The sequence below is a fragment of the Bidens hawaiensis genome, unplaced genomic scaffold, assembly GCF_021521415.1.
Source record: "Bidens hawaiensis isolate Kalapana, Puna unplaced genomic scaffold, B.hawaiensis_p1.1 tig00009662_1, whole genome shotgun sequence".
NCBI lineage: Eukaryota > Viridiplantae > Streptophyta > Magnoliopsida > Asterales > Asteraceae > Bidens > Bidens hawaiensis.
The window spans coordinates 595070-667158 of NW_027491725.1; the positions used below are offsets into that span (position 1 = coordinate 595070).

Genomic DNA, 72089 nt, shown 5'->3' on the forward strand with positions numbered 1-72089 from the left:
CTTATTGGACAAGTGTTAGCCAATAAGTAATATGACCACAATCATAGATACGGTCGAGTGACAAGTACCTTTCGGTAATTTGTAAGCAGGAAGATGTAAAAACATCTTAATGTTGTAATTGTATACGTGTCATTATAAATGAATGTACTCACCAGTATTTTTCGCTGATCAAATATTTTAAAACATGTTTCAGGTGAGATGATAAAAGATAAAGATAAAGGGATGGTGCCTGCGGGTTTTCCAGCTTAAATAAGTGGCTTATCACCAGAATAAAGAAACATGTTATTTTTTTGTAAACTAGGGTTATTCCCTATAAAACATTTGTAAGGATATAAATGGGTTTTATCCAACCAGATGAAATGAAAATCATGGTGTTTTACACTTAGATAATTTTTCCTAACTACGACCCTGATGAATTTTTCCGCTGCTAAATAATAAACATCGATACCACCACTCGCGTTCACGACTCCCCTCCCGGGGTATGGGTTTGAGGACCGTGACAACGGATGTCCAATGAGACAAAATGTAAAAAAAGATGAGACTTAAGGTATAAGTATTCTTAGATGGGTATAATGAAATTATTAATATTCAACCACGCAAATGTTAGATTATTAAAATTCAGTTTGCTAATTGTGGGATCATATTTTAAATAAGCAATTTAACAATATCCTTTTTTTTAAACTACCACAACAAAATTACTTTTTATTATTGAAATCTTAATACCATGTAAACCAGCAAAGACCTAACTACATGGAAACCTCCTATAGATACAAACTTTGATCGCCAACTAAAACACTAAAATAAATACATAGGACACCAACATAATACACCTAATTAGGTCAACAAATACTAGTGACTTCCACTAGATTAACAAAAGCAATAATAAATCTGAAGCTGAAACTACTTATCACCTTTAAAAAACCACAAAAATCATAAAATGTATTATTTTCATCAAGTCTTTTTCATTCAACAACTAAGACAATTTTATCACATATACATCGTTTTTATATTAACATAAAAGAAAATAACAACTAATAATATGTAAGTGACATGAATTAAACACACATAAGCAGATTATTTAATTTTATTCTCAACATTAATTAGAAAAAATAGCCCTAAATATGAGTAAAGTTACGTTACACAAATTGAAAAAGAGAGAATAGTCATTTTGGCTCATGTGGTTTGTTTATTTTACCTAATTTGGTACAATATTCAAAATCTTAAGAACTCTAGCCGTTAAAGTTTTTATTTTTAATGATTTTAGTCAATTTGACAAACAATATCCAGCTTCTCCGTTTTACCCCCACCCTCACGTGAGGGGTATTTTCGTCCACCCATATTTCAAAAAAAAATCGATGAGGAAGACACTTAGACACATGGGCTACAAAAAGGGATATTTTGACTATGGTGAAAATACCTCTCACATGCTGCGTATGTAGGGATGTTTTAAACAGAGAAGTTGGATGCTTTTTGTTAGTTGGACTGAAATCATTAAAAATAAAAACTTTGATGAGTAAAAATATTAAGATTCTAAAGATTTGATCAAAATAGTTAAAATCAACAAACGAAATGACCTAAAATTTTAAGATTGTAAAATTTGAAGTTGAAAACTGTCAACATGGATTTTTATAAAACAAAATAAAATAATATTAAAAACATTATTATTATTATTATTTTTATTATTATTGTTGTTGTTATTATTATTATTATTATTATTATTATTATTATTATTATTATTATTATTATTATTCTGTAGTCTGTAGTCTGTAGAGCGTCACTTTCCCAAATTCAAATTGAAGGGAGGAGGGAAAAGAAAAAACCCCCAAATTCACTCAAATCCAAATCACTCCTATTTTCACTAATTTCTTCAAACCCTAAAGCTTCAGTTCGTTGTAAATTTTGAAGATCCACTGATTCCGTTCACAAAATGGCTGAGATTCTAAGCCCTAGCCGTACACCGGGACACAAGCAGCGAGCGCAGGTGTTGTCGCCTGACCGCCCGTTGTTTCTCGGCTCCAACGATGACCAACTCGAGCGTGCTCAGGCACGTGCCGCACGTGCTGCTGCTAACCGCCGGAAGCCTCCCGCCTTTCAGCAACCAACCGATGCTGCTCCTGCCGATCCGTGTCTAGGTCAAGACCAGATTATGGAATTGCTGCAGAATTGCCTCAAATTGGCCACTGAAAATGTGTGTATGCTTCTTACAGATTTAGTTTATTATTATTATTATTATTATTATTATTATTATTATTATTATTATTATTATTACTAATTGTTAATATTATTGTATTTTGGAGTGTAGAAAATTAATCAGAAGAATACGTGGGAGCTGAATTTGATCGATCACCTTTGCGATATTATTAAGGTGGAAGAAGAGAATGATGCCGAGACTAATTTTCAGAAGGTACTTCAAGTTAGGCTTTATTGATTTCATTTGTTATTTCTCTAGTAGTATCGTGAATTTTTGGACTTTCTTTTTATTATTATTATTATTATTGTTATTTACATCTCCTTAAATTAGAAAACTTTATTCATGAGTGAGTTTAAATGACATGAATTTTGCTTCAAATGTATCCAACATGTTTCTTCTGAAAGTGTTTACATAGTATCTTTTGAGTTTACTGGAATTTGCTGATAATCGGATATGTGATGAAGTTTTGAAAACCACTTGGATCCAAAAGGTTCATCCGATAGTTTGTCTATGACAATAATGGTTGGGTCTGGATTCTGGAACTTATACTTTGAGTTTACTGGAATTTGCTGATAATCGGATATGTGATGAAGTTTTGAAAACCACTTGGATCCAAAAGCTCGATTCACGTTTTGATCTGACTTCGCAGTTTCAGCATTTTCTAAATAGGGGTCTTGCAACACTTTCACCACAGACATGATCACATTATTCACATATTAATCAACTTTTGACTTAAACCGTTTTCTCCCATGCTAGTCAATAGATAATGAAGAGGATACCAGCCATGTATTATTCTGTATTAATTCTATACTTTTTTATGCTTAGAGTTCCAATGGTTTTTCTTCGTCAAGTGTGAACTTTATTTGCTGAATTTTATTAAAAGATGCATCTTGGTGATATCCATGTAGTGTCATCAATGATCAATGCATGCTTAATTATCATTAGTGATAATTTTCATTGGTTCTTTGAGTGTACAAGTGTAATAATCTCTTATTAACAACTCTTTACTCTTTGTTAAGTGTTTGATCATATGTATTCAGAGCTTTTGTTTCTTGACACTTGACATACCACATGCCCAATTAGACATGGCAATTTCGGCCCATTTGTTTATGAATTATGTTTAAGCGAATTTTGGTTATGTTTGATCTATAACATGTTCTATGTGTAAAATCAAAAGATTAGCTTTGTTATAGATAGGAACTAATTAGCTAATTTGAGTTTATCTAGTTTCCTTTCTTGGTTATCTTGTTACATTTTTGCTAGCATGTTTTTCTATAAAAATAGAGATCTAACCTCACAATGAACACACACAAGTGTTTAATGATTACCCATTTAAAGTGAAACGGGTTTAAAGTATCCCGAATTGTGCTTTAAATGTATAAACTATAAAACCTCTTAGCTATATTATACAGAAGTTTAGATCATTATTGAAATAACATGATTTAATCTTACTTAAAACACTAAGTATCTGCAAAATTTTTGACAAAAATGTCTTTTGGTCAACCCAAACTGACTCCACATGTACAAAACTGACCCGATTGTTAAATCTTGGGACACATCATTGATGTCATAATATTATGTTTTTGTGAATGAAGGCAAGTTGTACTCTTGAAGCTGGAGTTAGAATATACTCAATGAGGGTGGATTCAGTACATTCAGAGGCATATAAGGTTCTTGGAGCGATTAGTCGAGTTGCACAGGATGCCGAACCAGGTTAGCTTTGTTGTCTTATTCTTATTACGGGCCAATTTGGTTATTTTAATCTCAATCAGGTTGAAGGGTTCAAATGGTTTGAAAGTAGCTCAAATCGAATTTTCAAATCATGCAATCTTCTAGATCGTTTTATCAAAGATTAAGATAGTTATTGTTATATCATTGTTGTTGTATAATCATTATTATAATGAATCCATTATTTTATATTTTATAAAAATGGACAAAAAGTGTTTTTTTAATGTGATTACATATTTAAAATAATTGAGAACATGGTATATACATATAATGTAATTATGAAATGCTTTTATAATGCCAAAATTTGTAAATTTGGTCGTTTTTTTATATTTAACATATATAAATTGGATCAGTTCCATGGTTTTTATAAAATTTGATCATATTTTTTATGTTTTATAGTTAAAATTTAATCAGCTTTGTGATATTAATTTTTTAAGAATGTGGTTTTCTTTCCATGATAGTCATGTAACGATGTTTAAAATTTCTATCTTACTGCAAAATGTTTTAAGACAAGTCATGTTTTACGTAATTAATTAATGCCATGAAGACAAGCTTTTATAAGTTTCAGTAATTTCATGAAACTATATTTTATCTAAAATAATCATAATTTTATAACAACTTAATGTTTTTAATCATAAGTGGTTAATTGAATAGTGATTGTGACAACAAGCTTTTAAAGTAAGAATGATTCTTGACATCGCTTTCTTAATGTGGATAAATTGTATAATGGAACCTTATATGTTATGAATGTTAATCGTTACAAAGTGTTGTGGTGTTGTGCTGTCATAACAGATACGGTACATGATGACAATTCAAACAACATGCAAGTAGAAGGCACTACAAAGAAGGAGAAGGAACACAAGGTTTTTTTATTTTAATTCTTTTCAATTTTTATCTCATTTTAGGTGGATATAAACATTTGAACTAATTATAATTTATGATATTATTGTAGTTATCTCCTTTAACAACATTGGAATCATCCTTTGAGGCTCTTAATGTGAAGAAGTTTGATGGTAAGGGTGCCACCTATATGTTTTATTTTTACAATTTAACCATAAACTAAATTACTTTTTTATCCTTTTAGTTGCATTTGCTGTTGATCCTCTTTATCATCAAACAACTGCTCAGTTTGATGAAGGTGGATCAAAAGGTCTTTTGCTGAATAATCTTGGAGTTTATGGTGGATGCCGAATGGTTTTTGATTCACTTGAAGTACCTGGAAAATGCATGTCATGTTCAACCGACCATGATAAAGCCAATACTATTGATATTTCTCATGTCAGAGGTTTGTTTCTTTCATGTACAGGTGACAAAAATGGCTTGGGTCAAATGGTGCCTTTTGATGCGGGTTGAAACGTGTCAAAATGGTATCTTTTGGATAACAGGATTGGCATAAAACAGTTTTGTCTATTTTTTTTGTTTACATGTTTATAAAAGAAGTTTGTGTCATTTATGATTACAAAATCTATATTATTACGTCAATAATAATCTAATTTTTAAATCAACTGATGTAGCCTGTAGGTGATATTATGTTATGAGAATACTTGAGTCACATACTCATTTGACCTTTTTGATAAAAAAATTACCCAATATAACCCACTGATAACAAAATGTGATGAAATTGCCATATGTTATTTCAGTTATAATCTGATTTTTGAATGAAATGATCTATAAGGTTTCATAAATTAAATTACACCTGGGTGGCTTTTGACCCTTTGGCTTATTTACTCATCTGGTCTTCTAGATACGAAGTTTATTCAATTTGACTCATTGATAAGTAAATGGGTTGAAGTTGCTATATATTATTTCAATAGTAAAGTTATTTTTGAATAATGATTAAGGGGCTTTTATGTTTTAAAATTACACTTTGGGTGAATATTTGCTTTGTTTACTAATTTGACATGTTGGATACAAAAATATCACACCTCGACCAATTGATGAATTCTTTACTTGCTCAAAATTGACGTTTATTGTTGTTCTTCTAAACTTTTAGTTATAATCTGGTTTTTCAATTAAGAGTTACTTTTAAGGTGATTTTGACCCATTTTACCCGTTTACTCATTTTTAGGGTTCTAATCGAACCAAGAACACATGGTATATGTTTGTTTTAACTTTAAGCGAATACAAACAAACAAAATTTCTTGTTCATGCTCTTGTTCGTTAAGGAAATAAAGTTGTTCTTCTTCGCATATGTTTGTTTGTTGTACCCCAAACGAACACGTATATATAATCATATATGCAAACAAACACATACAAATGAAGGGGTTCTGTTTTTGTGTTCGTTAATTAAAAGAACAACAAAAGTCATTTATGTTCGATTGTTCGTTCGTTCGTCAAATACACGAACATCTTAATGATGTTTGGTTCGTTTAAAACCCTACTCGTTTAGCATTTTTATGAACTATAACTTTTCCTTGTTTCCGTTGCAGACTGTATTGACCAGATGACATCAAACTTCATAAAGAAACTTGAAATATCACCAAGTCTTAAGGACATAGTCAGCATGTTTGATGAAGATAATAAAAGACCAGCAGATACTTTTTCTTCTTCCCAAAATTCTGCAGAACCAGATAATGAAGCTTGGGATGACAATGAATTTAATGATGGTGGACATGAAGCCTGGGACTACATTAATGACAACCAGACAAATGTTAATGATGACGGCACATATGATGATGAGGGTGATGATTTTGTTCCAGTTCATCATGAGGTGAGTCCAGAGGTTTAATTTGAAAGGGAAAATAGCATAAACATTCAACATACTTTTTTTGTTTTACTCGTAAAAGTTCCTAAACATTTTTTGCACATAAAAAACCAACATACTTTCTGTTTTTTCTTGTAAACGTTCTTAACAATATTTTACACAAAACAGCATGCTTTCTGTTTTTCATCATAAAAGTCCCTTAACATGTTAAATTTGAAAGACATTCTCTTAATTATGACTGAATGGAATCATGTACACATTATTTGTCAAATTACATAATAATAGTGATAAAAATCATTTGCTTGAAACTTTTTATGATTTTAAATTTTCACAAACCATTTTATACGGTTTAGTTTTTTATTTTGAGTTACGTTATCGAGGCTCATGTATTTTTATTATATTGGTTATGGAAGTTTATTTTGTTATTATCAACTTGTTGAGTTAAAAAATGGAAAAGAAAAGACGAATGTCGAGTGGACTTTTCCTTGCCACGTGTCCAATTTAAACATTAATTCATCTCAATTCTTTCCTCATGTAGTATTAATAAGTAAAAATTCACAATATTGGGTAACTTTAACATGTGAAGAGGCTTTAATGCGTAAACAGCTTTTAAGGGACTTTTATGTGAGGAAAACAGAAATTAAGTTGGGTTTTTATATGCAAAAAAATGTTTACTTTTTATGAGAAAATACATAATGCATGTTGGTATTTATGATATTTGCGCTATTAAAAATATTTTTTTGGGTTACTTTTGGCTTTCTTGACACATTAGAGTCATAGAGATGTAACATAACCCAAGTCAACCCGTTGTTATTTCTATAGTAGTTTTATGAAAAACAAAGGAACCAACTGGTTAAGGTTTGCTTGCAGGAAAACGGGCCGTATGTTTCTCATGATGGTGATGTGGATGACAGATCCGCAACAGTTGACAGCTACCTGTTTCTAAGCCTTGGCTTAACTGGAAAACAAAATGCTTGGGCGGGCCCTGATCACTGGAAGTATCGAAAGACTAAAGGTAGGATGCAGGGCACCTAACGGGTCAAACCAGGTTTGGGTCAAATTAGGTCACTTTTAGTACAGGCTTAAATGGGCTTGGCTGGGCTGGGCTGGCCTGACCGGCCTGTAAATGCTTCTCTTTTAAGTTAATTATGATTTTCAAAAGAGTTAATGGCCATTTTCGTCCCTGTGGTTTGCTACTTTCGCCACTTCAGTCCACAATTTTTAATTTTGTCAGTTTAGTCCTCATAGTTTTAAATATTAGCCAATTACGTCCCATCCGTCTAACGGCATCCAGCTATGCCGTTAGTTTAAGGGTATTTTTGTCTTTCTCCTTTTAATTTTGATTTAATGATCATTTTAGTCCCTGTGGTTTTATATTTTTGCCAATTCAGTCCAAAGTTTGAAAATTTGTCAATTTAATGTTCAGTTTAATTCAGTTTTTTTATTTTTTATAACCCTGAAGAGTATAATTCAAGCCCAATACCATCGAGCAACCTCAAATACTGGTATGCATTTACTCTGTTGACAACAGTAATCACCCCCCCCCCCCTATATTTAGTTTCTAGACATTTCCTAAAATCTTCTCCATGATGGAATTCAATGGTAAAGTGGTCAAGGTAATTCCCTGAAATCGAATTATACAGAAAAAACTAAAAATTGTTTTGTTGATTAATGTATAATAGTTGATTACGACCCAGATTTTCGTTATGATATTTTAATCTCTAAACCCTAAATATTATGCATTCATCAAAGAAACGATTTTTAGTTTTTTCCGTACAATTCGGTTTCACGGAATTGCTTTGACCACTTTACCATTGAATTCCACCATGGGGGAGATTTTAGGAACCGTCTAGAAACTAAATACGAGAGGAGGGGGTATGATTACTATTGTCGACAGAGTAAATGCAGACTTGTTTGGGCTTGGATAATGCTCTCTAGGGTTATAGAAAAAAAACTGACTTAAATTGACAAAATTTCAAACTTTGGACTTAATTGGCAAATACAGGGACGAAAATGACCAATAACTCAAAATAAAAAGGAGAAAGACAAAAATACCCTTAAACTAACGGCATAGCTGGATGCCGTTAGACGGATAGGACGTAATTGGCTAATATTTAAAACTATGAGGACCAAATTGACAAAAATACAAATTTTGGATTGAAGTGGCGAAAGTAGCAAACCACAGGGAAGAAAATGGCCATTAACTCTTTTCAAAAACATATGTAAGCCATTCATTTATACCAATTATTGAACGAACATAAACGAACACACATATGTTTTTAACGAACAAACACGAACTATAAGACCTCATTCGTTTAATTGTTCATGTTTTTTCGGTTGGTTTACAAGTCTGTAACTCTGTAAGTAAACGGGTGGCGATTGTCACCTCTATATTGCTTTCATTTTCAGTATTTAATTATGTTTTTATGTATTTATTACTTAATCTTTTGCAGGTTTAGAAGATCCTGCTAAGGAAACCGGATCACCAAAAATGCCTAAAAAAAGCAAAAAACAAGCTGAACCTGATATAGAATTTATTAAATCAGACTTAAATAATGAAATTTGTAGCATCCTAGCTCCACCTAAAAACCCTAAAACTTTATTATTACCTGCAAGTAGGGAGCCATGCAACACAACACTTCCAGAAGATTGCCATTATCAACCTGAAGATCTTGTCAATATATTTCTTCTTCCAAATGTTATGGTAAAGTTAGAATATTTAAATTGTTATTCAATGTTCTTGATCATAATTCTTTAATCATGTACTTATGGTATGGCAGTGCCTTGGGAAGAAAGGAAGGAGATATTCTGGTACGTTTATTTCATTAAAGTCATTTTTTTTAGATTGAAAGTTGTTTTCCATAAGTGCTTTGAGATTGATCATCTTTGGTGGATTTGAAATTACAAATATATCCTTTATAGTGAAAGCCCTATTGAAACTTCTTATATTACTTGGTACTTGCATAGTTGCATGCCAATATTTAGAGTAAATTGCACAAATGGTCTTTGAGGATTGAGTGATTGACCATATTACAAATTTGATCCACAGATTTTAAGAACTGAAAACTTAGTCTAAACATGTATGAGAGGGTTGCACGTTTAGTCTTCACTGTTAATCCTAGTTAGTTTTTAATGGAAAACTAATTGTGATTAACGATGGGGGCTAAACGTGCAACCCTCGCACAAATGTTTGAACAAAGTTTGCAATTTGGTTAAACCAAATGGACCATTTGTTAAATTTTCTCTTCTTGAAATCTTGAATCTAGCTATTTTATTAGATTGAATCTTGTTTTCAATTAGTTTGATATTGATTATCTTTGTTAGATTTTTAAATTACAAGTTTACCTTTAGAGTGAAAGCCATTTTGAAACTTCGTGGATTACTTGCATAGTTGCATGCTAATTATATATATATGATTAATCAATCAATCAATCATGCCCAGTAAAATCCCACCGACAGCAAAGCTATAAGTAGGGTCTGGGGAGGGTGGGATGTAGGCACACCGTACCTCTATCCAAAGGAATAAAGAGGTGGCTTCCAGAGAGACCCTCGGCTCTAAGTACATGTGTATGAAGCAAAATAAAGGAAATCAAAGTTTAACAGTTATATAAAAACTACTACTAATTATAATAATATTAATAATAAGATCACAGTTTAACAGTTATTCGATTGTTGTCGTTGAAAGTTTGTGTTGTCATGTTCTTCTTGGTAAGCTCTCCCATTGTTAAAAAGATTGTGGAAGTAGGTTTGCCATCTTAGCTTGATGTCCTGCTCCTTGATCTTGCCTTCTACGCTCCCTGGCTTTGGCAATCTTAAACATAGCATGTTCCCCCTCTTTTGTTTCTAGACTTTCATACATCCGTTTAAAGGCCGCCTTCTTTGCTTCCGCCACTGCCTTCTTCGCCTCTATCTTGGCCGTTTTGTAGTTGTCCCTCAATTCCACTAGCTCCTCCTCATTCGTGCACCTCATTAGCTCCCTAAAACATCCTTGTTTGTCCTTTATCTTGTCTTGCACTGCGTCATTCCACCACCAAGACTCCTTATGCCCACTTGTCTTTCCTGTTGTGACCCCGAGAGTCTCCTTTGCTACTTGGATGATCTTTGTCTCCATAGCTTCCCATATATGAGTTGAGTCCCCATTTAGTCGAGCCCGCGTATGCAGTATGAGTTTATCCTTAAACAGTAGGAGATTTTCGTCCTTCAAATTTCCCCATCGAATTCTCGGTGTACCTTTCTTCTCTCGAACAGTCAGCTTATTTCTGAAGGCTATATCTGTCACTAGTAGTCGATGTTGAGTCACAACTGCCTCCCCAGGTATGACTTTGCAGTCCTTCCACCAACGTCGGTCTCCTTGCCTCATCAAAAGGTAGTCAATTTGCGTGTCGCGTCCGCCACTGCTAAAAGTGATTAAATGAGAATCTTGTTTCCTAAAATAAGAATTTATAATACCTAGGTCATGTGCCACCGCAAACTCTAGAAGATCTGTTCCGGTCTCATTCCTATCACCAAAACCGAAACCCCCATGTACGGCTTGAAAACCATCGTTAGCCTTACCAATGTGTCCATTAAAATCACCTCCTATGCAAATCCTCTCCCCCCTAGGTATGCCCCCTACCACTGCGTCTAGGCAATCCCAAAATTCTCTCTTTTCCTGATCCCCTAGGCCTACATGATTCGCGTAGGCGGAGACTACTGCCACTACTTCCTCTCCTAGTACTAATTTCAACACCATAATCCTGTCATTATGTCTTATCACCTCCACCACACTAGTGTGTATTTCCTTAGCCACTAGAAACCCCACTCCATTCCTAGCTCCATCAGACCTCGAGTACCACAACTTATACCCCGAGTACCACAACTTATACCCATTACACTCAGCCCCTCTATGTCCTTTCCACTTAGTCTCCTGGAGGCATGCTATCTTGACTGGTAAATAAGATATATATATAAAAAAGTAAAAAACAGTTGTATGTAACTTGCATAGCTTGACTGGTAAATAAGATGGTCAATGCGTTTGACTTTTCAGATGAAAATGGTCAACAAGGCCAATTTGATGGAAATAACGAACCGTTAACATCTTGGGATGATGATGATTGTGGCCAATTTGATGATGGAAATACTTATAACAGTGATGCTGATGATTCTACCACACTTGTCTCTCAGCCCCGTCAGGTTTGTTTTTTAATTTTAGTAGAAAATAAATTAATGTGATTCATATAATAAATTAATCATAATTGCTTAGGGCTGTGCATAAGTCACCAAATTAAAAAACTTTAGTCCACAAAAGTTTTGATCTAGTTTCCTTTGGCAAAAAAACTTATTAAGAGATTTGTAAAATGACAACTAACTTGTATGTTTTTGAAAATATGCAACATATAAACACGTTACACGGTAGTCGGTAATCACAGTCTTTGTTTATATGGAATTAATAACAGTCTTAATTTGTTTGAAGGGTATGTATTTGAGTTTCCTTATCAAGGGTATTTGTCTGATCATCCTTATTCAAAATTTAAGGGTTTTTCCGTCTTGTCACAAGTTTTTGGCCGACTTTAACATAAACGAAACAAAATTTATACTCAGAGTGAAGTATAACGTAGTTTGAATGCTTGTGACCTGTTATACATTATTCTAATAAGTACAATGTTTTTTTAACATTTAATATGTAAAACAGGTAAATAAGATTGAAGTTGAGTATGACAAAACATCAAAACAAGTTGATGTTCAAGCACTCAAAGAGACACTTTGGTCATCTATGCAAGAAACACAAGTGAGCTTTTTGTTCTATCCATGCACATTATATATGCTATAATTTACTTGGGTACAACTAATGTATGCGCATTATGCAGGAAACGAAGACATTGTCTTTTAAGCACTTGCTAACATCTTTCCCGGTTGATAAAAAGAAACCAGCGGCTGCATCTATTGATATAATCTCCCCGCATTTGTGTTTCATATGCGTGTTGCATTTGGCTAACGAACATGGTTTGAGCATTATCGGATGTAGTGACTTGGGTGATCTTACAATAAACTTACCAGCTTAATCGTCAGTCTGAAAGAAAGTGTGAAGACATGAAAAAAATTACACTTTTGGTGTTGTTTTGAATTACCTAGAATTTAAGATTGGATTGTGACTGTCATGCTATATTTATCTTATTATAGCGTTTTAACGTGGTTGTAACTTGTAACACTATGATTCTTTTATGGACATTTTATTCCTTTTATTTGGTAATCATGGAACCTTTTACTAGAAAACTCTGCTAATCAGTGAGATCAAATAAATTACGGCATATGCTGGGTAGGCAGCCTTTAAGAGGTTCTAGTAGAATACCAGTTAAAACAAAATTCTATTCTATGTTTACCTTGAATTCATGGTTTTGTAACTTTTATCGTTTTTTGTCAAACAATTATTAATATTATTACAACTTCAAAACAGCATAAATGTGTAAACAATTTTTTTTTTCTGATTGCGTGCTAGTAGAGGTGAACAAATTGAGTATTTTTAGGATGGTAAACAAAAGTCAAAACTGGGTCGGGAAGGAACGGGTTCTGGGTTTAGTTGTGTATTTGACCAGGTATTTCCGGTTCTGTTTCTCACGTGTCCGGGTCAGGGGAGAAATCCTATACCTGGTCGTACCCTCGGGTCGGGTACGGATAGGAACCGATTCCGAAGTAGGTCCGGAAACAGATATTTTGTACACCTCTACGTGCTTGCATGTTGCACTTACATTTGTTGGTATACTATCCTCTTTAAGAGATCCACCAATCTTCTGAGCCTCTCTATTGATGTTTTAGCTAAACATATCTAGCGGAAACATTTCGTGTTTAAGCTTGTGGCTACTTAAATTCCTGTCATGAAAAATCTTCTTCAATGAAGTTTCCAACATTTCTGCCAACGATTTTATTCCCTCTACGTGTAGTGAAACTCGTATTCTCATGTCTTTGACCCTCCGAAATGAATATCTATACCTAATAAACAACTTACCACTCGCGTCATGTGTCATGATTCCTATGAGTTCAAAATTCTTTTTCGCATTTCTTTTATTCTACTTATTTCGTATTCTATATTTAGTATTGAAAAAGTAATTAAAGACACAATTACACAAATGGTTCTGGGGTTTGAGTAACGTAACACTTTTGAGTACTAAGGTTTTAAACCAAAATTTTTACTTTAAACACAAACTTGTTACCGAATTTGTATCGACTCGACGCGACTCTAGCATGTAAAATGGAGTGTTACGACGGCGAGTCGTATCGACTACGTTCGTCACAGTCAAACAACATTGGTAGAACCCAAGAGTTGAGAACCCCAATATAATTCCGTCAAATTAACTTGTAAAAAAATAATATATTTAAAACGACGTTTATCCGGTCATTAAAATCTGGGTGTTGGTAAACCTGAGTGTTGTGACGGTGAGTCGACGCGAATTTGATCGGTTTCGGTTATGTTCATTACAGTATCGGAACTAAAATATAAAACTCGGGCGTTAGTAAAACCTGAGCATTGCCGGTTCAGGGCATTGCAGTGGTGAGTCGACACGAATCTGGTCGGTTTAGGTTACGTTCGTTATGGTATCGAAAAAAAATAAGGTGACGTGGCCCACTATTTGTCCTCCACTTGGATCGATGGTAGTCTTGTATAATCAAAGACTCAAGTTTTCATTTATCAACCAATACTGGTAGTAATTGGTTTTTAAATATCATTGAGTATTTTAGTCATTCTGTTAGAATTTAACAAAAAAAGTTAACAGAAGATAATCTTAATACCCGAACTCATTACAAAATTGAAAATTTAAAACCCTAACGTATTACTTTTGACCTTTAATATCTAAAGATATTACTTTACTCAGACATGCACCATTTGTATAATTGTGTCTTAATTAAATAAAACAATGACTATCTCAAAACATAGTTTTATAACGCCTAAACTCACTAACTATTTAATATTTTATTTATAGAAACATCCAAACGATTTACAATGAAGTGGCAGGTAAGCGGGCAACAAACTGCGCCGCAACCCCCTTTTGGATAGCAAACCCAATCCGACTAAAAACAAAGTTTTGATTCTTATGGACTAAACCCAATCCGACTATTTAATATTTCCTTTATTCAACTAATACGTTTAATACAAATAGTAAGCTAGCTCCCAGCCCCCACCATAAAATCAATTTAAACTCTCGTACACACAACTTAATTGCTAGCTTCTTTTTCAACTCTATAACCCAAAACTAATCTCCAAAACTTCAACCAAAATGGCTGCCAACAACAAACTAACTTCAACTTCCTCCTCCTCTCCACCGCCGGTCCGTGAGATCCCAGGCAGCTACGGGCTACCGTTGTTGGGACCATTAACGGACCGGCTATATTACTCTTGGTTCCAAGGACCCGACACGTTTTTTAGAAAGAAAATGGAGAAGAACAAGAGCACGGTGCTCCGTACAAACGTGCCTCCATGTTTCCCATTTTTCGTTGCGAACCCGAACGTGATTGCGGTTCTGGATTGCAAGTCGTTTGCGCATATGTTTGATATGGAGTTAGTGGAGAAGAAGAATATTCTTGTAGGTGACTGGATGCCGAGTACGAAGTTTACCGGTGATCGGCGAGTTTGTGCTTACCTTGATGCGTTTGAACCTCGACATGAAATGGTACGTTACTGATTTTACTTCAGTTTTGGATTTGATTTATTATGTTAAGTTTCATGTTTGTCCAAACAACGAATATTTGTTTTTGACTTATGATAAAAGGACATATTAATATTAATATTTAGTGTTGATCTAGAAATAAAAAAAAAATATTGTTTTTGACTTATTGTACTGTTCTCAAAACATAATATACGATTGGTTCTTAAACCACTACTAAAATTTATATGGATGACAATCACCCAAAGTATAATATTCTTTTAATCATTAAAAAAAACTATGTTTTATATAATTTAATTACATAAATTATATTTTAGTAAATTTTTTTTATAAAAACTATGAATTTTAGTTTTTTAAACATTATTTTTACTATTATAAAAAGTAAAAACTTCATTATACGTTTTTATTTCTATTAATTTTCTCATGTATTTTAGTATTTAGAAAAAGTTGGGTGAAGACAGTATGCAATTATGGTGGCAGACGCAAAAACCATTTTCTTATTTTTCAAACTAAGTCGGCGTAAGAGTGTAATAATTTGAAGCTGACATGATGTGACAAATTAAGAGTATGCCTCAATGTGTTAAATAGTTAATAGCTAAGTTTTTTTTTTTTGGTAAATTTAAATTTCAATGGCCTGTATTATTAACTTGTTTAGTCGAAATAACTTTCTAGTGATTTTCCAATCACTTATAGCTTTCATGCAATGTTTGAGATGCTTTAATTAGTAACGAATACATAAATGTGAAGTTTATAATTATATTCCTTTTCAAATTCATTAAATCTAGTTAAGTGCAAAGTTTTTCATAAAATGTAAATTTCTGATTCATAAATGAATAATAATTTTCTTTACTCATGATTGGTTTATTGCATGATATTGCATCTATATGATCTATAACCGTCTAATATATTATTTTATTAGGTTATAACCCGTGTGAAAAATAACTTCATAGATTTTAGGTTTAAACATGTTGTAACCTTGCCTGTGTTGTTTAATGTTTAAGATAATTGTCTGGGCCCTACTCATTTTTATCCACGTGAATAGCATGGTGGTGTCAACGAACGTGTAATTGAATTTAAGATTGTCCTTTTACAAGTTTACAGCTACTTGTTTGAATATTAAAACTGGTCCCAATTCTTGATTGTAACCTATCTTATTGCCATCTTATCGTATATTAGGTACTCAGATCACTTTTACCCGTGTAGGGTTTTTCACAATTATTAATAATTAGTGATGAAGCTTGGGAAACAGGGGGCGGGGACCCCTGACATACACTAAGCTTCGTCCCTACTAACGATCCTCATCTACAGAATTTTGATTCTAGATGGTCAAATAGTGTTTGTTGAATACTACGACAATAATAAGGTGAAAAAAATAGTATAAAAGGTGAGGTCGATGACAAACATTTCTGTGGTGAAATTATTATAAGCGAACTCAAAAATATGGGATTAATAAAATCCAATTTTCCTGTGTTTTCTGCTATTGCACTCTCTTCAATTAGTTTATACTTTATTTATGTATTTGAATTTATAATTATGGTTTAACTCGCAATTAAAAAATGGCAGATCAAGAACTTCGCAATGGACACACTCAAACGAAGCTCAACCACATGGGTCCCAATCATAACCACCCTACTAGACACAATGTGGGACCACATCGAGTCCCAACTCACCTCCGGTCCAGTCAGCTACCTCTTACCCATTCAAAAATTCATCTTCGCCTCCGCAACCTTATGCATAGCGAGTGCGGACCCGGCTAACTCACCCGATATAGCCGAAAAGGGCCACATCCGTATGGACCGATGGCTTGGGGTCCAACTCCTACCTATCGTCCCCGATCACCACCTTCCAACCCTTGGTGGAAATATTCCTTCATTCATTCCCTTACCCTTACTTTTTAGTGAGCCGTGACTACAACAAACTATACTAGTTTATAGAAACCGAAGGCAAAGAAGTAATTTCACGAGGCCTACCGTGTTCAAACTCAGTAAAGAAGAGACAATCCATAATCTAATTTTCATTGTCGGGTTCAACACATTTGGCGGGTTTTCAATCCTTTTCCCAAGTTTATTATCCGCATTAGCGTCAGACACAACCGGGATACAAGAAAAGTTACGCAAAGAAGTTAGAGAGAAAGTCGGGCCAGGATCGGGATTGAGCTTGAAGTCCGTTCAAGAAATGGACCTGGTTCAGTCCTTTGTTTATGAGACACTTAGACTGAACCCACCTGTGCAATTACAATATGCTCGGGCTCGTAAGGACTTTGAGCTGAGTTCTCATGACTCGATTTTCGAAATAAAAAAAGGCGAGTTGCTTTGTGGATACCAGCCTTTGGCGATGAGAGATCCGAAGGTGTTCGATGACCCAGAAACATTTGTTCCGGATCGGTTTACCGGGGAGAAAGGTAAAGAGTTGTTGACTTATTTGTACTGGTCAAACGGGTCACAATCTGGGATGCCAAGTGGGTTAAACAAACAGTGTGTTGCAAAGACTATGTTACCCTTACTACTACGTTGTTTCTAGCACATTTGTTTTTGAGGTATGATTCGGTTACAATAACAGGTGCAAAGAAGTTAGAGAGAAAGTCGGGCCAGGATCGGGATTGAGCTTGAAGTCCGTTCAAGAAATGGACCTGGTTCAGTCCTTTGTTTATGAGACACTTAGACTGAACCCACCTGTGCAATTACAATATGCTCGGGCTCGTAAGGACTTTGAGCTGAGTTCTCATGACTCGATTTTCGAAATAAAAAAAGGCGAGTTGCTTTGTGGATACCAGCCTTTGGCGATGAGAGATCCGAAGGTGTTCGATGACCCAGAAACATTTGTTCCGGATCGGTTTACCGGGGAGAAAGGTAAAGAGTTGTTGACTTATTTGTACTGGTCAAACGGGTCACAATCTGGGATGCCAAGTGGGTTAAACAAACAGTGTGTTGCAAAGACTATGTTACCCTTACTACTACGTTGTTTCTAGCACATTTGTTTTTGAGGTATGATTCGGTTACAATAACAGGTGCTTCCTTTTCCGCTGTTGAGAAACCGAAATCGCAACAGAAGCCATGAGTTTCCTTAGCAGTTTTATGTTTATAAAGTATTTTTAACTATTGTTAAATACAGAACATCATGTAAGGCATCTTTTTACTGTTTTATTTTATTTTATTAATAAAATGACATGTCTTGAATTTGATCAAAAGAAATCAATTATTCAGGTAACCCATTTATCTAAACGAGTCAAGCGAGTTGTAAAAAGACTGACCTTATATAAGATACTATTTATTCTAAACTTTAACGTGTTATTAAACAAGTTAAACTGTCGACCCGACCACAACCTATTAATTAAACGGATTAACATATAACCTGACTATTTTCGTGTCAAGAATCGTCACCACTACATTAAAAACAGTTAAAAGTGTACACTTTTATAATCATATTTTAAAACAGTATCTCATACTTGGGGAATTAGAACAAAGCAAACAAATAATATTTCTCATAATCTTTCACATAAATCAATAAACCATTCTAACATTTCAGTTTTATCATTATAACAACAATCAATTTCAAGTTATAATCTAACAAAACACTTATATAATAAGACAATTTGATCTTGCAAACATCAAAACTGAAAACTCACTACACATATGTGATGTTCACATACCTAATTTCACGCGGTGTTCACCGCCTTACTGCCACCATCTTTCCACCCTTGTTGTCGGGCCCTTGATTCCCACTTTTCACTTTCGCGTTTTTGCGCAATTAAAGCCGCTTCGGCCTTTTCACGCGCTTCTTCACAAGTTTCCATCCCCGAGTTACACTTGTCAGCTTCTTTCTGGTACTGTGATGTCAGCTTCTTGGCCTCCAAAAGTGCCATGTCAGCACGTTGTTGGCTTTCTAATGCTTCGGCTTCGCGTAGCTTTAGTTCTTCTGATAAAAGCTCTGCAAAGTTCTTCTCGGTTTCCCCGTTTACTTCAGGATCGTGTTTTGTGCAATCTGCTTGAGATATATTCAGCAGTTAGAAATAAACCAACCAGGTTGCGTTGGGTCGGTCCGGGTCAAAACATGTTTGGGTTGAAACAGTCAATTCGGGTCAGCTTTATTTCAAACAGGTCAAACTGGGCCAAGTTTGATCTTAACCGAGCAAACTGGGGCCAAGTTTGATTTCAAACGTGTCAGGTAGGGCCAAATCAGGCTAAGTTTTTTTTTTATCCTCAAACGGGTTTTGACCCTTTCTTTATTAGGCTCACTTGAGATAAAAACTTGGTCTGAATGGACTCGTTCATGAGTACATGGGTCAAACTTACCACTTCTACTGGTTCATATCGTACTAATGCATTGTGTCTGATTTAGAGGTGGCAAATTCAACTCATTTACCGTCCAAGTGGGCCAAACAAATTAAAAGTCACCCAAAGTGTTGTTCAGATGTTTTCAACCTCCCTCTTAAATCATTTTATTCAAAGAAAGTAGACGTTTTATGGTTATTATCACATTACCATGTTATTTATTCAAATTCCATAAAAATCGATACAAAATGTTGTCCGTTTTGATCAGAGACCCATCTAGTCAAAATATACATAATTAAAACAAAACAACTATTTCATGTCAGGGATACTAACCTGTTAGCGAACCGTTGCTTAACGCTGCAAGAAACATAAAACAAATTATCAGCATTGCACGTCTAACTAACAAAACTAAATTGAAAAAAAAAAATAAACAAATTTGGGGGTGTTTGGGAATGCCTATTAAAACCGTTTATTTCACTCAATAGTTAATAAGAGTCAGACACACATATCAGAAAGCAATCCCAGTTCCCAAACACCCTATTATGTTCATAACAGCATACATACATACATACATTGTCAGTCAGTGATATAATAAATTAATAATTATCTTTAAAGGTAAGGTAACATAACTTTATGTGTCAATCATCAAAATATTGCTATTTAGATGCATGCAAAACCTTGTAAAAAAGTAAAATTTCAAATCACAATTAACCATTTCAGGTTAAAAAGTAAGTAACCTACTATTTGATCTAGAAAATCATTGAATAGGCAAGATATACTGGTAAAAGGGTATTGAGATCCAATATTAATAGTAATATTCTAAATTTAATAGATCAAATAAATAATTAATAAAATTAAATTGAGGTGGGTATCGTATGTATGTATGTACCTTGAGGAATAGAGAGAAGTGGTTGAGAATCGCAGTCGCAGTTGCAGGCGGGGCAGGAGACGGCGGAGGAGGAGGCGGCCAATCCTTCAAGGACGTGCCAGTAGAGAGGTGGGCCCACAAGATAACCCACCAGACAGACTCCCAGAAATATAATTCCGATTTTGACGATGGCCGGATTACACGATCCACCCCTATTATTATTCAATGCCATCTGTCTCTTTATGTATGTTTCAGATACACTCACACACACACTCAATTGCAATTGAAGTGTATGCATATGATATGAATACTGGGTGTGTGATGTTTGTTTGGTAAAGATGCAGTGGGAAAAGAGAAGGAGAAAATGGGTGTGTGTGTGTGTGTGTGTGTGTGTTCTCTCTCCAATCGATCACCGACACAAGGATTGGATGTATATACACTTTTTTTATTATGATGAATAAATGAGGGATTGTAACATTTTCACTGCATATTTTGGATCTCAATTCACTCTGTTTTTGTTGTAAATTCATTAAATAAAGGTTTCTTAAATTTAAATAGTTAACAAAATGTTTACTTGTAACCGAATTCTAATGTCGGTAGTCTTTTGATAAGATGACATGCTTATGTGTCATAAATGTGTTTATGTGACAAATTACGCTTATGTGAAAAATTACAACACAACCACCACCATCTCTAGCTACCAGCCAACCACCTTGTAACCAATCAACCCTCAAACTTAATGCTTCAAACCGTCTAACCTACAACTTAAAGCCTTATAATCCAACCCCAGTGTCGAACACCCCTAAACTCCGTCTCCATCGTTGCAGATGCTCACTGACATGTAAAAGTATTTGCAAGTGCTCACATAAAATGCTATAAGTTGTGCGTTGATTCTAACAAGATGGAATCGATTCTAAAAAATGTTTATGGATTGTGAAAACCTGACCTAAGACTAAAGTTTAGTTTACTCTATAATAACTTATCAACCGTCTTGCTATTTAAAAACTACGTGATCGGTATACAATCAACCCGTTCATTCATCGTTGTCTATCAAAATCTTTACATTCTACACCTTTTTTATTTTTGTGTAATTTAGAGGTTCATATGGATTAAAAAAAAGAAAAAGAAAATACGTATCATTATACAACACTGCTGGCTATGGGCAGGTATGTGCAGGGCCGGCTCAAGCATTTTGGGGGCCCAAAACTAAGTAAAAAATCCTATAATTTTATGTTGTACTTTTATGTTTTATTTATCGTGAAAATTATTACAAAATCACTTGTAGAATGAACTTATATGGTACCTAATTTATTTATAAGTAAGTTGTTTATTTCGGGTAAGTAAAGTTTGTTATCAGACAAAAAACCATGGTTGATTAAAGGAGTTTGACCTAAAATTGGTTTGGTTCGGGTTTAAGAAAACAATAGTTTACGATAGAATATGGAACCAAATTAAAGATTTGTAAATGTATTTAACAATTTTAGAAAAACAAAATCAAATATGCACAAATAGATAAATACCGAATATGTTGGAGTTTTATATGCAATTTATATTCGTTCACTTCACACAAACCAAGTTACTTTACTAGACATTATCGTTTTAATTACATTGATATCACCGGAATAAGATTGAATTATAAATCAATGTGGTCAAAGGATCTTAAAATAACATAAATATACATATCTTTAAAATAAGCCGAGATGATACAACCCTAATGTCTTCGTTCCGATCATTGTACAAACGAAGGAAATGTGAGAGCGGATTCCGAGAAGCCGTCGGGCTATCATGGTTCAACCGGAACGACACAAACCTACCTTCTATCTGCGGTATGTTCCTCGTGGAGATGCGAATATTGTTCAGGTAAGCTCCTGAGAGGGTTAGACTGTGGGGAATACCAGACCAATGATCCTGAGCCTATCTCCTTTAATTCAACTCATGCTTATACCTGGTTACTTCTTCAAGCCTTGAACTTCAATGGATTGGTTAGCCTTTTCTCCTCTTTCACTTATTATTATACCTTCATTTTATTGCAAATGTTCACTGTTCTAAGTTCTAACACATTTCACTTGCTGTAACCTCTAATGATATCAAGTTTTCGACTCCAAAAAAGCATTTGAAATCACTTTTTTTAATAATGTGGTGATAAATAATTTGTTAATTTTCTTAAAGCTCGATATGGACCAAAGCAAAAAAAGAAATAATAATAATAAAAAAGTTACTAAAATAGCCAATGTAAAACACAAACCAAAGTTTTTTCTATTAATATAAAACACCATCAATTGAACCCATCCCCTTCACCTTTGATTCCACAGACTACCACTCTTTTCATTACACCAAGGAGTAACTTTGTAAACTTATGTTTTAAAACAATTTATATATAAATATTAAATACATATTATATTTTTTTTAATAATTATGGGCCTCTCAGGGGAACGGGCCTGGGTCCGTCCCCCCTCTTGAGTCTTGGCCTGCTCTGGCTGTTTGAGTTTGTACAGCTTAATTGTTCAAATTTAACTCAGAATTGAATTCACGTTGTCAAAATTTGCAATTTCTGCTCTCATTTGCTTCTTATTATTTGAGTTTGCACCAATTGATTGTTGAAATTGAATTGTCACATTGGGCAATTTCTGCTTTTATTTGCTTCTTACTGTTTGAGTTTGCACCACTGATCGTTAAAATCAAAGTTGAAATTGAGTTTACAATATATATATTTGCAATTTTTGTTTGTATTCTTCGTTTTGGCTTTGCTATTCAAAAGGGGGTAGCGGCGCAGCTTGTTGCCCGTTTGCCTGCCACTTTATTGTAAACGTTTTCTAGAAATGGAATTATATATAGATAAGTCAAGGTTGCAAGAAAAAAAAATTCACAATTTTTTTTAATATTTTGCAGTTTTTGCTCTTATTGTTTGAGTTTGTACCACTTGATAATTGGAATCAAAGTTAAAATTGAATTTACATTGGCATATTATGCAATTTCTGCCCTTATTTGCTTCTTATTGTGCAAGGTTGTATCACTTGATTGTTGAAAACATTGCTAAAAATGAATTAACATTTCTGCTGTCAGTTACAAGTAACGTAGATATAGTTGAATAATGAGCATGTGCCTTGTTACCATAGTTATCAAAGGCGCTAGACGCACGCAAAAGTGAGGGCTTACGAATAAATAAAAAAAAATGAATATATTATGTATTAGAAAAATATACTATTCTTCATATGAAACAAACAAAAACTATTATATAACATTTAATATCATCTAATTAATACCCAAAAAAAAGTTCTAAAAGAGTTGAGATTCAAATGATTTATTAAAACTTAAATAACAAAATGTTCAAAGTAAAGTACAAAATGTTCAAAACATGAACACCAAAAGTTCAAAAGTAATAAATAGTAAAGATTCAAATGATCATGTTATTGATTCTTCATCAATACCAATAGAGGTGTCGTCAACTTCAAGAAGCAAAGCTAGGAACTAGAAGCACATATGTTGGGCAGCGCCTAAAAATGGGCCTATGCACAAGAAGCAATGACTTTTAATAACTATGCTTGTTAGTTTACTGTCAAGCAATATTGATTGTCTTATCCTTGTGTTGATTCGATGATCATTCTTGGTTCTGTGTAATTTCCAAATTGCTAACAAACATGTTCATTTACTTATAGGAAGCAGTTGGTTCTTTGGCTGAAGGAAGTGGAATAAACGGAGGGCAAAGTCCCGGAGAAGATGAATTTACTATATCTGATCTTCTAGATTTGAAAATTTCATGGCAGGCTGCCCATAAAAACCCAAAAATAATATCAATATCAAAACCTCTGAACATAACAGCTCTCCAAATCTTGTTACACCCAATGTTGACTTCTTTATAGAGTCAAAGAGAGATGTGGTGGCTGATGTGTCCGAAGAGCAACCATATACCGATCAAAATAAAACCTTGGAAGATCAAGAAAGTTTTATATCCGATTGGAATGCAGAATTTCAGTTTGCAGATACCAAAATGGAAAATGAGAATCTTGGTGTACCCGTTTTTGACTTTTTTACAGAGTCAAACAGAGATGTAGTGTCTGATGCACACAAAGAACAACCAGTTTCCAGCAAAGCGGATCAAAATAAGACATATGAAGATCAAGAAATTTTTACATTTGATTGGAATGCTGAGTTTCAATCTGCAGATACCAAAATGGAAAAAGAGAGTCTTGAATCGGTTGGCCCATACGCAGGTGCTGATGCTGACCTGTCAGCCCACATGGATTTCGTTTTTGGACAGAAAACTGACAAAAGACCAGTTCAGTTGATGATTCAGTCCCGTTTCAAGATGAAGCACACATGGATTTTGCATTTGGACAGAAAACTGACAAAAGACCGTTTAATGACTCAGACCCATTTCAAGATGATCTTTTTGCTGACATGGATTCAGTTTTTCAAGCTAAAGACGGTTTATCTGATGATTTAAATAGCATTAATTTGAAAAATACAGATGTGGACTGGTTTAGTGATGGTAATTGGCAAGCGAGTAGTGTTAACAACATGGATACCGTTAAAGATGTTAATTTATTTCAAGATGATGACGGGTTTGATGGATGGAATGATTTCACAAGCTCAACTGGCAATCAAGATTCTTGGAAAGAAAATAGTAACGAGAAAGTTGGCGACTGTGAAAATTTTGCAGAATTAAATTTGTTTCCGTCTACTGATAATTCACAGGAAGTAGATTTTGGCAAATTGTTGATGTCAGATATATTTTCGGGTGATAATAATCCAAGTGATACGCAGCTTATGATATCTTTTCAGAAATATCTACAACAAGCAGGTAAATCATAGTTTTTTATTATCTTTTTAGAAGTATTTACAGTGTTGTTTCAAGTTTGAAAAAAAGGGAAACTTTTTGTCAGTTTATGATAGGCTTGTAAACGAACCAAGTGAGCACGAGCAGCGCATGTTTGTGTTCGTTCATTTAACTTTAACTGAACAAATGATCGAATACAAACAATTAAACAAACTGTTTTTTTTTGTTCGTGTTCGTTTGTGTTCATTCGTGAACGGTATATAAAGGAACATACTCTGTTGTAAACGAACGAACATAGCTGAACATAGATGAAAGAACTTAATTGAGCTAAAATTAGTTGCAAGTAATGTGATGAACAATGTATTCGGTCTATAAAGTTATTAAAACTATACTAAGTTGTATATAAAAAGAAATTTGTTTTTGGTTAATTGATATTTCAAATCATATTATCATAAGCTCCATCAGATATTACATTATGGAACTTTCATTTCGCTTGTTTACTTTTTTGTTGATAAACAACAGAATTATTCATTATTAACATTTTAACTTACTAAATGTCCAGGAATGCTGACGGGCCAAAGAATGATGAAATTACCCCTAATGCAACGAGACCCGAAAATGATGTACAGATATTGATGTCACAGATGCATGACCTGTCATTCATGCTTAAAAACGAGCTTTCAATTCCCTCGAAACTGGATGATCTTGATCCAATTCTCATTTAAGGATCAAAGTTAGATTCATGTGTACATTGTGTATACGTTTGAGATGGATTACAGAGATAATAGTGTGTATATAGATGGCTAAGATGATCATTGAAATCCGGTGGTTTATTTTGCTTTATTGGTGAGTTGTCATTTTTATCATGACTCTTGTTTGTTTTTTTGGTCCATTTGGGTTTAGTTTCAAGAGGTTTTGATGGTTTAATTGGGGTAATGGTTTGATTTTGTTTGTTTTTAGATTACATACAATAAAAATTGTTAATTTGAGTCTAGAAACTGTTAAAATCTGATCGTGTACACCCCTAGTTTGCGTTTATTTGAAAGTAGAAAGGATACTTACTTTGCGTTTATTTGAAAGTAGAAAGGATACTCGAAGTTACCCTTTCCGTTGTGCCTAATTGGAAATCTTAACTTTTAACTCTCAGGCTGCTTGTTTCTCGCTCACATAAGCATATGATTATAAACAAAGTTGCTAGAAAAACATATTTGATATGATATCAAAGTTCTAAGAACGAAAATGAGTACGGAACTACTCAAAACTAGAGGATTTTTGCCTATCGATATAAAAACAGTACGAAAGTTTAAAACCCAAACTTCGCTTACAAACGACAGCTCCCTCTCTCCTAATACACTATTATCATATACAGTAAAAGCAAAATCCAACACATTATGAGTAAAGATTAAAGAGCAATCCAAGATGAAAGAAGATAAAATCATCTACATATGGCAACTTTATATAACACAACAAATCTACTAAGTAACTAACACATTCCATTGTCTCATATGGGGTTCTATTCGCATTTGATGAGCATTCACAGAGCCAGACTTTCGGTGCCTTCATCCTACAAAACAAAATTGATTCTCAATCAAACACCTTATACTTAAAAATTTCCGTTTCAACCTGAGCTTTTAACCAGATCCTTTTAATGCAGACCTGACCGTTTCGCTAGACTTATATCTTGTCAAGCCTATTTAAAGGCTTATCCTTAATCATGCAAACACTTTTCTACTTTTGTTTAAAAAATGTACTAAACATAAAAGATGTTTAAAGTTTAAACAAACATCACAAATAGATCAGTATTACATCAAGTCACATTAATCAAATCTCAAAGCCGATCATATCCGAACACTAATTAAAAGATTGTGTACTTACACAAATTTCGTCGAGGTAAGCAAGATCTTTCAGTTTGGTAGGGTAGCATGCCCTTAACAACTCGCGGCAACTGTGTTATTACCACACGATTGTAAATATAAAAATAATTTAATATCAGGAATAATAAATAACGTAAGGAATCGAATTTACTTGGAGATTTCAGAGAGTTGCAAGTAGCAGATTAATATGTTCCTCACCAATGAAGTAGGAGGTTTTGCTGTGAACTCATCAACCAATTTTGACAAACTCTTCAATACAACAACAAACCTGTCTAGAAATGACCCGTTGTAAACCTTTCCTTCGTCTTGCGTCAAGATTTTACCAATCACAAAGGCTGCCACCTAAATATCATCAATATTAATTCGAAATTACTTTTCTAGGGGCGGAACCAATGGGGGTCATGGACTCATGGGGTTTGCTAACCTTGGTCACATGAATTTGTCGGATACATCATACGTTGTATTTTTAATAACATTCGAGGTGTTTAAAAAACATGAGTTTGATCCCTTAGTTGTTGTTCTGCCGCTTAAAGTATTATTGTCTTCTGTATATACAGAGTTTATTTATTTTAAACAAGACTACAGCCATAGTTAAATGATAACTTACTTTCATATTTTAGTTGTTTTACAATGAAAGCACAATTTTTTCTTTCTATATATGTAACACGCGTCGATTTTTTCTTATAAAGTAATGACGTAACATAGCATGACGTACTATTATACAACACAAGTCTATTTATGCAACGGATTACATTTATATGTAACGAACCACCCTTAAATGAACTCACGTACCGATTTTGCTGACTCGTCACCCACGTCCATGCATCGAAGACACAAAGGAACAGTTTCGATTTTCAAAAGATAGTGAACAATCTTACTAGTTGGGTCAGCGTCCTATTATATAAGATTAAGAGGAAAAAAATGGTAACTAATACGGTAAATTGAAGAAAAAGAAAACATAAATTTTTTTATCTAATTAAAAGTTAAATAATTATCAGCAATTTCAGATACCTTCAAAAGTTCCTTAATAACAATTAAGCCAGTGAGTCGCAAGTTATCAAACTGCAAGAGTGCTTTCTCGCTAGTTACCAGAAAGGGGTAGAAGTATTGAAGTATTTCGGCTGCAATATAAATACAAACGTTAACGTAGGATTTTGATAATCAGTTGTATACTTTTTGTTGTCTCAGATGTGTTGTAGAACTGTTTGGCACGCTTACAATGCAATTTATATAGAATAAATGTGAGACACAAAAAGTGTTATGGTAGATATATACGCGGTTAATTTGTTAAAGAAATATAAGAGATACCTTCAATAAGCCCCATTCTTGCTTCTGGATGAGATGCTATACACTGCAAGATCATCAAAGTACATACATAATTAATCTGAGACATATATACTAATTAGTTTAATTAGATTGGGATTTAGTAAGATGAAACCAAACAGCATGTCTAGTAATATGGATTGATCTCCACAGTCATGTACATGTAAACATGATCAAAGAAAACATTTTAGTAAGCAATCGCAGAAAACTAGACGCAGAAAATAATTCAGTTAACCGACCTGGATCAAGATAAGTGCATTGCAAACTTTAATTGATTCTAGAAAGCTAATCCGTGGAGGCGAAAGCAGCTTGTGTCCCTCAGACAATTCCTGTTAATCCAAGTTTCAAAAATCAGTTTTTATCTTTTATAAACTCTTACATAAATATTCCTAATTTTTATACATACCAGCAACAGTGAAAAAGGGTGCCTGGTGTATTCCAAAGTAGCAACCCTAGCTCAGGTCCTATTTCCTATTAATAAGAAAAAAAAATTATCAGTTCAATTTAATTATAATTTACATAATAATTAATTCATTTATTTTTACAAATGTTACACCTTTTAATTCAGTTTTAATATATTGATTTTATGAAATCAATTTCTTCTTCTTCTTCTTCTTATAATAATAATAATAATAATAAAAGATTTAAAATTCAAAGATTACACTAATCAACCGATCAAGTTCATGATTTACGTCGTGGTTAACAACAAATTCGATCTCTAAACGAAGATTTTTTTTTCTTTTTTCAAGAATTACTTTACCATTAAATTCAAAAACAATTACAATAAAGTGGCAGACAAAATGAAGATCTGATCGATCAAAATAAGCATAAGTGATCGAGTATATAATCGATTATTTATCTATATATATACCTGGTTATTGAGATACACGTTTTTGAGTTTCATAATCCCTAGAGTTCTGGTGGGAGGATTATTAATCAACATGATGAACTGTTGAATTTCCGAGAACCAGCGTGCTGCGATGGATGCGTCGATGATGTTCTGATCAGGATGATCAGTGGTGGAATTCTCGTACAAGGGTTCAAGCAAATTGATGTCCATTGTCTTATAACTTAATTAACCACGCACACAGATGATCGGTGGATATATATGAAAACCTAAATTCAACTTTCTCTCTCTCTCTCTCTCTAGAATAATCTAATCTATGTGCGAAAGGGGGATTTGAGATGAGAGTGGGAGTGTTCATGGCTGATGACAGAAGAGATGATCATAGTACTAGGTTCACGGACAAAAGTCAACCTAAGTCCATGTGTCGTTCATGCATGGTCTCTAGCTTAATTTCATCTTCTTAATTCTCAAGGTCAATATATGTTTCTATGGGATTACAAACTACCTTAACCCCTGCCTGATAATAATAATAATAATAATAATAATAATAATAATAATAATAATTATTATTATTATTATTATTAACCGTCAGGGGCTTCGTCCGTCCAGACTAGTGGCCGGCTCAGGCTACTTTTAGCCAATGAGGGCCGTTTACGGAGTACCCGGCGTTACTTAGTTGGTCGTTCAAAAAAAAATAATAATAAAAAAAAAATCTTAGGTAATAACTATTTTTTTTTGTTAGATAAATTAAGTGGAAATTTTTTTTAGTAGAGAAACTCGGTAACCAATATTTTACTCGTGATGAGGCGGAATTTATAGCCATCATTTATTGAAAGATATCAATAAACCACTTCATTGATGGTGAAAAATATTCCAAATAGACACGCGCAATTAATAATTATTTAAGTATTACAATCATTTGTTTCGATAGTAAGGTACACTTAATGTTTATAATTTTCTTAAAATGAATATGCTTGTAACGTACTATAAGACCACCCGCTATGGGGCTTGGTCAGGTGATGTGGCGGGCGCCTTTGGGCGCGGAACACCACCAAGGGGCGCCCTTGGTGGTGGGGCGTCGATGCTCCGGTGGTTGCAACGCTGGGCGCGGAAGGAGATTTGATGGTGGGGCCATCTCACTCTATCTCTCACATACACATACATACATATGTATATATGTATATAATGGGCGCCTTTACCACAGCGGGGCATTATTGGTTGGGGCTTCGAAGCCACCGGTGGTTACGTGGCGCTGACGTGGCACTGGGGAGGGGCTTCGAAGCTCCTCACCATAGAGGATGGCCTAAGTTTTGATTCAAACTCTGGCCGATTTTAAGGATGTTAGTAAAGTAACTGAATTTGCTAAAAGTTCTCCTATCTATGCCCAGTGGGGGTGTTAAAAAATTACGAATATGCATCCGAAATTCCGAATCCGAATTATCAGAAAAGTTCAGATATCCGAAATTCCGGATATCCGAATTTTCGGATTCGGATAGTGATTTTGAAAATTTTCGATTAATTCATATATCAGAACACTCTGAAATATTATTTTTAAGTTGTTAATTGTTAAATAATAAATATATTTATAAATTTCGGATATTTTTTGATATTTCGGATAATTTGGATAAATTTCGGATACTTCTTTGATATTTCGGATAATTTGGACAATTTTCGGATAATTATTTGATATTTCGGATAATTTAGATAATTTTGATAATTTTCAAATAATTTGGATAAATTACGGATATTTCAGATATCCGAAATATTTTTAAAAGTAGTTATATAGATTTTTTTATAGTATTTTTTTTCCAGATTTTTGGATATCTGATTTATTATCAGATCCAAACTTTGTATATTTGAAATTTCGGATTCAGATTTGGAGATTCAGATTTCGGATAGTGAAATTCACTATCCGAAAGGTCCAGATATTAAAATTCACTATTCGAAAGGTCCGGATATTCAAAGTTCGGATATTTAAAACTCCAGATATTCGACTTTGAACACTTTTAGTAAATTTAAACCAAAGAGCTTTCAGTATTGTTTAAGCACTTTCAAGCATGTCAACATTTTTGACCGAACATGCTCTTAAGAAAAAAAAGTCGTTGGTGATTTCAATCTATGCATCAAAAGTCAAAGTCAAACACACTCATTATCAAGTCAACATTGCTCCAAAAGTGAACACATGTGCTAACAAGCTTTGAGATTTTGTGTTTTCCCTATGGGCCAGTCTTCTTTGTTTCTCACTAAGCATTAAGCAATGCGTACTTCACATTCATGTGTTTTTGTGTTGTATGTGTGAACCGTTAGCCAGTTTCGTTCACTTCATCAACTAGTGAGGTAAAATGATTCGATATTTATCTATGGCTTGTTTATCATTTTCAAGATTATTATAAGTGGACTCCTGGTGGGCATTCTTGATGTAAATGAAGAAAGGTTCATGTCTTTTCCATTGTTAAAAATATTTTATTATGGATAGTATTAAAAGTTATCTGACCATCTGATGTGAAATTTTTATGGTGGTGGTCATATATTTGTTTACATTTACTGGAGTTAATCATTTGATGGCTTCTTTCTGAAAGATGTTATTAGTTCATCAAACTCACGTAAGTTAACATGAGGATTGCCTTACAGATTTAATTGATCTTTTTGGTGTTCCTATTGCTTTAAAAATGAAATTTTCATGAGCTGGAATTCTTGTTACAACTGCTGATTTTACATGATCATATGCTAAATCAAACGCGAAGCTTGTGATTTGCGAACAACAACAAGAACAAGAACTGATTAGACACAAAACGTAGTAAAGACTAAATATCAAAATTTTATGTTGGTATGCTAAATTCTAGATGTTATTTGCTGCAAAGATCATCTATAAATTAATTCTAGATGTTATGAGCAACTTGTTTTAACCCCGTTTCTAACCTAACATATTTTTTACCCATACTGACGAAAGACCATGGATCCACCACTGTACATTGTCTACTACGTACCGAAGCATAATACATCGCAAAAATTTTTGTGTCAAGTAGTGTGGCTAAGATAACTACTTAAAGAACCACCACAAGAATAAAGAGGCGGCACCACACTATTCTGTGACAATAAATTAGCTATCTTTTTAACTAAAGTTTCTTTATGTTCGATGTTCGTTAAATAGAAACTAGTCGAGTTAAGGTCTTGTTACATATAAGAATGATATACTTACTAAACTCCTGGGATAAGAATAGTTTTGTTATTTAAGATTAAAGAACATTAAACAAATGTAAAACTCCTGAATGATCCAAAAAAGATAATAGATTTGATACTCCAAGGATCTAGCTTTTTATTACAATACGTACATGTAACATTTCGCTCCAAGAACAACAATATTCATGTACTGAATGATCAGAAACGATTAAGAAAACTTTTTACATAAGTGCACAAAAAACAAAGCCAAAACTCCTGATTTCCAAATTGTCGAGGATGGGATCCCATATTTCCCCGTCCTAAACAAGCCTTTCAAGAACTCCGAAAAGCAAAGTAGCACCCAAACACTACAAAACATCTCTCCTAACCCTAACCTTAATACCTCCATCCAAATTTCATTGTAGTCTCTCTTTAATAATCTTAATAAACCAATGACCAACGCAATCATATTAACCAACAGAATGGCTATACCGGGCACAATCACAATGGATTTGTCATAAGTAAACCTACGAACATTCTTATCATCAGTACCACCGTCACCACCATTCGACTTGTGTTCCTTTTGTGTTATTTCAAAGATGGGTTTTGATAAACCCAAGAGCTTGAACATCACACTTAAATACCCGAATAACCATGCTGTCAAAGTAGTCACTCTCCCCATTCTTTGTAAGTTCCACCACATTTGTAGTGACAGACCTTGACGTTTACACTCCCACAAAACATAAGCATTATAAGTGATGAAAATGACCGCAGGGATAATAAAAGCCCATTCATTGATTTTGGGCAAGAAATGTGAGCTAGTGATGATACAGTACGCAGGAAGAGATGCATAACATACCTCGGGAATGGATCTGGCTCCCCATAAACATATGTATAAGTAAACAAGGGCTTGCCGGAACCAAAGGTTTCCTTTTATGTTAAGAATTAAGGGATTTTTATTTGTGAATAAGATCTCAAAAGACCCAATGGCCCATCTTTTTTGTTGGATTAGTGAACCAGGGTATGTTGATGGTGCACAACCAAGAAAAGCCGATGGGTCCGGTGAGCAATTAACAGATTTCCATCCTCTACCATGGATGTCGAGTCCCGTGAGAATATCTTCTGTTGCAGATCCATAAAGCCAACCAACCTAAAAATATATTGTGAAACTTAATAAACAACATAATAATGAGAAATTTTACTACTTTACAGCTTATTTATGGTCACTCAATCTTCTAATGCTTTGTTACCATGTCAAAGTAACTTAGGCGTTTTATTAAGATAAATATTGTAAATTTGTAATATAATGTAAACTAAACGTTTATATGAACAGGGCTTTAAGAACACTAGCAGGCTTAGCGCCTTAGCTAATGGTATTATAATGATCACCACATACACTAATACTGTTTACCTTTTTGCCCCAATGCGTATCATACTCATAGCTACAGCCTGCAACATGGATTGCTGCCTCGATTAAACTAGATGGACTCTTTCGATTTTCTACTTTTGCATTTGTTCCTGATAATATCTGAGCCGCTGATTTTCTGAATTCAAGAGATTTTCCAAAGTCCTTGCGCATATTTTCATTTATTATATATCCTATTTAACAAAAGAAAATACTTGGGAGCTAAACATGAATATGCAATCCAACAAAATAAAAGATAAACATCAAACAAGTTTTAATTAGAATACGGTTTTTATTTTATTATTTGGAGATGAACCATAGATAACTTTTCGTCGATGAAAACAATTTGATCCTGCATAAAAAGACCCTTGAAGTGCTGCTGTTCCATTCAGAAGATACTGATATAAATGTGACAAGAAGGTTAGAAATAATTTAATCGATCTTGTGATTATTTAAGAATTAAGGGGGTGTTTGGATGTACTTTTTGCATTAAAGATGTCTAGCTATTTGAATATATATAGTCAATAGCAATATATACATTACAATAATAATTAGAAGCTATGGTAATTTGATTTTTGTGTACATGAATTTGAAGAACAAAAGTTAAAGAAGTTAAATATACTCACATAAAGATTAGCAAGCTGATTCCCAAACGGGTCGTCCTTCAATCCATCATAAAAAGCTTGAGGGAATTGAACAAAGCCACAATCTTGATCATTCTTGTAATGAAATACCATACACATTGCATGAAGAAAAACTTGTGGATTGTTTACATACATATCACAATCCACATTCAGCAACAGGGGTGCATTTGTCATTACTCCCGACACTCTAGTCTGCGCACCATTTAAAAATGATAGATTGGCACATTAAGATGCATATTCATACGATCGTTTTTGCTTCTTAATAAATAATAAACTCATAAATTTTGGATCAGTTTCAAGTGAATAAAAACAAAGTGTACTAACCAAAACATTCATAGCTCCAGCTTTGTAATGATGATGATGTTTGGGGTTTTTCTCTCTTGAGATGTATATTACATGTGGTAGCTCGTCTGTGTTCTCTGATATAACCTACAACAGTTAACAACTCTAGTAAAATGAAAAAACAATTCATCTTATGATATAAATCCAGGTAAAACATTTTCAAAGCCAAAATGTCTAAGACGTACACATCGGTATATAAGGTTAGAATGTTGGACTCGCTTGGGATACATGATGAAGTTTAACCACCATCTCAAATAGCACAGGTGGATATATGGGTGGGGGTTGGGGGGGGGACGGAAGGGCGATGGCTCCCGGCCCGATCACACATGTAGGCCCGAAAATTTTTTAAAAATTATATGAAAAAAAGATATTCTCTTAATGTTTAAACTTAATTACCCAATTCATATATAAGCCCATTTTTATAAAAAGTTTTTTTGTACAACCCAAACTATAACCCAATAAGCTCATTTAAAAATTTAATTATTTAAAGTTTAAACCAAATAAAAACCATTTTACTTAAGGCCCAAAATTTTTATCACATCTAGCCCAAAATTTTTAACAATTCTCAGGGCCCTCATATGTGGTACCATTAAGGACTCATTCGTGCATTGTTTGCCCATAATCCTAAATGGTTAATTAGCCATAGCAATATTTGACTCTGACACAAAACGGTATTGAGTGTCTTTATGCAACCAAACAAACCTCCATTATCACATCAAAGCTGCCATTTTTTTAACCACCGACAAGCTAGCCAATGAGTGTACCTTGATGATGGCTGGATGGTATGAGCGGTGCACATCACAGAACTCAGCATAATCCGAATCATGATCACATGCGAACGGCCTCTGAGCGGCATCCTCCATCTTCTTGTAAAGATTGCCATATTCATTCTGTAATCATACACACAAACAAAAGAGCATGTGAATCAGTACATTTTATAGATTATGTAAGTGCAAATCAAAGAAAATTTTTGCGTACCTTCATCGTTTTCCATTCTTGTTGGAACTCCAAAGATTCATCTTCTAAAGGGGTGGTCATGTCTGGAGTGAAGTACCGAAATGGAGCTCTAACTTGGATATTATACTTTTTGCAAAAAGACACCCAAAGTTTTGCAAATTTTGTGGTCTCAACAAGCGAATAAAACGTAAGCGGTGAGCACCCGTCATCAGAAAGATAAAGAGCTAACTTGTTTGCCGGGTAATCCACGGCCAACAAGGATAATACGGTGTTCATTGTTATGATACATGGTTCCAGGATGGGATCCGCAGTGGTGACAAAGATGTCTACTGCTGGAAACTCAGATTCGTTTACCCTGAAACACGTTTAGCCTCATAAACATGAAAAATTTTATAAATTTCTATTACATTGTAAATTCATAAATACAAATGTAACTTTTGTTTTTCAAAAAACAATATATTCTAGAAAAGTTGACACATATACGCTTAAACGAACTAAACTAGAAGAACACTCAAGTTTTACCTTTTCAAGAGTCGATTGGGATACGTTTTCATGGAGCATTGATTCCATTTAATGCAAATACCAAGAATCCATATGAAAGTGAAGCACGACTCGCATAGAAAAGCGAGCAACCATGGGAGAGAGTTAATTTGGTCTTTGAAAGAAATGACCCGATAAACAAGCATGGAGATGAGAAAAGAAAGAATTACGAGCTCTATGGCCCGTGCCGTCTTATTGCTATGGACTAGTTTTTCTTGTAGAGGGAGACAGGTTGATTCTTGCGAGTTTGTAGCCATAGTACACCAAAGCTAAATGGTCTTATGTAGAGTCTATTTGTGTTGTTGGTATATGTCAAGCTGTGTTGAAATGAGAATTTATAGAGGATTCACAAAAGTCTATGGAGGTGACGAAAATGTGACGAAAATGTGAATTCATCAACATATGATATCTTCATGTGATTCTTGCAAAACCTTTTATTTAATACATATTTGTCACACACAGACACGTACCATATTACATATGCTGACAAAAAACATAAATGATTTTATCCATGGGCAAAAAAGTATGTTGTCCCCCCCCCTATTTTTGTTCAATTGTGTAAGTTTATGTGTTTGTATTCGAAATTTTTTTATGCACTGTGTAAATTTATTTGTTTTCATTCAAAAATTTGAGCCCCTTTTACTTTTGTTCAAGTTATTTCACCACTGATTTTGCCTAACGTAGTATACAATCTAGAATTATGCTAGAACTATTTTTTTATCGAAAAACTAACATATATACTCCTACATGTAAACCATCTAGCATCTTCTAGGATAGAGGGGAGACACCTTAGAGCATTCTCAGCCCGTCCATATCTATCTCTAAAACTACACAAAAAGTTACTATGTTTATCTATCTTATTTAAATAGTATTTTTTTTCTTTTTCGTTTCTCTATTCTCAATCAATTTCAACAAATATTAAAATAATAAGGCAAACAACGCATTCCTAAATTTAAAAAAAAATCATTTCTCAATTTACAACCACCTACAACCATTTCCTATTATTTGTATATCTTTCTCACAAAAATTTAAGAAATAAATTGGAAATGCTCTTACCACCACATCATGCCTCATATACCCTTTTAAAATCAACAATTTGGTAACTTAAAAAATTTATATATTTCATCATTCTTTCGAAAAGAATTATATCATCAAATCATGATTTTATTCTTTTCGTATAATAATTTGTTTTAAGCGATTAGGCTATAAATGTGTGACAAAATTTTTTTATCAGAAATATTAAACATGACTAATTTTGTAATAATTAAAAAAAAATAAAATATATTAAATTATTTATAGAAAAATAAACCACAATGTATAATATTAAACATCACACAAAAATAAAAGGCCATGTTGATTAAATTAACTCACCGTGTGTCAACAAGTTCAATCTCTATTCTCTAATATAAATGCTTTTATTTTTACTTTTAATACTACAACTTTATGCTTAAATTAAAGATAAAAATGTTGGATTTTATAAGGTACTTTTATTTTTTAAAATAAGAATTTTATTCTTTAAGTATAACATTGTTATATATATTTTATGGTTTTATATTAAGCAAATTATTTAAAATTGCCTCTTTTCAATTAAGTAATATCTTATAAAACAAGCAATATAAATAAATGTAAAGCATGTTTTTATCCTTTGGAATGACAGCCGTAACTCGTTTCTTATATTCATTATTATTATCTTTATTCTCGTGTGCATCCAGTCTTGAGAGAGAGAACTTTAACAAACATGTGGTACTATCACTTAACATTAGGGAGCGGTGGACAAAAGTATATAGAGTGGATAAGTGTTAAATTAAAATATACAATTTCATAATCTTTTTATGGGTCTAATGATTTTTCTTCTTCTTCTTTGCATATTGGGCTCCTTGAGTAATTTGGGCTTTTGGTTGGCCATGTTAGAGATGTTCAAAACGGTTTGGGACTAGGAACCGGAACCGGTTCCTATATTCAAAACCCCCTTTGAAACCGGTTCCATGCTCGAACCGGTTAGGGAACCGAACCGGTTCTCCCACCCTCGGACCCCTAACCTATGGAACCGGTTCTTACCGATTCCTAAACCGGTTCCTGTACCGTAACCGGTCAAAAAACGGCTATTTTTTACCCCAACGGTCAAAAAACGGCCAAAAAAAACGGTTAGGAACCGGTTCCGGTTCGGTTCCGGTTCCTACCCGCCCACACTCAGAAATGCAAGAACCGGTCACGGATCATCGGGTTGAATCAGATAGGGTCCGGTTCCTACAAAAAACGGGTAGGAACCGGTTCGGTTCCAGGAACCGGTTTTTTTGATCATCTCTAGGCCATGTTATTGGCTTCCTGTTGCTGATTCTTAATTTCTTCTTATAGAAAGCATGCGGCCTGGTGCCTCGTTTCATCGTTGTCTTTTCTAACGGTGCTCCAATCCACAATTTGAAAATCCAATATGCTCTAACGGCTACTTTGGTCCCACCTTGGCTATATAAGGTCACCTCGGGTATGGCTAAAGGGGATTTCCGAATAGCATTTGACTCGGTCGATTGGGTCTTTCATGACTCCATACTTAACCATATGGGTTTTCCTAGCAAGTAGTGGAAACTATTTTTAACAGTCAACGAACTTTCATATGAGCTACTGAATAAATTCACCACATCATGATACATTTGCCTTCAAACCTGGAAAAACCATTACCTAAGGCTAAATAGGTGAATACTTTCCTAGTTTCGGAAAAATGTTTTTTTCTTTTATTTGTTATAGGATATTAATAATAAAAGCAATCTATTTTTTAATATATTCTAGTTATCTAATTATATACTATTAAAACTCTACTTACTATTGTTTCGATTGGTTCAAAATACTATTTTCCAAAAATATCTTGCATTCTTATAATTTCTAGGTATTAAAATAACTCAAAAAGAATTTCAAAAATCACACACCTCTATAACACACCCGTTTATAGCCTACTAGTCTACATGCCTGTGTGATACACGGTTTTTTTTTTAAAAACAAACATAATACGCTCCCTATAAAAACAATATTTCAACTCTCTAAGTTTATATATAATACCAAATTATTAACTACAAAACAATAAAAATACAAAAGTGCCACTCGACCTACAACACCGTCCAGTTCAGCCGTTCAACTACTCAGTTCCTATATGTAACCTGCACAAAGTAAACAATTTAACGGGCTAATTTAGGGTATGTTTCATCTCAAATGGGTCAAACAAATATTAGCTAAACAACGAAGCGGGTCAGGTTGTACAACTTGAAAAATTAACTTAATAGAAATGTTCACATAAGGTTAGTCCAGTAGTGCATTCTAAAATTCTAGATTTTTCAGCATCATAATAACTTATATATTCAGGTGTAAGGCTAACTTCGGTTTTGGTTTTTCATGTAATTAAAACCGAAAAAACTGAACCAAACGAAACTTATTTATAAATATGTATATATATATATATTATTTTAAATTTTAAGTAGTTTATAATAGTTTAATTTTAATATATAGTTCAACCCATATATTTTAGCCCAAGTGTAAAATAACCAATTAATTGTTAACTAACAAAAAAATTAGGCTCGAGTTCATAACTATTAGCCAACCATTTTTTATTTCGGCCCAAAATCTTCAAGCTCAAATAACAAAATTGAAAAATCCGAACTTTTTATGGTCGAAAAAATCGTAGGAATAAGTATTGAAAGTGGTTTAGATTTTATTGTTTTTTCACTAGAGAGGCCGAGAGGCAATTTAGTGTTGTGTCATCTTTGTCTTTTGTGGGTTTGGGTAATAATTGCACGGGAGTGGGTTATCCTAGGTCCCTTAGATTATTGTGATACAAGTTTTCGACCATAAACCGCAAACAAGTTGAAAACACAAAGTAAACAACCTAATCATGTGTCTAACAATCACCAAAAAAAAAACTATTAAACACAAGTGGAATAAATATTAAAGTAAGAAACTAGATTTAATTACTCAACAATATTATGACCAAACCAATTAAAAACTTTTACCATAACATTAAATCAACCAACGTCAAATAATTATTCGTCAAACCATTAGTCTAAACTAGTACTCAACCAAAACCTAGGTAGTATAAAAGTTTAGCTACTCATAATAAAGTACGAAACAAATATAAATGGGTTCATGAAAAATAGTATATAAGAAGAAGTTCAACGAAAAATTGATCAATATTATATTCAACCTTTTCTTTGCATATGAGATTCTCCAATATGTCTTAGTCCAGTAGTGCATTCTGAAATTTTATCTTTTAATAAGCATGTGAACATGAAACTCAACAGAATATGTGGTCATTTATTCCACCAATTACTACTTTGATGCCATTGTGGTCTCAAGTTTAGCATAAATACTTTAATTTAGCTCGTTTAAAAACTTAACCTTTAAAATCCAATTATGAGCCAAATAGAAATATATTCAACAAGAAACTGGCTCAAAATACTTAAAAATGTAGGAAATATTTATATAATAACATGTATATTTTAAACCATATCACGAACCCGTACGATTTTCAAAAAATAAAAAACCGACATTTTAGTTTTGTTCGGTTTTAGCCCAAAACCAAACTGAACTTACCCATGCCTCTTCCTGGTAATGAATTAAGCGGAAGCGAGGAAGGTCCGGTTCCATAGTGATTTCGTCTGCTTTTGGAACTTAGATTCCTAGGGACAAAGAAAGTGACTTCGGACTTTTGAATTCTCAGAACCTCCTTCGAATGAAAGAACTTGAGAGGGTCTCACAGGCATCTCTCTTCGAGCGGCAGTGCAAGCTCGGATGGTGTTAGCGCTGGCAGAAAGTCCTGGATTAGTTTGTACCGGTGTAGGTCCCTGAGTGGTGACTTGTCCCCCTTGATGTTGTGGCATTGGATTAGTATAGATCCCCAGTAGCTTCAGTGACATTGGCGGCTTTAAGGTATGCCTTAACTTCGTTCCAATTGAGAAGATTTTCATCTAGATGACATCACGCAAAGTATGACACTCTTCGATGGTACGGACGCAAAGTATGACCCTTATCCACTATGTAAAAATTAATTTATACCTGTTAATAAAAATGCATATTATAGTTTTTTCATGCGCATAATTTGTTGCCTTTAAACCATGTTGACCAACTTTTCGGTTGGCGTGAGTGACCAAGGTTAATTGTACTATCCTTACATCCACCGTGAAAATCATCTGTTACTCTGTTAGCAATTTTGAATTACTATAACTTTTCTAAAAACAATAGTCATTAAAATCAATCAATAAAATATTAATAAATCATTATTTTAATAACAATATGTACCTTGTCAAATGTGAAACACCTAAAGCCATCCATGTAGTCAATATAATCTCAAGCCCTCAACTTGAAATATGATAAAAATTGCAGCCTCCAAACATTGAAATCATATTAGTTTGTTCGTTACAACAGTCAAAGCTGACTCAAAACCCTTGTACCCGGCTTTACCACCAACATGATTCAAGGCCTAATAAATACGTACATTTATAATAATATCAAGTTTATAAAGTGCACCTTCTGTGTCCAGTCACCAGCAAAAACATCCATATAAGCGCCGACTAAACTCAATTTGTAATGCCAAATTCTCCTAACCACATTCTTGGAAACTTACTAAAAAAGTACATAACAAAATCAAGTTAAAACATTGAATATGGACTTAGAAAATTCACAAATAAAAGCTCATCAAAAAGTTTAGTCAACGTTACCAGTTATGACCCGGACATAGTTGTAGGAATACCCAGTAGCAACGTCTAACTGGTCAAAACATATTCTAAAAAATGAATAGTTTTAAAACCACCATTACTCAGATTGATTACAAAAACAATATTGTATGTTCTTGAAAAAACCCCAAATCAAATAATATGAATAGTTTTAAAAACTATCATTACTTAACATGTTTCGTTTAATATCATACATTTTTTTTAACTTTTTAAGTAAATTCATGCTATCTTCAAAGAAAATGTGACATTCGTCAAATTCGGATTTCGATTATCTTTCACGCTTTATTTTAATAAGTTATACTTCGAACCCGTCATGTAGGCGTGTACTAATCGTTGTTCAATTAACATAAAATTAGTTTATAAATTGTAAAGGGTAATACTTGCCATTTTCGAATCTATATTAACATTTCTTAAGTTTAATACCCTTTTGTAAAACATTTAGAACTTGGAGGGTCATTTTTGTAAATATATAACATATATATATATATATATACTATCTTATAATAGATATAGGAAGAATAAAATGGTCATTACATATATAAATATATAACATATATATATATATATATATTCTAAATAAGTCTTGTAAATGTTTTTATATGATTCTCAGTATATTACATATATTCAATTCTTAATTTTCGATATTGTTTTTAGGGTTTCATGAATCCTTTTCCATTTCGTGTTTCCATTTCTTTAACTGGAAGATTTAGATTTTTTTTTTCAGATTCATATTCGGAATGAAGATGGAACAAAGGTTGTGTATGTAATCATTTATGGTCAAAGTTAGTTGATGCAATTCTAGGTGGTGTTGACACCATGTGGATGGTAAGTATCCATTATTAGTGATAAAAGAAAAATTGTCAACGAATTAGGGCTTGATGTTCTTCATTTTGTGTTTAGAAACCTGGATCTGGTGTCCTTTATCTCGGCGTTGCTTGCGGGACTACTTTTTCTTATGTCTCTGATCTTGTTGGACCTGTAACATATTTTACTGGTAATTTTTTTTGTTTATTTGAAACTTTATGTTACTTATGAGTATAACGTCCGTGTTGTTAGAGTTGTGTATGATTTTCTCTTTTGCTACAACACAAATCTCTTTCAAGTTTCAACAGATCCAGCAAGTGGCAATACACGGTCCAGATGTGTTCAAATTCAATCTTCCAGCCCTACTTCTAAGGTTATTATTTTTTCAATTTTTTAGTTTTATTTGAGATGATTTATGGTGCAACTTACAACAGTTTTAATTATTGGAATTATTGGTGTTATTTGTAGTTGATTCTATAGGCTACGTGCATCTGGCTGCTACTTAGTTGGGCAGTTCATGAAATTTGAAGAAGACTAGCTCGAGCCATGGGTAGCTCATGAATGGATTGTGAGTGAAGGTTTGTATATTATTCTTTCATATGCAGCGACTTATCATGGAAAGAATGACATTTGTTATTGAATGTCATAACTCGTGACATGGGTTGTCAACTTGGACCCGATTTTGAAATCTTCATCATTCCATAACAGTTAAAGATTGGTAAGGAATCTAACCCTTTCTTCTTCAAAACCAGAACCTAACTAAAACAAATCTAAAAAAGCAAAGCCGAAATGAAATAGAACCCATTTTAAAATACCGAATAAAATGAAACCGAACCAAAACGAAACTAAAATCTGAATCCAAAATCCAAAATATATGAAACTAAACTGCAACGAAACCAACATTTAAAAAAATCAAATCGAAACCAGAAACTAAAAACCAAAAAACCCAAAATAAAAAACTGGAAAAGGCAAAACATAAAAAAATTAAAATCGAACCGAAACCCGATAGTGAATAAACTGAAAGAGAACTTAAATGAATCCAAAAAGCTAAACTGAAAACCAAACTTGTAACATCCCCAAAATTTCGATCCAAATTTGAAAACTTAAGAAAGTTGAGGGATTAAAAATAATCTCAAGATAAGTAATGAGAAAATATTAAATAAGGAAATATAAGAAAAATAAGAAAAACAAAATATTTCCTAAAGCTAAGTATTCTTACATGGAGGAAATAAGTAAAAAGAAATTCCATCCCACATTGGAAGATGTAAGAAAGTGGAAGCATTCCACCAAGGTATAAATAAGGGAAATGAAATCCATCCCACATTGGAAGTGGTAAAGAAATGGAAGCTCTTTATAAGAGATATAATTTCCATAGTAATATTCTTTTATGAATATCATGCACCAAGTGGTCCTAGCGGAGGGTGCGTAGCACCCGACGCGCACGCGCACGCGCTCGGGCGAGGACGAGGACGAGGACGATGGCGACAACAACGGCGAAGGGCGTTGGGCGCAATGTGGCGCTTTGATGGCGCACTTTGCACTTCGCACGCTCGCATCGCCAAGAGCCGCCTTAGTATTTTTGGACAACGAGAATTAGCCTAGAAATGACAAGCTATCAAAGACGAAGGGCTAAAAGTGAAAAATAATATTCAGGGACCCATCGCGCTACGCGATGAGTCTAAGAAGACGGCCATCGCGTACCGCAATGGGCCGTGATGACTCACGAACACGTGTCACACTCTGGTGACACGTGGCAACACGACGGGACACATGGCAGAATGTGTCAGACCACGTGTCAGATTGGTACCCGTCGCGGTACGCGTACCGCAACGGTGTTGAAAAGGTGCCGCGATGGGACACAAAAATGGCTATAAAAGGGAAGGGATCCGGCTCATTTCACACACACCACAACCACACTCTCTCTAGAATTTACTCTCTCTCTACATCGGTTTGCGTGTCCGAACATCGTTTTGCATGCCACCGACCTGACAATCATGGCCTCGTAATTCGTGCCAAATACCCGGTGTATCCTCGAAGTGCGTGCCACTCAAGAAACCCGACATTCTGTCTTGAAGTACGTGCACGACACGGCGACCGAACATTGCCTTGATTTACGTGCCAAGAAGAGTTGATCAAGAACGTCTCGATAAACGTGCAGATAGAGTAGAAGTGCTGCCCATATAAACTTAGGAATATCTAACTCCGAATACCCGTGTGAGATAAGGGGTTCTGCCTAAGCTATTATTTTAATTATAAACGGCTTAGACCATAGTCGAAGTTATAGCTAAACCTTGATTACGAATAAGTATAATATAATCTTTCTTAAGCAAAGGTTATAGTCAAAATAGTATTTCTTTATGACTAAGAAATATAATACAAAAGATTATAATTATGAAATTAATGTTTCTTCTTGAAGAAGAAACTCAGAATAGACGTTACTTCCTGAAGAAGAAACGTAGCATATAAATGGTAAATAAAGAAAAGGACTAAAGTTCCAAATGTTTTTATCAAGGTTAAAGCTATACGAAATAGACTAAAGGTCTAAATCTAGATCGTTGATCTAGTTATTTATATAAAGGTTATTCTTGTACTATAGGTCCGAGGTAACGAAACAAGAAGAAGAAAACAGAAAACATGAATCAGTATCAGAAACTGATTATAAACGGAAAAGGTGAATACGCCCCAAACCTTTTATAATGAATCTGAATGTTTGCATAGGATTTACGAATCCTTAAAAACTTTGTGTACAATAATAAGAAACGGACACTCTGATTAAGAGTATACATGTGTCTGGATCCATTCATAAATGGTGACTCGGCATTCCCCGAGGCCATGCATATCATCAACATGCCTCTAAAGGTCTACGGGACTGTTCAGAGAAATGATATTGTGTATATAATTAATTGTACATGGTACTTAGGGTAATTTGATCCCAATTTAGTTGGGTGCCTAATGAGTAGGCACAAAGGTATTATTGTTGGTTTCACAAAGGTATTGAAAAAGAGATTTTAGAGTCAGCGTTATTCACTATCTTTGTGCTGACGTATTTTTCCCCCATGTTACAGGGAAACAAGAAAGGTTAGACTATACAAGCAAAGAGGAATAGAAGATTGGAGTTATAGTCATTAGATGTTATCTGATGGCTCAGATATTTAATTTCAAAATATTACAAAGAGTTATGTTTTCTAAAGAAATATATTGTAAACGATGAACGGATATTTAAACCCGACTTTTTAATAAGTTTTCAAAGTAATAATATTTTATTAAAGACTTCCGCTGAAATAAAACCCGCAACTCTGATGTATTTACAAAACAGGTACCAACTTGTGGTCACACGCCTAGGCCCTAAGTTGGGGTGTGACAGGTTGGTATCAGAGCCATCAATCTTAGCGAATTAGGTATTTAATTTTACCTAGACTTTGATTAAGGATAAGTTTTGAAACTTATTATATGAATATTGATTCAAGCAAACAAGATACTTAGTTGGAAAGTATCAACAAATTATCCAAAACTGATACGGATAAGAAATTAATAATAAGATAGGAGCGTCTTCCTATCCTTAAAATCTAACCTCGCGCAGATGTCCGATTATCAATCTAGCCAAGAATCATGTCAGCCTCAATTTGGCAAAGGAAAAGGATTTATGGGAACGTCTTTTCTCCCAATTCCTATATCTAGCGATGAAAGTACATGCCAAACAAAAATGGAGGAAGATTTAGATTCATTTGATTCTAACATTCCACTAGCTCGGATTATTCAAAATCAAAATACGTATGGAGACGTATCAAGTAGATCCAAGAAACCAATGATGCCAAAGGAAAAAGAAGTAATGACTTTATCCGGAAGAATATCCTCACGAACAAGAATATTTTAATTTTCCGGCAACTCAAAATCCTTACTTCGCTTGCACTCAAAATGAAGAGACAATGAAAGAGATGGAAGTAGAAGAAAAAGAAAAGGAGACTATCAAGAAAGATAGCAAAATTAGGAAATTTATCATTCGATGGAAGAAATAGAACCTTAATAAAGATTATAACTCTAACAAAAATAATATGCACTCTTGTAACTATAATAAGATGAATAAAAGATATGTTTTAAGTTCTTCGAATATTGGACTTATCTTTTAAAATTTTATTGTAGTATGTCAAAAGAAGAAAGTGCAAACTCTCACAACAGTCCTCCCAAGAAATCGGGAAACGAAGAAAACATTAATAATAAAGATAATGAAATTCTCGCCCAATATAAAGAAGGAATTTAAAAGATGATTAAGGAAGCTATGAAAGACTTTTCTACGAGTCAAAGTCGCCCAAAATCTAACAAGAGGAGTCGAAGTAAATCTGTTTCTTCAAGAAAGGAAGAAACTTGTGATAGCTCTACAGCTAATAATAACCCAAGGAACAAGAAAAGAAAGAAAACGAAAAATTCAAAAAGGATGTAACTTTAAGAACTTTAAAGTTTACAATCCTAAGGAATTTCATGGAGACTCGGATGGTATAGCCGCTATGAGATGGCTAGAAGAACAAGAATCAATCGTCACCATAAGCAAATGTACTGGCGAGGAAGCTATCCAGTATTCTTCACAAATGTTCAAGGGAGAAGCTCTTGAATGGTGGAACACCCTAATTCAAAACAAGGGAGAAACAATGTATAATTTAAGTTGGGAAATATTCAAAGGTTTCATATTAAAGAAATTTTGCCCAACTCATGAAATGGATCGAATTCAAATCGAGTTATGGAATCACAAGGTTATTGGCACAAATCTTCGGGAATATAACACTAAATTCCTAGAGTACTGCCGATTGGTTCCACATTTAGTAACTCCGGAATATAACAAAGTAACTCGTTACATATATGGGTTACCAAGAGAAATAAGAGACATGGTAAGATCCTATATGCCAGAAACAGTTGATTCGGCTATGGAAGTGGCCGGATACTTAATCAACAGCATGATAAGGAATCAAGAAGAAAAAAAGGAGAAAGAAAAAGAAACCAAGAAGGTCAAAGATTCAGAAAAGATAAGAAGAGAAGAAAGTACTCCCAAGTCAGCTTGTAAGACTTGTGGAAGAAAACATACTGGAAAATGTCGACTAGAAAATTCAAACAATTGTGCATACTGTAAGAGAGCAGGACACACAATAGAAGAATGTCGTAAGAAGCTAGGAGTATGTTTTACATGTGGAGAAACGGGTCACTTTAAAACTGAATGCCCGAAAAGAAAAGCTAATCAAGATTAATGAATGACAAGATCATATCAAAGAAATGTCAAGATAGATTAGCTAACTTTTGTATATTAATTGTAACTCGTCCTTAAACGAGAAGTTTTGTAATCAAAGAAGGGTATTTAAGTCCCTAAGTTATAAATGAAATATTAGCATATAGATCGTGTTAATACACAAGAATGCTTATATTCGTTACCTCTAAAGAACAATCAAGAGGTTCAATTATTGAAAAGTTCATACGAAACTTAGAACAAGAAAACGTTGAGAAAAGTTATCATCTATGAGGATGATATACTAAATGTTACAAGATATTTAAGCAATACAACTGATGGAATATTATTACCTACCTAGAAAGGTTGATCAAAAAGTCAAAGGGAAAGAACTTGAAGATATTCAAGAAATACAATTGCTAAGTATAGCAAATGTGATTAAGACAAAGTACAAGGGTACTGTTAGAATATAAAGAATGTCATTGATCAAGATCAAGGATAGAATAGATTCGATAGACTGAATCTAAACAAAAAACTTAGTGGAATAGTTTCGACAGACTGAATCGAAACAACAATGTGGTTAACATCAGTAAATATTTAGAATACAAACGGTAAGGTAAATAGTTAAACACAACTGATCAATGTGTTTAGCAATTTATATTTACTAATGATATTCTGAATTATTGACTGGTTACATCATTCAAGGATGTAAGTTAGCAACAAAATAAAGACCCTAGTCATTCTACATACAGATTATAACAAGGACCAGATTAGATAGAATCTAATCAACAACAGAAAAGTAAGAACCATTCACTCTTAAACCAACGAATCTCGAGGACGAGATTCATTCCAAGGTGGGGAGGATGTAACATCCCCAAAATTTCGATCCAAATTTGAAAACTTAGGAAAGTTGAGGGATTAAAAATAATCTCAAGATAAGTAATGAGAAAATATTAAATAAGGAAATATAAGAAAAATAAGGAAAACAAAAATATTTCCTAAAGCTAAGTATTCTTACATGGAGGAAATAAGTAAAAAGAAATTCCATCCCACATTGGAAGATGTAGGAAAGTGGAAGCATTCCACCAAGGTATAAATAAGGGAAATGGAATCCATCCCACATTGGAAGTGGTAAAGAAATGGAAGCTCTTTATAAGAGAGATAATTTCCATAGTAATATTCTTTTATGAATATCATGCACCAAGTGGTCCTAGCAGAGGGTGCGTAGCACCCGACGCGCACACGCACGGGCTCGGGCGAGGACGAGGACGATGGCAAAGGCGAAGCGCTTTAGTATTTTTGGACAACGAGAATTAGCCTAGAAATGACAAGCTATCAAAGACGAAGGGCTAAAAGTGAAAAATAATATTCAGGGACCCATCGCGCTACACGATGAGTCCAAGAAGACGGCCATCGCAGTGATGACTCACGAACACGTGTCACACTCTGGTGACACGTGGCAACACGACGGGACACGTGGCAGAATGTGTTAGACCACGTGTCAGACGGTGTTGAAAAGGTGCCCATCGCGGTACGAGATGGGACACAAAAATGGTTATAAAAGGGAAGGGATCCGGCTCACTTCACACACACCACAGCCACTCTCTAGAATTTACTCTCTCTACCTCGGTTTGCGTGCCGAACATCGTTTTGCGTGCCACCGACCCGACAATCATGACCTCGTAATTCGTGCAAAATACCTGGTGTTTCCTCGAAGTGCGTGCCACTCAAGAAACCCGACATTCTGTCTCGAAGTACGTGCACCAGCTTTGTTCGAAGTGCGACTGAACATTGCCTCGATTTACGTGCCAAGAAGAGTTGATCAAGAACGTCTCGATAAACGTGCAGATAGAGTAGAAGTGCTGCCCGTATAAACTTAGGAATATCTAACTCCGAATACCCGTGTGAGGTAAGGGGTTTTGCCTAAGCTATTATTTTAATTATAAACGGCTTTGACCATAGTCGAAGTTATAGCTAAACCTTGATTACGAATAAGTATAATATAATCTTTCTTAAGCAAAGGTTATAGTCAAAATAGTATTTCTTTATGACTAAGAAATATAATACAAGAGATTATAATTATGAAATTAATGTTTCTTCTTGAAGAAGAAACTCAGAATAGACGTTTCTTCCTGAAGAAGAAACGTAGCATATAAATGGTAAATAAAGTAAAAGACTAAAGGTCCAAATGTTTTCATCAAGGTTAAAGCTATACGAAATAGACTAAAGGTCGAAACGATCTAGCTATTTATATAAAGGTTATTCTCGTACTATAGGTCCGAGGTAACGAAACAAGAAGAGAACAGAAAACATGAATCAGTATCAGAAACTGATTATAAACAGAAAAGGTGAATACGCCCCAAACCTTTTATAATGAGTCTGAATGTTTGCATAGGATTTACGAATCCTTAAAAACTTTGTGTACAATAATAAGAAACGGACACTCTGATTAAGAGTATACATGTGTCTGGATCCATTCATACATGGTGACTCGGCATTTCCCCGAGGTCATGCATATCATCAACATGCCTCTGAAGGTCTACGGGACTGTTCAGAAAAATGATATTGTGTATATAATTAATTGTACATGGTACTTAGGGTAATTTGATCCCAATTTAGTTGGGTGCCTAATGAGAAGTCACAAAGGTATTATTGTTGGTTTCACAAAGGTATTGAAAAAGAGATTTTAGAGTCAGCGTTATTCACTAGCTTTGTGCTGACGTGTTTTTCCCCCATGTTACAGGGAAACAAGAAAGGTTAGACTATACAAGCAAAGAGGAATAGAAGATTGGAGTTATAGTCATTAGATGTTATCTGATGGCTCAGATATTTAATTTCAAAATAATACAAAGAGTTATGTTTTCTAAAGAAATGTATTGTAAACGATGAACGGATATTTAAACCCGACTTTTTAATAAGTTTTCAAAGTAATAATATTCTATTAAAGACTTCCGCTGAAATAAAACTCGCAACTCTGATGTATTTACAAAACAGGTACCAACTTGTGGTCACATGCCTAAGCCCTAAGTCGGGGTGTGACAAAACTACTAAACTGAAATGAAGCCAACAACCAAAAAAATCTGACCGAAACAATACCAAAATAAAACCAAAATCAAAAACTGAAAAAAAAAATAAAGCTAGACAATAAATAAAAAATAACCGAATTGTATGCAAAAAATGAATAAACTGAAACTAAACTGAAACAAAGCTAAAAAACTGAAATTGAAGCCAAAAAAACTGAATAAACTGAAACAAAATCGAAATGAAACTAAAATCCAAATGTAAAACCCAAAAAAAGTTAAACGAAATTAACAACCAAAAAAGCAAACTGAAATGAACTAATCGTGAGCCAAGCGAAGCGTGATCTCCTGTTAGTTAAATGAGTTGAATGGGTTGATTGGGGGGGGGGGGTGTTGTATTTTAGTCTAATGATCCAGGTCAAATCTTTTGGCAAAACGAGGATGGGTCAAACGGGTTAAAGTTCTTTTTTGTATATACTGTAACCAATAATCCTATGCCTATTGCAGATTCTTTAATTAGATTGTATTTTATGTTTAATTTATAAATTTTTAAAGTGTGGATACAGGTTGTGGGAGTACATGGAGTAGTTTGCAATAATGGTGGCTAGGGTAACAAAATGCTCATGCGACCTGCTATGAAACCGTAGTTAAATGGAACCAAAGGTTTGACTCGATTGAGTTTAGCTTGGTTTTGAACTAAGCCAATATGCTGTCAAGTGATGGATGCTTAATATCCTGCGGATTTATAGACTGTCAAGTGATGGATGCTTATTATGCTGCGGATTTCAGGACTTGATTTGATTGGTGACCTTTGAGGTAATTTATTCAGTGTTTGTTCTCGAATTGTTGTGGCGTTTGTGAATGTTAATTAGGTCTAAATTGTGTGATTTGAGCCTCAGTTTTTATTGCAAGATGACAGAAACCGCTCAACTGTTGTTGATCGATGGTGGTCAAGGTTTGGCGAGGATGGTTCAAGCTGCCTTCTATTATATTGGCAAAGCCATTGAGCATGAGGTTAGTTTTTTATCATATTCTATATTAATTTGATTTATATATATAGTTTTTAAATAAGCTTTGCTTATTTGTTAAATTTATAAAGATCAAGGAACTTGCTTAAAAGACCAGAGTCGAGAAGCTTTCACCAAATGATTTCCAAGGTGGCACTTTTAGTGAGTATATTTTTTTCGTTTTTATGCATCATTCAGCTTTAAGTGTAATATTGGATTGAACTCTTGCCAATTCAAACACAGAGGGAGTACTTAACTGTACTTATTGTGTTTGATGATGCATTATCATGATTTTCCATCTTGCATTTCACGTAGCAAATTTTGCTGGTTGGAACATTTGGGCTGCTATTAACAACTATTCAATGTTGTCCTTTAGGTTTGATGCTATAGAAACATGTCTTGCGCTATAAAATTACATAGAAATAATACATATTTTAAAAGAAAATGTTTACTACGTTTTTTTATCTAATCAGTTACTTTTACTGTATTAACTGATAAAAATACAAAATCGAACCATTTATTATTGTTTGGGTTAGGTAATGCCCGTTTTGGTTTGGTTTGGTTCTGTTTTTTGTTTGTGTGTGGTTTATCAATTATTTAATTAATTTGCAAACAATGAGATTCGAGCCCAAATAAATTATCTTAGGCTATTTTTTTCGGCCCAAAGCTTCTAATACCAAATGGTAAATCCGGAACCGAACCAATCACAAACTGAAAAAAAAGCGTGTCTTTTTATATAAATGTAGTTTAAAGTTGTACCCCTGCCCGTTTATTTTTAAAAGGTTCGATTTGGGTTGTGTTTTATTTCAAAAGGGTCAAATATAATAATTAGTTAAACGAGTGCGGTTCAAATAGGTTGAAGCTCGCCTGATGTCTATTTTTATTGTATAGTTGCATACAACCTAGGGATGAGCACGATACCGTACCGGTACCGAAAATACTGATCCTGAAAATCGGAAATTCTTGGTACCGGTGCCGAAGGTAAAAATTCAGGAAATACCGGTACTGTACAAATCCCGAAACTCAAAACTTTGGTACGGATTCGGTACCGACGGTACCGGTTTCGGTACGGTACCTGCACGCGATTTCTGGCTGCTGCGTTACAATTCTGCTACCGAAGATGGCAGTTTAGTGGTTAAGTCTATTTAAAGCATCTCATATTCTATTTCTTGATTATAAATTTATTTATAGCAATCAATTTTCTGTTATATGAAAATTTATAGGTTTGTGAAAGATCGCTAACCAACACTCAAAACGGTCCTAACATGCCATCCGTTCATGCCAAAATGTTGCCTAGCGGTTACCTCATTAGACCTTGTGAAGGAGGTGGTTCTATTATTCATATTGTTGATCATATGAATTTAGAGGTAAATCAATCAATCATACCCAGTAAAATCCCACCGACAGCAAAGCTATAAGTAGGGTCTGGGGAGGGTGGGATGTAGGCACACCGTACCTCTATCCAAAGGAATAAAGAGGTGGCTTCCAGAGAGACCCTCGGCTCTAAGTACATGTGTATGAAGCAAAATAAAGGAAATCAAAGTTTAACAGTTATATAAAAACTACTACTAATTATAATAATATTAATAATAAGATCACAGTTTAACAGCTATATAAAAGCTAATAATAATTATAATAATAATAATATTATATGTAAGGGAAATACCATTATGGTATGTGACCTAAATAAGTTAATTCTAAGCCCTAAGGTATTCAATTCTCTCTAAAAATCCTTAACTTTAATTCTACTTCTCCACGAATTCCTATCCTCAACCATGTCCTCGGAGAGGTTTAGGTCTAGGCTCGAGCTAGGCTCGTTTGTATTTATTTATATTTATATTTATACTTGGTTTGAATTTATAAGGGGTGCAAACGAGATGAGCCGAGCACTAGGCTCGAGCTAGGCTCGTTTGTTATTTGTTGAATAATTTATATACATTTATAAATATTTTAAATATGCATTTTAATTATAATTTTTATATATAACATAACGGATGGGTTTGGTTTTTGGAATTTTTAAATCTGTTTGGGTTAGTTTTTTAGTTTTTATGTTATCATCACAATGGGTTCGGTTCGTTTTTTTTTTCAGGTCACTTTGGGTTTTTTTTTAAAAAAAATGGTGATTTGAACTCTCGACAAAGCATGTCTTTTTATATATCTTTTAAAAAAATTGGTGATTTGATCCAGGTTCTTTGTCTTGTTTTACAAGGATATATAAATTTTAACTTGTTAATTATTTCAAATCTCAGTTTCTTCTTAAACATAGATGAATTGTTTGTATCTACATAGTTATCTTCACATGGGTAATGTAACACTTTCATGATAGAGGATATGTTTGAACCCCATGTAATATAAAGATCTTATGTTTTTTGAACAAGTTTTTAGGCTACAAAAGTGTGATAATGACAAGACTTGAATAAGTTTTGAAATAATACACTCAACATAGTTTTTTTGTAAAGTTATTTTTCATTTTGGTTCGGGTTCAAAAGGGTAGTTTTTTGAAATTAGTGTTGCTAAATGTGATCATGGTTAAAAGTAGGAAATTAACACATATATATTAACTTGTATATATTAACTTGGTCAATTTTTTTTTAATTCTCTCTTTTGATTTAAAAATAGGGTGGGTGTATGGCATGGCTTGAGTGTAATTGCAGCATATCTTTAGTCAAAAGGTGAGGTACCTGTGAATTTTTCTATATTTGTTACTTGCTTTTTCTGATTTTTCTTGTCATAGGGTATAAAGTGGACAGCTGCGGGTTATTTTGACTTCTTCTGAGCATGGACCAACAATTTGCTGAGCATGGACAGCTGCTGGTGAAGATTCTCTTACTTTTTCTGAGCATGGACAGCTGCTGGTTATTTGACCCTTTTAACCAGTTCATATAACCACACGCTGTACACTCTCCTATTCTTTAAGAGCCATCTTTTAACCAGTTCATACAACCTCACATTATATACTCTTCTATTCTTCAAGATACATCAAAACACAAACACAGATCAGTTGTAGTTGTACAGGTAAGGCACCATATTTCTCATGTTCATCATTTATCATTGATTATTTGTTATATTTATATAATTGTTTCAACACACTTCATCTATGTTTTTCAGCTTTATAAAACTCATAGAAGGTTTTAATTGTCTTTAAAGAGTGGCTCTACAATAATCAGTTTCTGGTATTCTTCTTCCTTGTAACCTTAATTGTTCATGTTTTATGCTTTTTGTGTGATAGCAAAGAAACTAAGTTATTCAGTTAGTTGTTAATGTCATGCTTTTTATGTGGTTGCAAATTTTCACGTATACCAACTTGTTATTCAGTTAATTGTGTTAGTGTGTTTTAAAGTTTTGTAAGTGATTGTGTGTCGTGAGTTTTCTTTGATGACATTTCTTATTAACATTCATTATGGAATTCGTTTATATGGTACTTTTAGAACTTTGAAAGTGGTAAGATATGATAAAATGAAATCTAGAAGGGTACATAACTCATCATTACATGTAGAAGCTACTTTACAACGATAGAAATCTTTGTACTTTCGTTTTTCATAATTTCAAACTAAACGAATTATAAGTATACATGCCTCATATCAATCATTGAATTAAAGTCAAATTTCAAGTTTGCAACCCAACGCATATTGAACTACTAAGCCTACTTGACTTATTTAACTTATGCCAAAGAAGGTAAATTAGAGTTGTATTACAGCCACCTAAGTACCTAGCCCATACAAAACTATTAAGCCTAATAATAGTTATCAGACTCGAACCCTTTTTGAAAGTTTGAGCTGCTTTCTACTTCAAATATTGACTACAAATGTGGAGTTTTTTTCACTAAAATGGGGGAGGGGGAAAAACTATTTACCTATACGGGTGATTTGAAAAGTATTTACCAAATTAGGTTTTCTTTATAAATTGATTTTTTTCACTCCAAAGAATGAGAAGATTGTAGAAATTCATAATCAAGTCGCTGAAACAAGAAGACCTTGGTACAAATTTAGATGAAGAATGGTGGTCAAAATACGCATATGAGGTTATTGAGACGTGTAAGGCATATGAGTAAAAGTTATCTTATCAATTGGTTAGTACATGAATTCTTATTTTTAAATGGTTATGTATAAGACTTATGTTTTCTTATTCTTGTGTTGGTTTATTAAAACTGAAATGGTATTTATGACTTATATTGTCTTATTTATATTTATGACTATATTGTCTTACTTATATTTATGACTTTTCATTATTTAATTGAGTTATGTAATGCTTATGGCATAGATAGACTATGCCGATGTAACGAATAGGAAAACTAACAAAACTAATACATAATATGTCACTAAAGCATAGATAAACAAACACAAAACGAGTATCACATTGTTAACCAGCGAAGCCGCCGCATCGCGCGGGCACCTACTAGTTATATATATATATATTAAAAAAAACCCTAAACCTAACTTAATTATCCCACCTGCCCCTTCTTCCTCTCGGCCTCCGGCGCCGTTTTCCGGCGACCGGCGGCGCCGGCCACCTTACTCCCCTTTTCTCCGACACCACCACCACCACCTCTCACCTCACCTCTCACCTCCAGCCGTCCCAACACCCTCTCCCTTTCCCCCGTGTTTTTTCTGCAGCTCTCCCTCTCTCTACTCGTTTTTCCGGTGACCGGAAAACCGGCCACCGGTGTACCGCCGTAACTCTCTCCCTCTCTCTCACCGTCTCTCTCTCTCTTCTCTCTCGCTCGCCCTCTCTCTCCGCCTCTCTTCTCTCTCCTTGTCTCTCTCTCTCTCTCTTCTCTCTCTGTTCCGTTTTTCGGCGCGCCTCCGACGGCCGAAATGGACTCCGGCGACAGGTAGACCGGTGGTGGTGACCCACCACGTCTCCGTCAACCTTCCTCCGACGACTCGTGAACACCTAATAGGTAACTTAACAATTTTGGGTTTAATTATGGGTTTAATTAACAATTGTTATTTTGGTTCGGTTGATTTGTACGTTAGTTATTAAACGAGAGGTCTCGGGTTCGGGTCTCATCCGAGACCAGTTTTAATATTATTTTTATACTTAACAAATTTATTGTTACTATTAGTATTAATATCAATACATAAAGATTGTTATTAGTATTATCACATATAACTTACTATTATATTTATTTATTATTAATATTATTATTATTATTATCATTATCATTATTATTATAAATATTAAAGTTGTTATCAATATTATTAAAGATCATATTATTATTATATATTAAAATCATATTTTATCATTAATTATTAGCAACAATATTATTATAGTTATTTTGTGAACTCGTTTAGAAATCGAACCAACATCGAGTATGGTATCGTTATTACTAGCAATATTATTCACTATTATTATCATTTTTATCAACAACATTATAATTAATACCAAGATTTATATTCTATAACTATTAATATTAGTATTATTAATAATAATTATTGTTATAATTATTATACTATATTAGTATTATTAAAAATAATTATTGTTATTATTATTAACGTCATTATCTTATATATCTATCTATATATATATAAAACCTACTTTTTAAAGTCATTATTATCATTACTATCTTTATCATTAATAACATCATTATAAGATTTAATATCTATTCATTTTAATAAATCGAACTCTTAAATTAATCTCGTCTTGTTTCTATTTGATATTGGTTTAGTTATTTAAAAGCCCAATAAAATAATAACATTTTATTTTAAATTATCAATTAAGTACGAGTCCCTAATCGTTAAACAAATTAACCGGTAACCCGATTAACAACCGAACCTTCACGTCCAATGTTTTAAATGTAGTTTCAACTAAAGTTCAAGTTCATTAATATATTTTATTTATTCGCGGATTCATTTGTTTCGTTTACAAGCTTTCTATATGCCGATCACTTATTAGTATCTCAATTCGTCAATCGAGGTGAGTACTTTCATACCCCGTTTTCCATATTTCGTTTTGGGGTGACATTTCATACTTATCAAACTAAATGCTTTATTTACTTGAATCTTAAACCCACAAACGTGATTGTATACATTACTTAAATACTTGCTCGATTTGGTGTTCTATGATTATATGCTTACGTGTTTATCGCTTTTGGTTGGTGGAAGTCTATAAATCCGTGAACTATCTGGTATTCTCTTATAGCATGGTGTCGTTAATGTAATGCAATTAACGATATTCTATTAAATCCTGAACCATCTGGTATTCTCTTATGGCAGGTGTCGCTAACGTAATTCTATTAGCGATTTTATCCAAATTATGGCTTTTATTTATTGTTTCGTATACAAGTTTTGTAGCTTTTTATTATTACATACTTATATGATCAAACTTATGAATTGCTCACCAACCTTTGTGTTGGCAAATTTTATTTTATGAAATGTTATAGGTTTGACTTTTGTTGGCTCGATGATTTGACGAAAAAAGTTATCAAGACTATTAGGGTATTAGTAAAACGAACAATATGATTGCTACTTGTTTTCAAATTTGTTTATATGAACGAAATGTGTTGTTTATTGATTTATGAGATAAAATGAGTTAATTAAATATTGTCATTTTAAATAGTGTCTTGTGTATTTGGGCAATCGGTTGCACCCCGGCATGTTCGGCCGCCTTTGGACAGAAAATGATACACAACTAAAAACCAATGTAAGTAAAAGAAAGTTAGTCTATAGTAAATGATGCCATTTTACACACCAACATACATGATAAACTCATCACCGATCCATAATTCTATCCAAATAAAACACCAAAAAGTGAATCCACGAAGACAAGCATTTCATCAAGCAACTTATGAGGACAACTGGCGTCACGGTAAATGCAATTCCAAACAAAACACAAAGAAACTAAATTTACAAAAAGGTACCTCCTTATAAGGCATATTCTTGACCTGAATGAACGAAACTCCAGCCAATGAAACTGTTAACTACCATCGAACGAACCTCCGGGCAGCCTAAGTAGAGAAATATACTACCCACCATTTCGATTCCTACAAAACTAAACAACTTTTAAGAATACACCCACAAAACCATAGTAGAAAATAATAGAAAAGAGAGTCAAAATTAGGCACAAACCGTTGGAAGAATCAACCAATATCCTAAAAAACCGAACAGATTAGGTCTTCATTTGAAGACACCATTTGGTCTAACGAACCTAATCCATACCCCAAAATAGACGATCTGCTTTCAATTAATAACCTATAGTTCTTATTTGACACCAATGATTAACCAAAATAATAGCCCAAATCGAACAACATTTAAGAATGAAAACAACCACCAAACCGAAATTAACGACAACATGACCGTCGCTGAGGAACCTTTGAGATGAAAATATTTGGTGAAAGTATCAGATCTATGGATGGATTTCTTCAAAGTTAAAGCGTAGAGAGAGAGAGAGAGAGAGTTTAAAATTTTTGCTTTTAGATACTTTGAAGAAAGTAAAGGTTAGCTTCCAAAGGAAGATCTTTGCAAACAGGCAGGGAGCGTGGACTCTTCTTTGATTGACACGGTAGCAAAGTAAAGAAGAGAGTAATACGTGTCAAAAATGATCTTCAATTATTATATAGGGTAGATATTGCAAATTGCACCACCCATTTTTAGTTTTAAATCCCTAACAATGTTATATTTTGACCCAAGAATTACAATATTCATACATAAATACATATCAAATCATATATAACGGTTAAGCAAATCTTCTACATAAGTGCACAAAGAGCAAAGCCAAAACTCCCGATTTCCAAATCGTAGAGGTTGGAATCCCATATTTCCCGTTCCCAAACAACCCTTTCAAGTATTCCCAAAAACATAGTAACATCAAAACACTACAAAACAACTCTCCTATCCCTAATTCTAAGGCATCTATCCAAATTTCACCGTAATTCACCTTTAATAATTTTAACACGCCGTTAATCAATGCAGCCATGTTGACAAATAAAATGAATACACCTGGCACGATTATAAGTGACTTGTCATACGTAAACCTACCAACAATTTTTCCATCATTATCATAACCCGACTTGTATTCCTTTTGTGTTATTTCAAAAACGGTTTTGGATAAACCCACGAACTTCAACATCACAGTCAAAAACCCAAAAAACCATGCGGTCATAGCAGTCACTCTCCCCATTTTTTGTAAATTCCACCATGTACGTAGTGATAAACCTTGATGTTTACACTCCCATAAAAGATAAGAGTTATAAATGAAGAAAATGCCCACATGGATAATAAACGCCCATTCGTTGATTCTTGGCAAGAAATGTGAGCCTGTTAAGATAGAATATGCAGGAAGAGATGCATAACATATTTCTGCAATTGATCGTGGTCCCCATAAACATATCCAACAGTAAGCAAGCGCTTGTCGGAACCAAAGCTTTCCTTTTATAGTAAGAAGTAACGGGTTTTTATCGGTGAATAAGATCTCAAGAACCCCGCTAGCCCATCTTTTTTGTTGGGCCAATGAACTCGGGAATGTTGATGGCACGCAACCAAGAAACGCAAGTGGATCAGTTGAGCAATTGATAGATTTCCATCCTCTACCATGGATACTGATTCCTGTGAGGATGTCTTCTGTCGCAGATCCATAAAGCAAACCAACCTGAAAATAGATTATGGATTTATTAAAATAGTATTATAACTAAGATGTTTTATAATGTTTTGTTGAATTTATGCTAGACTAAGAGACATCTAGTACTCTAATACCATGTAAAGATAAAAGAGTGGTTTCATCGAGAAAATTACTACAACCAGGATTAACTAATGAGCATATGAAGGCTAATGATAATTCATATTTAAATCATTAATTGTTAGTAAAATTCAAGAAATGGAGTGACAAATAAGTGTTAGCAAAATTCATTGATACCCTTTTACCTTTCCCCCCCAATGTGTACCATACTCATAGCTACAGCTCGCTACATGTGTTGTTGCCTCGATTAAACTAGAGGGACTCTTTCGATCTTCGACTTTTTGGTTTGATCTTGATAATATCTGAGCAACTGATTCTCTCAGTTCAAATGATCTTCCAAAGACTTTATGTAGATATTCGCTTCTTATATTTCCTACTTAACAAAAGAAAATACGAGGAGTTAAGCATACACGATCCAATATAATAATAAAGGAATATTAAACAACTTTTAATTAGCATACCAGTTTCCATATTATCATTTGGGGATAAACCATAGATAACCTTTCGTCTATGAAAACAGTTCGATCCTCCATAGAAAGGCCCTTGAAGTGATGCTACTCCATTATCGATATACTGATACAAATGTGACAAATATGGTAGAACTATCCTATGCACATGAATTAGAAAAACAAAAGCTTAAGGAAATTAAATATACGCACATAATAGTTATCGAGCTGATTCCCAAACGGGTCATCCTTCAATCCATCATAAAAAGCTTGAGGAAATGCATAAAAACCACAATCTTGATCATTCTTGCAATCAAATACCATACACATTGCATGAAGAAACACTTGTGGATTGTTTGCATACATATCACAATCTACATTCAGCATAAGGGGCGCATTCGTCATTACTCCTGAAACTCGAGTCTGCTCACCAATTAAAAAAGACAGATTAACACATTAAGATGAATATTAATACTATGTTTTTTGCTCCTTAATTAATAAATAACAGGCTTATGTATTTTGGAACAGTTTCAAGTAAATAAAAATAAAATGTACTAACCAAAACATTCATAGCTCCAGCTTTGTAATGATGATGATGTTTGGGGTTTTTCTCTCTTGAGATGTATATTACATGGGGTAGGTTTGTGGTCTCTGATATAACCTACAGCAGTTCACAATTTTTTTTAAATAGAAAAAACAAAATTATCCTATAATATGAATCCTAGGTAGAACACTTTGAATTATCTACATCAATTGGTCTCTGTTCTCATATAATATAACCAACTAACAACTAACAAATCTAGTAAAATAAAAAAAAATATGTATAATCCTTTAATAAAGATCCTAGGTAGAACACTTTTAAGTTGTCCAAATCTTATAATATGCAAAAGAAAAAGTTTATCCTTCAACATAAATCTTGAAGCCCATGCATGTATGCTGTAGATGTAGTTGTATTTGTTTAAGGAAAATTTCCAAAAAAGTCAACGTTGACCATGTCTTTCCAAAAATAACCAAGGTTTTGAAAAAAAAAATCCCAAAATGGTCAAAACTATTTTTGACCCGACAAATTAATGTGGCCTATCAGAAGTCACCACGTGTTCCAATTTACCGGTGGATCCGACTGATTCGGAGTTTTTCCGACACATTTTGAAGGAGCCGATGTAAAAAAAAAAATGCCGGGTCCGATGATTTAATTCTTGTTATTGTCAGATCCAACGGATTAATCTTCCATCTAATTTCTCTAAATTGAACCCATGGGTTCGTTGTTTTTCTGCGCGGATTTCTCAAAAACAAATGTGATTCGTGGATAATAAACACTATGATTGTGTTCTCCTCGAAAACTAAGTGATTTACACTATAGATTTGTTTGATTATGTGAAGATATATGAAGATAGAGGTTGGTTATGGAGGTTTTAGGGTTTAAGATGAAGAGATAAAAAATTATGTTGGAAGACCAAAAAGTTACGTCGGAACTCTAAAAAAATTACGTCAGACGACGGAAAAAATTACGCTGGATGACAAAAAGACTTATTTTTTCGTCAGAAAACCAGGCATCATGACACGTGGCGAAATTTAGTAGCCAATCTAATCCGTAGAATAAATTCTTGTTTACCTTAGATCCAACGGAAACATATGGCTATTTTAAGAATTTTTCAAAACCATGGTCATTTTGAAAATACATTGTAAACATCCATTTCTTTAATGATAGCAAAGCAAGCTATCTTCAATATACATTAGTAAGTAATTATTTTACTGTTTGTGTTATTGACTTCTTTCTTTTGTTTATATTTACAAAGATAATAAAGATATAACGTGTCACTTCCCATGCAAACAAATATTGTTTTGTCCGGGCAGAGAATTCTTAAAAGGTCATATCAATTTATCTTATTAATTAAACACTACTATTGCCACCTATACATATTGGCGGACCCAAGATTTTTTGTCTTTGGGGTTCCAATTTTTCAGTTTACAAAATTTTTGGGGTAAGTCATTATTCGGGTCAATGCAAATCGGGTCAGTCGTTATTTGGGTCGGTTCAAGGCTATGAACATAATAAAACACAGAAATATGGTGTCATTGGAAACAAATAAATAGAAAGAATCTAGATTATAAACTAGATAGAACATAGACTATTAATTCATTTTTATTCATACCCAAAAAACATAAAAGTAAACTATATATATGGTCTTACATACATGACCAAACATGAAAAATAACTCTAACACAAATAAATGATTAATTATAATATACATACACAAGATAAATAATAAAAAAATATGCAAAAACCATGTTGTCATTATATATGTTACATGGTGATAATGACTATATGGAAGAAATTAACGAAATACACAAATACACCCTAACTAAATAACTAATATAGATTAGGATAAAAAAAACAAAAACTAAGTATGGTAAGGCTTGAATATGCAACCTCTCAAAGAACAAACAAGGAACTTTCTTAATAGTTTGGGTTTCATGTATTAATTTTTATGTGGTTCTTACAAAATTTAATATACCGTCTCTAAGTAATTTTTAAAAACCATTGGTGTCGCGGGACCCCGATGGGTTCTATGTGGGTCCACCCCTGCCTATGCATGCTTAACTCTAATATTCGCCCACCAAAATGGTGAGGGTTCGAATCCTGCACTATATATACATGTTGGATAGTTTTAGTTGATAATAGATTAGGTGACGATAAAAAAGGATTTGCGTGTTACATGGATATTGTTCCTCAAATTCAACTCAGACACGACACAGTAGTGATTGTGATTTTGCAATCAAACAAAACTACTTATCACATCAAAGCTAATTAACCAATAAAAAGTTTCTGATACTTTATGTCACATTGGACGTTTTTATCAAACTTTCAAACTTTTGTTATCAGTGTTAACATCAAAATGCTTGGACATGGTACCTTGATGATAGCTGGATGGTCTGACCGATTAACATCACAGAAATCAGCAAAATCGGAATCACGATAACAATTGAACGGCCTCTGATCAGATGCAAGTTCCATCTTCTTGCAAAGATTGCCATATTCATTCTGTAATCATACACATAAATACAAAATAAGCATGTGGCAAGAGTCATTGATGTGTAACAAAAGTGTACCCCCATTGGGTCCCAAGGAGTACGAGTTCAAGTTCAATTTGAACTCTGAAATTACATATTTAAAATTTTGCAATACTTTATAGTTTTTATATTGGTAACTAGAATTAAATAAAAGAAATTATTTTTTACTTTTTAAAAATTCCAATTTACTACCTTGATCATTTTCCGTTCATGCTGGAATTCCAAAGGATTATGTTCTAGTTGGGTGGACTTGGAAGTGAAGTATCGAAAGGGGGCTCTAACTTGGATATTATACTTTTTGCAAAAAGGTACCCAAAGTTTTGCAAATTTTGTCGTCTCTACAAGTGAGTAAAAGGTAACCGGGGAGCACGCGTCATCAGATAGATAAAGAGCTAGCTTGTCTGTAGGATAATCCACCGCCAACAAGGATAATACGGTATTCATTGTTAATATGCACGGTTCTAGGATGGGATCCGCGGTGGTGACAAAGACGTCTACGGCTGGAAACTCAAATTCGTCCACCCTAAAACAAATTTAGCCACAAAAACATGTAAAAAAGGGTCATTTTGATTTTATGGTAAAATCATAAAATATTCATGTAGTTGTGTTTTTTCAAACAATAAAACAATTAGGTATTAAACATTTAGTTTAAACACACCAAAACCTAAGAACACCAAAGATAACAACAAATATGAAATCAGTTTTACCTTTTTAAGAGTCGATCAGGGTATGTTTTTATGGAGCATTGATTCCATTTGATACACACACCAAGAATCCATATGAAAGTGAACCACGCCTCGCATATAAGAGCCAACAACCACATGATATAGTGGTTTTGGTCTTTGAGGAAAATGACCCGGTAAACCAGCATCGAGATGAGAAAAGCAAGAATTACGAGCTCTATGGCCCGGGGAGTTTTATTGTTATGGACTATTGTTTCTTGTAGAGGGAGACACGTCGTGTCTTGAGTGTTTATAGCCATAGTGCACCAAAGCTATTAAGAATAGTTATTTTAGAAGAGTTGATGTGTGTTAATATGTCAAGTTGTGTGGAAATCAGTTTTTGTAGAGGATTTTCCATCTAAAAGGAAGCATCAAAATGAGACCAAACAAAACAAAGGATAAGGTGGGAACATTTCGTAGTCGGAATATGCTTTCTCCGTCATTTATAATTTTATTTTGTTAAAACTTTAAAGATAATGAACGGTTACATCTTGATATTATTTTCCACTTTCCACCACTTATTTTCTTTTATATATTTACTAAGTTACTAGTGTAACACACATGTTAGAATAATAATTTTTTTTAAATAATAACATAATGTAAAATACAAAAAAAATGTATCACATATATAAAGATATAAAGATATATTATAAGATAAAATAATTACACGTTACGCAATTTTGAAATAAAAAGTTGTTAATAACTTCATAACTCATAAATTATTTATTTGTTATTTTCTATATCAAAACTTAATTGTGAATGACTACTTTTTTAAACCAACTCGTGGACTAAAAGTCCAAAACTCATTCTAATCTTAAATTGTTTTGACATGAACAATGTTTGATATTTTAAATGGTTAAAGAAACCCACATGTTTCGTATTGGTTATTTATAAAAATATAATATTAATAACTAATGCAGTATGTTTTATATTAAACAAATTAACATATTTACGATGGTATTAATTCTTTTAAATTATGATGGAATTATTAAAAATTGAAAAATGAAATATTAAAAAGAGAAATGTAATTAATATGAGAGAAATGAGGGAAAATTTTGTAAGGATCAACATAGTGATGACATGTGGCATTAGAAAGCTTTATTTATTAAATAGTATAGATATAGATATGTATATCAAACGCTCAAATATGCACGTAACTAGAATAATGAATCTATTATAGACTAGCCATGTGTCCGCATGATGCAGTGGTGCACGCTGCCAATGTTAGTACACTCATAACCTCAGTACGTGCGTAGTCCGACGTTGGTATGTATTTAACGTGGCATCAGGCGTGTAAATGTGTCAGTAAGCGCATCACACAATGCCTAAATGTGAGCAACCTAGTATGTATATACTATATCATCCGCGTAACGAATGCCTGAACGTGTAACACCCTTGACAAACACAACATCGTCTCACTCTTAGGCTATCCCACATCGGCCGTGGATAAGAGAGATCCTTGGTTCATAAGTAAATGTCTTGCCTCTTCAATCACCAACGCGTTTTGGGCAACCAAAAACAAATCCGTGAGCTCTTCGTGGGCAGAGCGGACAATATTGGTGGTGTGAGGGGCCGGATGTTACAGGTGGTATCAAAGCCACTCTTGTGCCGTTAGGGATGATGGGACACGCCTCATCGAGGACGATGAGTCCAAAGGGGGGTTGTCTGTAACACCCTTGACAAACACCACATCGTCCCACTCTTAGGCTATCCCACATCGGTCGTGGACAAGAGAGATCTTTGGTTCATAAGTAAATGTCTTGTCTCTTCAATCACCAACGCGTTTTAGGCAACCAAAAACAAATCTGTGAGCTCTTCGTGGGCAGAGCGGACAATATTGGTGGTGCGAGGGGCCGGATGTTACAGAACGTGGGTTACCGGTGAAAAAAATCAAGAGCAAAGATGAAATGTAGAGTAATTTCAAATAAAATGCTTTTTAACACAACCCGTTTTGACACGAAACCCGTTTCGACAAAGTTTTAACCTGAAGCCCGTTTTTACCAGAACCCATCCCGACCCGAACCAAATTCACCATCAGCCGGACCTGCCCGACTCATTGCTAGTATAAACTGGTAATCACGTAATATGTTGGTTTTAGAACTAATAAACCATAACAATATCATACTCAAATTAAAGAGAATAAAATGCTCATTTTTATGGTAGAATTGTTTAAAAAAAGTATATTAATGTATGAAAAAGTTATTGGCGGTTTAAAGTCGCGGGGGTAGTTTGTTTAGAATAAAGAGAAAATGTGTAACTATTATTTAAATTAACACAAGTTAACCAAAGTTAAAGTATAAAAACTGTAACTATTTTAAAGAAACTAAAAAGAACTGTTAGATTAAGAGTTACAAAGACTATTTTGCTCTTTTTTTAAGGTAGTACCATATGCTTTGTGGGTTGTAAACAATGGCGGACCCAGAAATCTTTTTACATAGGGGGGGGGGGGGGGCGGAAATTTTTAGGATTTGTTTGGTCGGGTCATACTAAAAAACTTTTTCGATTGGGTCGGTCGGATCATACTAAAAATATATAATCAAATTAAATGTTGTATGATTAACAAAAGTACGTCAAAAACATCATTACAAATACATTATCAATGACGAAACTAAAAACGTTTGAGTGAAGGGTCTTGGTGTATATTCTGTTTAAGATCACATACAGTATAATAACAAGGCTTTTACAAATGCAAAATAACAATACTTTTTTTACTAATATAAAGTAAAAAAACAAATAAAGTAAAATAGTAAATAAATTAAAACACATGGATATTTTTTATTGTATACATAAAGTTGACAAGAAAACATTAGTCTAAATTATCAATATTTATTTGATAAGAAAACTACAATGATAGGCTTTAGGCTTTACTGTATAGATAAAGCTTATTTACATAAATATCCTTATCAACTCATATTTTTCACATAGCTCTTCACTCTACATCGGAACTATTCTTGCACAGATAAAAAATTCCATTGAAAGCTTATTTTTCTTTTTCTCGATGATTTCTATAGTTTAAGGGGCAATTGCTAAATTTTATTGGGGGCGATCGAGATTTTCACGTATATATAACACTAAAAACGAATATTTTAAGGTGGGCGGTTGCCCCCTTTATTTCTCACTAGGTCCGTCCATGGTTGTAAACTCTTAAAAAATTTGCTCTAAATTTTGCCAAAATTGAATTCTCTTTATATATACACCAAATAAACTAGTGAGGGTTTGCTTCACGATGGTTCGTAAGAATTAAATTTAACCTAACTTGCCTTAAACACTTAATATATTTCAATTTAATGGACATCTTGTTGAATGCCAATAAATTTCAATTTAATGCCTTCATTTTACTATGGCATTCAATCATCAAAATCTCTCTACAAAACCCTAGATCCAAGCCATCCCATTCTACCAAACTCTGCCGTGTGAAACTTTCTCTGGTGCTCTTCCTCTCACCACCACCCCCTTCTTCTCCGTCGTAGACGTCACACAGTACTCCTCAAGGTTGATATGCATTTATAATTTTAATCAGAAACTTTGTTTGTTTATGTGTTTAATTATTCCTGTAATTTGCAAATCGATGCACCAAAGGATGATTGAAGCTCGATAGATTGACGTTTCTGTTCTCAGAGCTGCTTGCTTCAGTTCTTCTACCTATTCTCATTTCTTATGCTTTAGAGGAATTTATGTTACCGGAAGTAGCTTAAAATTCTCATCAGGTACTTTTTTAATCAGTTACGGTTTAATAAGTTTATCCGTAACCTATGGTTTCTTGATCTGATGATTTTTTTCATGCTAAACTAACTTGTATTTCATTATAAAAAGTATAGAATTAAAAGATTCATTTGCTTACAAAAAATCTGTCAATTTGTTTTTTGCAAAGTGTTTTAGCTATCATCTTTTAGATACAGTAATAGGCAGTTTGTAGTTATTTATGTTATTAATTCACCTTTCTATTGAAGTGAGCTATATTATGATTCATGTTATTAAAGTTTCTACTCTATTGTAACATGATGCAAAAGGTTTTTTTGTTGAAGTGCTATAAAAGCATTGTCAACTTGGGCCTTATTCTTGAGTTTTGTGTGGTTGGCTTATAGAAACAAGGTTAAGGGCAGGTTGCCACTTGATCAAGAGCATAAAAAGACAGCTACCTTTGTCTTGTCATACTTGGGATTGGGATTAATGAGCAAGTACACGCTAATCTGTACGCTAATCGTTAACAGAAGTTCACCCAGAAGAAGGCCCGACTGTCGAAGGATCAGTCGGCGGTGTTGGAAGATAGCTTTAAGGAACATAATACTTTGAATCCGGTAAGTGTGCCTTGAATGGTTGTACCGTACAGGTGTAGATAATTTGTGGGTTTTTGATATTTATTGTTGGTGTTTGTTGTGTAGAAGCAAAAGCTGGCTTTGGCTAAGAGACTTGGGTTGAGACCTCGGCAGGTGGAAGTTTGGTTTCAGAACCGAAGGGCAAGGTTAGTAATTTATTTCTAATCGTAAGGGTGTTTTGGTAATTTGGTGGTGTTTAGGTGTGGATTAATTAAATATGTTGTTGATGAAAACTGAAAAGTTTAGCCGACTTGCTAACTACGGTTTTGGATAACGAAAATCAAACTGGTTAAGTCGGGTTTAATTGTTTTTTTTGTTTTGTTTTCTTAAAGTTATTAGTTTGTTTTAACAATTACTGTGATTAATGTTTAGGGCCCCATAGAATACCAAGAACAACTTGTATTGCTTAACGAAGAACAACTTTTAATGTTTAGGGCACCATAGCATACCAAGAACAAATTTGGACCGGTTCAGCTATGATTATTTGTGCAAAGCATTGTTACTTCTTTTGTTTGTTTGGGACTTTGTGTTAAATTTTGCATTTTTTTTGTCAATATTATATATGCACATCTTTAATTGTTTTTTTTTGTTTTGTTTTCTTAAAGTTATTAGTTTGTTTTAACAATTACTGTGATTAATGTTTAGGGCACTATAGAATACCAAGAACAACTTTTATTGCTTAACGAAGAACAACTTATAATGTTTAGGGCACCATAGCATACAAAGAACAAATTTGGACCGGTTCTGTAACACCCTTGGCAACCACAACATCGTCCCACTCTTAGGCTATCCCACATCGGCCGTGGACAAGAGAGATCACTGGTTCATAAGTAATGTCTTGCCTCTTCAATCACCAACGCGTTTTGGGCAAACAAAAACAAATCCGTGAGCTCTTCGTGGGCAAAACGGACAATATTGGTGGTGCGAGGGGCCGGATGTTACAGTTGGTATCAGAGCCACTCTTGTGCCGTTCGGGATGATGGGACACGCCTCATCGAGGACGATGAGTCCAAAAGGGGGTTGTCTGTAACACCGTTGGCAAACACAACATCGTCCCACTCTTAGGCTATCACACATCGGCCGTGGACAAGAGAGATCAATGGTTCATAAGTAATGTCTTGCCTCTTCAATCACCAACGCGTTTTGGGCAACCAAAAACAAATCCGTGAGCTCTTCGTGGGCAGAGCGGACAATATTGGTGGTGCGAGGGGCCGGATGTTACAGACCCTTGGCAAACACAACATCGTCCCACTTTTAGGCTATCCCACATCGGCCATGGACAAGAGAGATCACTGGTTCATAAGTAATGTCTTGCCTCTTCAATCACCAACGCGTTTTGGGCAACCAAAAACAAATTCGTGAGCTCTTCGTGGGCAGAGCGGACAATATTGGTGATGCGAGAGGCCGGATGTTATAATTGTTATCAGAGCCACTCTTGTGCCATTCGGGATGATGGGACACGCCTCATGGAGGACGATGAGTCCAAAGGGGGGTTGTCTGTAACACCCTTGGCAAACACAACATCGTCCCACTCTTAGGCTATCCCACATCGGCCGTGGACAAGAGAGATCACTGGTTCATAAGTAATGTCTTGCCTCTTCAATCACCAACGCGTTTTGGGCAACCAAAAACAAATCCGTGAGCTCTTCGTGGGCAGAGCGGACAATATTGGTGGTACGAGAGGCCGGGGTGTTACTGTTGGTATCAAAGCCACTCTTGTGCCGTTCGGGATGACGGGACACGCCACATCGAGGACGATGATTCCAAAGGGGGGTTGTTTGTAACACCCTTGGCAAACACAACATCGTCCCACTCTTAGGCTATCCCACATCGGTCGTGGACAAGAGAGATCACTGGTTCATAAGTAATGTCTTGCCTCTTCAATCACCAACGCGTTTTGGGCAACAAAAAACAAATCCATGAGCTCTTCGTGAGCAGAGCGGACAATATTGGTGGTGCGAGGGGCCGGATGATACAAGTTCTGCTATAATTATTTGTGCAAAGCATTGTTACTTCTTTTGTTTGTTTGGGACTTTGTGTTAAATTTTGCATTTTTTTGTCAATATTATATATGCATATCTTATCTTGGACATCTTGCACAACGTCCTGACGAGTTAAACCGCGAAACCAAATTGTTACTAACGGTTTGGTTTGGTTCGGTTTAAGAATTCTACGGTTCGGTTTGCAAAAACCAAAAAACGTTACTAACGGTTTGGATAAAACCGTGGACACCCCTAATATCTGATAAGCTTGTATTGTGGATCATTACATCAGAAGGCGAATTGAATATTATTAATTAATGTACATACAAAATTGTTATCTATGTTTTCATTAAAAAAATTGGAATTACTTTAATGGTTTTCACCCGTACATGTGAAGCAAGCCATCATTTGGCTTTGATGCTTAAGTACCCCGAGCTACGTGTAATACCCAACTACCAATTGACTTTTCTGTAAAAAATTTTTTATTGTAACATTTTTACGTTATCAAGTTACGCAAAGAGGCATGGTGCATTGAACAAATTCAAGGCCGGAGAGTGTAATATTTATATATGAATTTTAGTTTATATGTAGCTATTAGCGGACTTGATGCTCTGTCAGTTTATACGGTTATAAATTATGAGAACTTATTGGTATGTTATGATTTTTATAAAAGTGACATTTGAATTTTAGGAATAAATTATAAGTTGGGATTTTAGGATTCTTTATATTGTTCACAAAATATGTGTAATGTGAATGGCTGAGAGCTCATGTGAGCCATTTGAGTTATATGCATTTCTAGGATACATTTGCAGTGTATGAAATAAGACATTTGAATGATAATAGAAATTGATTTCTAGG

General features: G+C 34.1%; 5 protein-coding genes and 2 pseudogenes across 7 annotated transcripts; 3 read left to right on the forward strand and 4 right to left on the reverse strand.

Moving 5' to 3' along the window:
* The first annotated feature begins 1812 nt into the window (after positions 1-1812).
* Positions 1813-12852, forward strand: LOC143533359 (condensin complex subunit 2-like). Its single transcript, XM_077028179.1, has 13 exons — positions 1813-2188; positions 2303-2404; positions 3787-3904; positions 4712-4782; positions 4872-4932; positions 5004-5204; positions 6349-6629; positions 7494-7638; positions 9077-9327; positions 9404-9434; positions 11650-11795; positions 12295-12390; positions 12470-12852. The coding sequence occupies exons 1-13, from the start codon at positions 1928-1930 to the stop codon at positions 12662-12664; spliced, it is 1959 nt and encodes a 652-aa protein (XP_076884294.1). The 5' UTR covers positions 1813-1927; the 3' UTR covers positions 12665-12852.
* A 275-nt stretch (positions 12853-13127) lies between these two features.
* Positions 13128-18417, forward strand: LOC143533384 (fatty acid hydroperoxide lyase, chloroplastic-like; annotated as a pseudogene).
* A 340-nt stretch (positions 18418-18757) lies between these two features.
* LOC143533364 (uncharacterized) lies at positions 18758-20795 on the reverse strand. The gene is made up of 3 exons (XM_077028183.1): positions 20420-20795; positions 19864-19887; positions 18758-19240 (listed from the first exon to the last, which is right to left on the reverse strand). The coding sequence occupies exons 1-3, from the start codon at positions 20694-20696 to the stop codon at positions 18915-18917; spliced, it is 627 nt and encodes a 208-aa protein (XP_076884298.1). The 5' UTR covers positions 20697-20795; the 3' UTR covers positions 18758-18914.
* Positions 20796-22353: 1558 nt separating this feature from the next.
* Positions 22354-25975, forward strand: LOC143533365 (uncharacterized). Its single transcript, XM_077028184.1, has 3 exons — positions 22354-22380; positions 24055-25199; positions 25738-25975. Exons 2-3 carry the CDS (start codon positions 24716-24718, stop codon positions 25809-25811), a joined length of 558 nt encoding a protein of 185 aa, XP_076884299.1. The 5' UTR covers positions 22354-22380; positions 24055-24715; the 3' UTR covers positions 25812-25975.
* A 461-nt stretch (positions 25976-26436) lies between these two features.
* On the reverse strand, positions 26437-29432 carry LOC143533385 (uncharacterized). Its single transcript, XM_077028193.1, has 10 exons — positions 29244-29432; positions 28775-28843; positions 28612-28701; positions 28358-28400; positions 28061-28170; positions 27842-27943; positions 27318-27391; positions 26664-26739; positions 26501-26614; positions 26437-26451 (listed from the first exon to the last, which is right to left on the reverse strand). Exons 1-10 carry the CDS (start codon positions 29430-29432, stop codon positions 26437-26439), a joined length of 882 nt encoding a protein of 293 aa, XP_076884308.1.
* Positions 29433-32333: 2901 nt separating this feature from the next.
* Positions 32334-36650, reverse strand: LOC143533366 (cellulose synthase-like protein H1; annotated as a pseudogene). The gene is made up of 8 exons (XR_013135338.1): positions 36249-36650; positions 35748-36081; positions 35534-35659; positions 34752-34856; positions 34410-34619; positions 34071-34181; positions 33790-34005; positions 32334-33528 (listed from the first exon to the last, which is right to left on the reverse strand). The product of XR_013135338.1 is annotated as a cellulose synthase-like protein H1 (transcript).
* A 22990-nt stretch (positions 36651-59640) lies between these two features.
* Positions 59641-65315, reverse strand: LOC143533362 (cellulose synthase-like protein H1). 2 transcript variants are annotated; one of them, XM_077028182.1, is made up of 8 exons: positions 64919-65315; positions 64404-64734; positions 64054-64182; positions 61699-61800; positions 61353-61562; positions 61155-61266; positions 60879-61066; positions 59641-60606 (listed from the first exon to the last, which is right to left on the reverse strand). In XM_077028182.1, the coding sequence occupies exons 1-8, from the start codon at positions 65191-65193 to the stop codon at positions 59695-59697; spliced, it is 2259 nt and encodes a 752-aa protein (XP_076884297.1). In that variant the 5' UTR covers positions 65194-65315; the 3' UTR covers positions 59641-59694. The 2 variants fall into 2 exon arrangements, with proteins under 2 accessions (XP_076884297.1, XP_076884296.1); XM_077028181.1 differs by having other exon boundaries at positions 60879-61069.
* Positions 65316-72089: the final 6774 nt, after the last annotated feature.

Bases quoted from the DNA above. Each gene is read 5' to 3' on its own strand.
- LOC143533359 (XM_077028179.1), top strand. From the start codon at position 1,928: ATGGCTGAGATTCTAAGCCCTAGCCGTACACCGGGACACAAGCAGCGA. The intron at 9,328-9,403 runs GTAAAGTTAGAA...ATGGTATGGCAG, and splicing joins TTCTTCTTCCAAATGTTATG to TGCCTTGGGAAGAAAGGAAG. The intron at 9,435-11,649 runs GTACGTTTATTT...TTGACTTTTCAG, and splicing joins GAAAGGAAGGAGATATTCTG to ATGAAAATGGTCAACAAGGC.
- LOC143533364 (XM_077028183.1), bottom strand. From the start codon at position 20,696: ATGCATACACTTCAATTGCAATTGAGTGTGTGTGTGAGTGTATCTGAA. The intron at 19,888-20,419 runs GTACATACATAC...TGTTTCTTGCAG, and splicing joins ACTTCTCTCTATTCCTCAAG to CGTTAAGCAACGGTTCGCTA. The intron at 19,241-19,863 runs GTTAGTATCCCT...TATCTCAAGCAG, and splicing joins AAGCAACGGTTCGCTAACAG to ATTGCACAAAACACGATCCT.
- LOC143533365 (XM_077028184.1), top strand. From the start codon at position 24,716: ATGGATTTTGCATTTGGACAGAAAACTGACAAAAGACCGTTTAATGAC. The intron at 25,200-25,737 runs GTAAATCATAGT...CTAAATGTCCAG, and splicing joins GAAATATCTACAACAAGCAG to GAATGCTGACGGGCCAAAGA.
- LOC143533385 (XM_077028193.1), bottom strand. From the start codon at position 29,432: ATGGACATCAATTTGCTTGAACCCTTGTACGAGAATTCCACCACTGAT. The intron at 28,171-28,357 runs GTATCTCTTATA...TTTATATTGCAG, and splicing joins AAGAATGGGGCTTATTGAAG to CCGAAATACTTCAATACTTC. The intron at 26,740-27,317 runs GTTTGTTGTTGT...TTTGTTTTGTAG, and splicing joins AACGGGTCATTTCTAGACAG to GATGAAGGCACCGAAAGTCT.
- LOC143533362 (XM_077028181.1), bottom strand. From the start codon at position 65,193: ATGGCTATAAACACTCAAGACACGACGTGTCTCCCTCTACAAGAAACA. The intron at 64,735-64,918 runs GTAAAACTGATT...AATTTGTTTTAG, and splicing joins CCTGATCGACTCTTAAAAAG to GGTGGACGAATTTGAGTTTC. The intron at 61,563-61,698 runs GTTAGTACATTT...ATTGGTGAGCAG, and splicing joins CTGGAGCTATGAATGTTTTG to ACTCGAGTTTCAGGAGTAAT.